Source organism: Spinacia oleracea, chromosome 3 (assembly GCF_020520425.1).
Source record: "Spinacia oleracea cultivar Varoflay chromosome 3, BTI_SOV_V1, whole genome shotgun sequence".
Classification (NCBI taxonomy): domain Eukaryota; kingdom Viridiplantae; phylum Streptophyta; class Magnoliopsida; order Caryophyllales; family Amaranthaceae; genus Spinacia; species Spinacia oleracea.
This window is the reverse complement of record NC_079489.1, coordinates 17,518,920-17,591,008: the sequence shown is the minus strand read 5'-3', so window position 1 is coordinate 17,591,008 and position 72,089 is coordinate 17,518,920. Positions and strand designations below refer to the sequence as shown.

General features: G+C 34.8%; 5 protein-coding genes and 2 long non-coding RNA genes across 9 annotated transcripts in view; 3 read left to right on the top strand and 4 right to left on the bottom strand.

Annotated features, from left to right (window-relative positions):
* Positions 1 to 3,447: 3,447 nt before the first annotated feature.
* Positions 3,448 to 10,900, top strand: LOC110802275 (coatomer subunit delta-1). Of its 2 annotated transcripts, XM_022007725.2 has the most exons (12): positions 3,448 to 3,602; positions 4,121 to 4,198; positions 4,721 to 4,760; positions 5,011 to 5,255; positions 5,393 to 5,635; positions 5,792 to 5,975; positions 7,307 to 7,596; positions 8,869 to 9,061; positions 9,147 to 9,300; positions 9,701 to 9,763; positions 9,857 to 9,953; positions 10,385 to 10,900. In XM_022007725.2, exons 2-12 carry the CDS (start codon positions 4,196 to 4,198, stop codon positions 10,469 to 10,471), a joined length of 1,599 nt encoding a protein of 532 aa, XP_021863417.1. In that variant the 5' UTR covers positions 3,448 to 3,602; positions 4,121 to 4,195; the 3' UTR covers positions 10,472 to 10,900. The 2 variants fall into 2 exon arrangements, with proteins under 2 accessions (XP_021863417.1, XP_056695226.1); XM_056839248.1 differs by lacking the exon at positions 4,121 to 4,198 and having other exon boundaries at positions 3,488 to 3,602.
* A 2,261-nt stretch (positions 10,901 to 13,161) lies between these two features.
* LOC110802278 (probable peroxidase 26) lies at positions 13,162 to 16,700 on the bottom strand. Its single transcript, XM_022007728.2, has 4 exons — positions 16,361 to 16,700; positions 15,327 to 15,506; positions 13,910 to 14,069; positions 13,162 to 13,800 (listed from the first exon to the last, which is right to left on the bottom strand). The coding sequence occupies exons 1-4, from the start codon at positions 16,613 to 16,615 to the stop codon at positions 13,367 to 13,369; spliced, it is 1,029 nt and encodes a 342-aa protein (XP_021863420.1). The 5' UTR covers positions 16,616 to 16,700; the 3' UTR covers positions 13,162 to 13,366.
* Positions 16,701 to 24,144: 7,444 nt separating this feature from the next.
* On the bottom strand, positions 24,145 to 25,157 carry LOC110802291 (uncharacterized). The gene is made up of 4 exons (XR_002537113.2): positions 24,910 to 25,157; positions 24,754 to 24,813; positions 24,587 to 24,648; positions 24,145 to 24,235 (listed from the first exon to the last, which is right to left on the bottom strand). It is a non-coding gene; the product is annotated as an uncharacterized lncRNA (long non-coding RNA).
* Positions 25,158 to 28,824: 3,667 nt separating this feature from the next.
* Positions 28,825 to 32,460, bottom strand: LOC130470690 (uncharacterized). Of its 2 annotated transcripts, none has more exons than XR_008931417.1 (6): positions 31,853 to 32,460; positions 31,595 to 31,623; positions 30,858 to 30,979; positions 30,163 to 30,310; positions 29,469 to 29,538; positions 28,825 to 28,853 (listed from the first exon to the last, which is right to left on the bottom strand). It is a non-coding gene; the product is annotated as an uncharacterized lncRNA (long non-coding RNA). The 2 variants fall into 2 exon arrangements; XR_008931418.1 differs by having other exon boundaries at positions 30,163 to 30,307.
* A 4,843-nt stretch (positions 32,461 to 37,303) lies between these two features.
* Positions 37,304 to 44,015, top strand: LOC110802285 (uncharacterized). The gene is made up of 7 exons (XM_022007735.2): positions 37,304 to 38,100; positions 38,925 to 39,024; positions 40,414 to 40,473; positions 42,733 to 42,850; positions 43,214 to 43,296; positions 43,379 to 43,440; positions 43,534 to 44,015. The coding sequence occupies exons 1-7, from the start codon at positions 37,886 to 37,888 to the stop codon at positions 43,628 to 43,630; spliced, it is 735 nt and encodes a 244-aa protein (XP_021863427.1). The 5' UTR covers positions 37,304 to 37,885; the 3' UTR covers positions 43,631 to 44,015.
* A 21,283-nt stretch (positions 44,016 to 65,298) lies between these two features.
* Positions 65,299 to 69,142, top strand: LOC110802276 (uncharacterized). Its single transcript, XM_022007726.2, has 11 exons — positions 65,299 to 65,455; positions 65,549 to 65,687; positions 66,372 to 66,499; positions 66,573 to 66,766; positions 66,841 to 67,161; positions 67,257 to 67,315; positions 67,445 to 67,481; positions 67,575 to 67,646; positions 67,760 to 67,910; positions 68,080 to 68,223; positions 68,314 to 69,142. Exons 2-11 carry the CDS (start codon positions 65,570 to 65,572, stop codon positions 68,719 to 68,721), a joined length of 1,632 nt encoding a protein of 543 aa, XP_021863418.1. The 5' UTR covers positions 65,299 to 65,455; positions 65,549 to 65,569; the 3' UTR covers positions 68,722 to 69,142.
* A 427-nt stretch (positions 69,143 to 69,569) lies between these two features.
* LOC110802277 (uncharacterized) overlaps positions 69,570 to 72,089 on the bottom strand; it is a 3,694-nt gene continuing 1,174 nt past the window's right edge. Inside the window, exon 3 of the mRNA XM_022007727.2 lies at positions 69,570 to 69,866. Coding sequence (XP_021863419.1) covers positions 69,846 to 69,866 — 21 coding nt within the window. The 3' untranslated portion in view covers positions 69,570 to 69,845. The remainder of the gene's footprint in view (positions 69,867 to 72,089) is intronic.

The window sequence follows — 72,089 nt, the reverse complement described above, 5'->3', positions numbered from 1 at the left end:
TACAGTTGACATTGAGCTTAAGATTATTCATTCTAGCAAATCGTTGTTTGGTTGGGGTCTTTCCTCCCCATTTATCTGCTGCACTACTAATCTCGTTAAAATCTCCTATTAATACTACAGGACCAGACAAGGAATTTATATAGTGAATTAATTCAGACCAGAAACAATCTTTCTGATCCTCTCTTGCAGGAGCATATAGAAATATTGCAACAAACTCTTTTCCAGAGGAGTTAAACTTTATATTACAAGCCACAAATCTCTGAGATTTATGTAGAACATACAAGCTAAAAGGATTAAATAAACATTGCTTCCACATGATCCACAACCCACCAGAGTATCCTATGGTGGGGACAAAATCAAAATGCTGAAAGCCACATTTGGCTATCTCACTACTAGAGGGGGGGGGGGGGGATTGACATTTTGTTTCACAGAGGATCATAATGCTATGCTTGTTAACTACGCAAAAGTCTTTAATTTCATCTAAGAAATTCTTCCTCCTGCTTCCCCTTACATTCCAAAAACCAATAGACATTAATGACAAAAGATTTATATGGTTACCATTTTCTTGATTAGTTTCTGGACCTCTTTAGGATAGTAGAGGCAGTACATAAGAACACATATATAGCTAAAACAAATTATAGTTATTTGATAGTGGAGAATGAAACATACGGACTCCCTCCTTTGCAACTCATATGGAGTATTATGAAACATATGGAGTATTACGGAGTAATCACTACTATGGAGTATATTCGCAATTCATATGGAGTATAATTTGCGACTCATAATATTAATTTAAAGATTTTATTGACTTTAGAAAAGATTCATGCGTGATATACTCATGACCTTGGGTTTCCTTCTTTGCTTCATCGCTTGTTTGCTAGATCGAGTTTAGAGTTTTATTTATTTTCTGTTTATTATTTTGTTGACTTTAGAGTTTTTTTTTAATTATCGAAGGTACAATTGACTATTCATGAAGGACACCAAAAGTGTGATTACTAAAATACCCTCAGTCCTTCCCTTATACTTCTGGGGTCATTAAGAATTAAACAGCCAATTAAATTGGCGGTTTATGTTGTTTAATAATTTAGCATAGCGTTTCTTTTAAATTATTATATATTTGATTAGTTTTTGATTTTGGATTGAATTTTATTTTAGATTTACTTTTTAATTAGTTTGATTTTGGATGAAGTTGTATATGCGTAATATTAGTAATTAATTAATAAAAATATATATGTGACTCCTAATTATTTTAGATTTCCTACGTGCGCTCTAATATTGGATTAGTGTTTGATTTTGGATTGAACTTTTATTTTAGACTAGATTAGATCCCGTGCACCACGGATTTTGATCATATTTTTAACAAAATATCTCCCAAACTACTGCATAGTTATAACATTTTTAACATACTCGTTTAAATTTATTCATCTAATATGCATATTTAAAATGCTAATATGGTAATTTTACCAAAATATTGAGTGATATATTTTCCATTATTAATATAGCGATTTGACTAAAATATTACTCCCTCCGTTCCTAAATAAGTGTCACATTTGGGGTCCGGCACGGTAATTAATAAAATTGTAAAGTGTGTAAGAGTTAATGGTTGAGAATGTTTTTTTTTGGGAAAGGATAAAGTAGATAATTGTTTAATTGAATAAAGTACAAATAAAAGAGGATGTGGGGATTGAAAAGTGGAAAAATGTAGAATGTGTAAGTAAAAGTAATCATGATTTATAGAAAAGTGGAAAATGTGTATGGAAAAGTGTGAAAAGTGTATGAAAAAGTGGAAAAAGTATATGTTCAAAAATAGAAATGTGACACTTATAAGGGAACGCCAAAAAAGGAAATGTGACACTTATTTAGGAACGGAGGGAGTACCAATTTAGAATAACTATTATTACGTCGTATCTAATATTGTCTTAATTTATAAACTAAATTTTGTTTCCATACATGAATAGTTTGTAAAAAAAATAGAGAATATATATAAAATCAAACATATACTTTTTTTTTTTTGGAAAGTGGTTTTAGAGGGGAAAAATCGCACCAGGAATTGACACGTGTCATTCGTGGTGTCTCTTTTAGTATATAGTAATAGAATTAGATTAGTGTTTGATTTTGGATGAATTTTATTTTAATTTTATTTTTTAAATTATTTGAGTGTTTAATTGTGGATGGAGTTGTATATGCTAGTAATTAATTAATTAAAATATCCACATGGCACCTAAATAATTATCTACGTGGCACTCGATTTTTTTAATTCAAAAATAAATTAGAATTCTTACTTTTCATTGGTCGAAACCATTAATAATCCTTCGTGTCGCTCTAATAATTCAGCAAATACGCCTCCTTTTAAAGGAAGAATTTTATTAAAATGAAAAAAACTTATTCATATAAAAATAGGTAACATTTATCTAAATCTAACTTATAAGTATTTTGAGTTAACTTAGTGTACAATGAATAAGAATGTGTGCGTGACAATACGCCCGTTCTAATTGGTAATTTGTAGGGCTGTCAAATCTCAACCCGAACTGTTGAACCCACTGGGTTAATCCGAATCGTTAAGAACCCGAACCGTTAATAACCCGTTAGTTGGAACCCGAAAACTAACCGAACCGATAACATTCAACCCGAACCCGAACCGTCTCGAAAATATTAAACTGATTAAGACCCGATACCCGATACCAACCGTCATGTGTCAACCCGAACTGTTTCTACCCGAACTGAATGAACCCAAAAACCGTTAATGACCCGATTTATTTCAAGCCGAACCGTTTCAACCCGGAAAAAACCCGTTCACAGCACGAACTGTTTCAACCCGAACCGTTTACAACCCGAACTGTTTCAACCCGGACAATTTACAACCCGAACTGTTTCAACCCGGACCGTTTAAAACCCGGACAGTTTACAACCGTTAATTGACTAACTTTTCTTAATTAAGTTTATGAAATTAATTGGATAATGAACATTACTACATTAGTTATAAATCGCGTAATCAAATTATATGGCCTCTTTTACCTTTCACTTAGATTGAATAAGGTAGATATTATAATATAAACGTATTGAAAATTGTGATTTTAGTAATAACCCGATATTGTTTGTAATTTGTATCCGAATTGATCTGACTAAACATGAACCCGACCCGATTACAATCCAGATAAACTCGTTAACAAAACGAACGGAATTGACGACCCGACCCGATATGAACTCGACCCGATTATAACCCAACCGATATGAACCTGGATCGATATGAATCTGACTTAACCCGTTTATGACCCGACCAAATATGACCCGACCCGATATGAACTCGTATCACATAACCCGAACCGGAGTTGAACCGTTAATTTTCAACCCGACCCGAATCGAGCCGATAACAAAATGAACCGGTTTCAACTCGAACTGATGAACCCCAATCAAAACCTAACCGATGAGCCGATTTGACACCCCTACACCTAATTTGGTATCACTACGTCTACGTGTTGCCTCACTCTTCTCCTAAAGTACATTTTCTTGCAACTGCACTTACAATCTTACACTCCCCGCAATTTCTCCACATTTGATAAAAATCTATACTGTTTTTCTCTCGTACTCGTAATTCTGTTCAGGTTCGTACTTTTCTTAATAACCCACATTTTAATTTTTGATTATGTTCAATATTAGTGTTAATTTCTTGCATGTTTTTCCAATTATGTAGCAATTTTTGCAACCCTTATTAAATTGATATGTAAAATTATGTAATGCCATGATTTTCTTGATTTCTGAGTTCATTTTCCCACCCAAATGGGTGATTAAGTGATTTGTTTAGTGTTTTGATGAAATTGTTTAGATTATTAATCCAATCCTATGTTACCCTATTGGCATGGCGTTACTATTATGATTAATTTTATGCGAGGAAACGTTGATCAATACCCTTAAATTTAATTATATCATTTGTTATCTAGGGAAATGTTGATCATGTGCTGTTGATTTTGTATATTGTATCATTTTTATGTATGAAATTGGTGTTGATGATGAATCTGTGTACCGCATTTTGTCAAGAAGAGTGATGAAATATGTACATTTTTGTTTTTTCGATTTCGAATTTTGTTTCTCCGTCTGAAGAAATTGTTCTGCGCTTTTGCAGGGTTGTCCTGTTTAAAGTACTGAGTATACAATTCTCAATCTGTTGGGTTACCTTGTATCTTTTCAGGGTACAAAAATGGTAAACATATTACTTGATCTATTTAATGGGTGTATAAACAAATTGATGCTACTCTTTTTAAGCATGTTTGTTTCCTGGTAGTGCGATATCTCAGTACGCGTTAGGCGCTGCCTTTGTGTAAGTTGTATATATTCCATATTTGGGCATACGTCTGTTGGAATGATCATAGGAAGAAAATCTTTACTTCATTCTAGCTAGGAAGTGTTTTGTTCGCTGTCGAAGGTCATCGTGGAATGAATGTGGTTTGTTAGATAATACTAGTTACTAGTTATATCTGTGTCCGACTGATATGCATTATGTTTACTGAACTGTTTTTTCTGTCACTTGTACAACTATAAGTGACGGCCTTTTTGTTAAGATCGAAGGCGTGTTAGGTGTTAGGCATATATATAGTTTTTCATCCTTTAGTCATCTGTCTTGCTGCTAGAAATCAAAGTTGCCTAAAAATGCTATTTCATACATCTTTCTTGCTGTGAAATTTGAAAACCTTTTTCTGCTCTGAACTCTGCCTTCCTGGTGCAGGTTGTCCTTGCAGTTGCCTTCACAAATAAATTTGGAAAAGGTACATTGTTATTCTTAGGAAGTATAAAAAAATGAACTAAGAAAAATGATTAGCCTCCTGTTATAGCGGGGTAAGGATTAAACCGTGTACATCGAACCTGACCTCCCTTACCCCATTTTAAATTTTTAATGAGGGAGCTCCATAAGAAGCGTTGAGTATTGTTATTGTACATTGTTTTTCCCCTTTAAGACTTCTTTTCAAATATCTCGAGTTGTCACTGATTATAACCTTTATTGTTGATTTTCCTCAGCACTTGTCTCGAGACAGTTTGTAAATATATCCCAGATAAGACTTGAGGGGTTCTTTGCAGCTTTTCCGAAACTGATTGGAACAGGAAAGCAGCACACCTATGTTGAGACTGAGGATGTTCGCTATGTCTATCAACCGATAGGAACCTTTTATTTGATTCTCATTACAAGTAAGCAGAGTAACATTGTGGAAGATTTGGAGACTCTGAGGATGCTTTCAAAGGTTACATCCTTAGTGTTCACTTTGGTAAGATATTAGTTTATTAGAACTGCTAAGAAGCTTATTTTGGCTGCACTTTCTTTTGGGGGTTAAGTTTAGAATTACTTTTACTTTCAAATTACTGCTAATGGATGCTTGGAACTAATTCCTTATGCCATATCTAGGTACCTGAATATGTACCTTTTATAGACGAGGAAGAGATTTGTGAGAGGGCTTTTGAGCTAATATTTGTAATTGACGAGGTCATCTCAATGGGGCTCAGAGAAAATGTAACGGTGGCACAGGTTAGACAGTTTTGTGAGATGGTAAGTGAGGAAGAGATGTTTCACAAAATTATGTTGCAGATCAAAATAAAAGAAACATATAACATCATGAAGCTCAAAGCTAGTAAGATCGATAAGAGCAAGGTATACCGACTGGGAGAGAAGCTCCACCTGCTTTTTTCTGTTACTTGTTCCTAGTTTTGTGTTGAAATGTGCTTGTGTTTTGTAAATGCTTTCTTCATGCCTCAATTTCCCATAGGGGTCTTTTTGTCCAAGTAACTCTTATAGGATGTTCTGCAGGCTGATAGGAATAGAGGTGGAAGAGGAAGTTCTATGTCTCTACAATCAATGGGACCTGGAGAAATTGAACATATCTTGAGCGATCCTAGCATATCAAGTAGCAACGATGGATTTAGCATTGCTTCTGGGCCTTCAGCGTTTAATTCGAGCACGTATCTGGACTCATACTTTAGCAACTCCAAAGGTTTGTATTGTGTCATCTACGAAATTATGATTATCGGAATCTATCATCCTAATTGTGGATCACCGTTGTGTTGTATACTTGTATTAGGATTGAGAAGACGAGAATAGCTTCATTAATTTAATACCTTATGAACCATTTTTTTTGTTTCACAATGGAAAAAAAGCTATATTGAGCCAATAGTTTCACCATAATTTACGAATAAACCAATTTACCGTACAATTTTGACTTTCTTTAAAATTCAGTAATAGATAATATCATAATAATTGATTATTAGACTTAGTGTTCCACTGCTTGCACATTCTGTGCGAATCAGACATCCTATTCCTGAATTCCACATACCAAAATGATGCACATTGTAGGCATAATTTGCTTTGTTACCCTGACAATAGTATATGTCTATATCTTATAATGCTACATCAATTGCAGGAGATACAGCGTAATGTCTTTTTTGTTACCCGAACAATAGTATATCTTCTGAATTCAATTGTCATGATCTCTTAAGACATTAGATCTATTCTGATGTCTGATGCTACATTTGTCACTCTTAGCTAATTCTTGTTTATTACTTTCCCTCACTTTTTGTTATCTTGTTTTTGGTTTTGTTGTTTGGGGAAAATAACTATTACTATTAATGGACTTAGAGAAATACAAACCTGAAAAAGTAAGTGCACATCGTTTTCATTGCCTGTCATCTAGTGAAGTATCGTCATTTCAAATGAGGACTAAGGTTGAGAAACAGGATAAGGGTACAAGGGCAAGGCAACAAGTCTAAGATATAAATCCTCTTCATTTTAGGGATACTTTTCTGTCTCTAAAGAGGTGTTCTATACATGTGTACAATAGGCTACTTATTCTGTTATGCCTACTCAAATAACCTTTTCCGACGAGGATTGCTTCCTTGGTGCTACGAAGATTGAAACATGGGTTGATGGAAAACTGTCAACCTCTACTTTTGCTGTCTTGAGTATGCATGTGTTTCTGGACATTGAAGCATACTGCTAAATCTCTGGGCTTGCTTGATGAATGTTCAGTGGGAAAAATTGGGGTAAGAGGTTGTGACTTTGAGTATCCAATCATCAATGATCCCCACCGCCACCCCAATCAGAACAGCACAAAAAAGGAAAAAGATATTTGCATTCAACTACCATTCTGTAGCATTGTTTATCTGTCTCAATATCCTCCTGCATGCTACTTAATGTTCTTACCCTGTCCATGGTTGTTATGTTGACTGTAGAAATCTGCACAAGATCACTGGAATTGTGTTTGTCCTGGAACAAGCTTTTTGTTTCAATAGTTAATTAGCTGATAACAATATATGCCTTGGAATGCAGCTGCTACTGCTCCATCTAAGGGTCAAGGGATGCAGCTTGTGAAGAATCAAAGGATTAATCAGTTCTTGCAATCCTTGAAAGCTGAAGGTGAAGAAATTACTGAGGACGTACAGCCAAGTTTAATTAAATCGAGGGCCACTGCTCCACCACCCTCTAATCCAGTTTCACTAATTGTTGACGAGAAGCTTTGCGTGACACTTAAAAGTGATGGAGGGCTTGCTAATTTTGATGTTCAAGGGTTCTTGTCACTTCAAATCCTCGATGAGAAAGATGCTTATCTACATGTTCAGGTGCGACCACTTAAGCAGTATTTGCATTTAGACAGTTCATGGTTTTCCATTGGGAGGGGGGAGAGTGATCCGCATGTACAAGGTAGGTCATCTTTTAAATGATGGAGTGGAGGATGTACTGTGCATATTCATGACTTGAACTTGTCTGGATCCATAATTGTGAATAATGTAGATTCTTTTATGTTTGGTAAAGGAATAAACAGAGTTTCTGAGACAGATTGTTTAGGCTTAAACCTAAGATAGAAAATATGACCGGGTTTCTTCATCATTCATAGCACACAACCAACAATGCATAATTTGGCCTGACTATGAAAAAACATGTTAATCATTCTATTTCTCTTTGGAGGGTTTTGGTAGATGTTGGATGGATCTAATGCATAGGGATTCAAGTCTACTCTGAGGTTGGAAAATGGTCGCAGTTGTACATGCTCGATCATCAGCTCATGTCCAACCTACAAAAGCAATCTTTGAAAAGGAGAATATTTGACAGGTTGTAAGTGACCATAAATATAAGAAATGTGCCACATCTTCTTCTATTGGATAAAGGCAACCTGCTATACTGGGCTATCAGATACAGCTGCGGTGCTACTTGACTGGTTAAGATTGGACTATATGTGTGTTGACATTGATGGCAAGGCCCCTTGGTTTCTAACTAATACATCTCTACCTTTCAAGTTTATATTCTAAAAGTAGTCACTAACAGAAAAGTGTCAATTATCTAAAGTGGTATACTCATGAGTCAAGACAGCTTAACGTCATTTTACTAGTGTTGTTAGACAAATGTTGATTGAAACACTAAAAAGGTACTTGAAATGCTACACAAACCACATGTTACTGCATATTGTTAATGTTGGATGGAGAAACAGATTGCTTTATAGTTGGACTGTTAGAGAGAGGAAGTGAATTTTGTTGGGATGCCAATGTGGTGGGGATCTGTTTTATATGTATGTATACTGGATGTAGCGCTTTATATCCATTATATCTTGTGAAGCAATCTTAAACAAAGGAAATAGTGGTCAAAAGTAATTGGAATTGGTCGATGGTAGAGCTTATGCAGTTTTCCTTTCTTTCCCTTTCTCGGAAAGGAGGCTGGCTGGGAGCAGGAAAGGAAAGAGTTGCTGGTTTTACAGTGTTGCGGCTGTAATGTTTCTAGATGATTATTTCCTTGAAGCTCCACTTTTTCTTCCCTAAAGAAATTTCGCAACGTGTTTATTAGTTTTGTTCCCCGTGTATTTATTCTTGACCTTATTGTTTACCTGTCATCTCGTGTAGGTTGAGTCTGCAAAGAATCCAAGCATAGTGTTCAAAACACATCCAAGTATCAACAAAGAATTGTTTTCCAGTGAGAACACTTTAGGGCTCAAAGATCCTAATAGGCCCCTTCCTACTTGCCAATCCAGTGATGGTGTTAGCCTTTTGAGGTGGAGGATGCAGAGTTTGGATGAGTCCGCCCTCCCTTTCACAAGTTAGTTTGCTGTTGCATTATATATCACTGGTGAATGACGATCAGTATACTTATAATTCTTAATTCTTATACTCATCATTTGTAGTAAGCTGCTGGCCTAGTGTCTCTGGGAATGTAACTGATGTTAGCATTGAGTATGAAGCTTCACCTAAGTTTGATCTTCAAAATGTTATTATATCAGTGCCTCTTCCATCAATCAGAAAGGCTCCAAATGTGAGGCATATTGATGGTGAATGGAGGTGAGTTATATTTCTCTATTCTAGGATTTGTTTGACTTTGCTGAGCTTTTTTCTTGTTCGGTCTTTTATCAAATGTCATTTCGATGCTCTATCCTTTTCGATCTTTTCCTTTTACCGTAATAGTGGGGGGGGGGGTTTTTTGTTCTCCCCCAAGTCACTAAATTTTTTATATCCTCTACTAAAATGCTCCACCACAAGGAACAAATGTGTATAGATGAACCTTCGGCTTATTGTGTAAATTGTAATTGAGGAAGTGGATTTTTTGAAGAAATTCTTTATGTCTGTATTTGTTTGTATCTTTTCTTTTGTGTTGCTCTATACGTTTATCGGCCTTGAGAAAGCTCCTAGCCTCCCACTTCTTGAGCAGATTCGGATTTAACAATTTCTTGTTCATTGACAGGTATGATTTGAAGACTTCAGTATTTGAATGGTCCATATTATTAATTGATAACTCCAATCGTGTGTGAGTATCTTAATCAGAATATCTCACTCACTCTACCTATTTTTGTCGGTCTAATCTTTGATCTGACAATATGCTCTGATCACCTTCTGACAGTGGATCAGTGGAGTTCTCTGTCCCTGCGGCAGATCCATCAACCTTTTTCCCCATCTCTGTGCAGTTCACGACTACGAATACATTCAGCGGATTAAAGGTATGTTTATGTTAGCGCATTTTCTGATAAATTGTTAATTCTAAACCTATAGAAAACCTTATCAATGCCCCCTTTGCCTTTCACAGGATTATGGAATAGAGTGGTGTATATGTATGAATGTATGATTTATGCAAAACAGCCTGATCGTATTGCTGATTTCTAGAGGTCATTCGTAATTATATGTTTGAACATGTTAAAAGAAGTAAATGATGGTTTAATTTAGAGGAAGTGTACAACGGTTTAACACGAATAGGTTAGGTTGCACAAATGGCTAAGAAAAATGGAGAATTGTTGAATGGAATGGCAAGAAAGACTGATAATTTCACAATGCTGAGTACAAGTGTGGTTCCTAGAGAGTCAAAGTCCCTGCATAAGTTGCTTGTTTCAGATAATTTTAATTCAATGTACTCTTTGTTGATAATGTCTCACAGGTTGTTAATATCATGCCACTAAAAGGAGGTTCTACGCCCAAATTTGTTCAGAGAGCAATGCTTTGTGCAGATTACACATTGGTGTGACGACGCCAAAGTTATATCACCAGGCTTTCTGCATAAGTACATACTGCTAGCCCGTCAATTTTGTTTGTTCTCGTTCCTTGTGAATAGCTCGCCCACTGCACCAACTATGACTTCTTAAATGATTTCTTCAGCACAAAGTATTGCAAAGTAGCAAATGACTTTTGAGTTGTAGAATTTTTTGGTCAATGAACTTTCTTTCTTAAGCTGTAATTAGCTCGATCAATCTTGATGTAAAAAGAAAAATACTTGATTTTTTGTTTTGGACGGGTCATATTCCTATTTTGGGTTGGTTCAAAATCATGATCCACTTTCTAAATTTAGTTCAGAAAGCTCACATTGAGGCGGCCTTAAAGATAACCTTATGAGTTATGTAAGTAAAAAGTTGCATAAAAGTAAGATGAATCTAATATATTATTATTATTATTATTATTATTATTATTATTATTATATACATAAAGTGATAAAGGGCAGATTTTTGGAGAATATTGGAGCGTCATGTCATGTCACGTCGATTTCCGTGTCATCAAATACTAATATAGGAGTATTTCAGATTTAATAAAACATAAATAAAGATAAATAAATATCCGATAAAATATAATAAGAGATAAATTTTGCTAGGAAGTAAAAAAAAAAAAAAAACTCAGTAAAATATAATAAGATAAAAAGATACTTATCCTGCATTAAAAAAATAAAATAGAATTACAAATGTTATCAAATCAATCATATGATAAGTTATATATTGTGATTAAAAGACTATACGTATTTGATTCTTATATAAATTCATCTGGGCATAATCAACCCATTTGCACAAATCAATGTCGTTTGCATATCTTCTTCTTGTTAAAACTGTTCTCACATTTTTTGTTTTTTCCCCCTACCCCTCTCTTTAGTTTCTTCAAGATTATTCACGTAGGTCGGTAGGTAAGTTGTAACTTTTTTTTTTTTTTTTTGGGGATTTTTAGTGGCTAATTTCTTCCATAATTGTGTTGCTCGTAACCTGTACTTCGTATATGAAAACATGTTGTCTCCTTGGGTTAGAACTCAAAACATCAAATCTTTAATATATATATGTATAATCTTTGAATTTTTTTTACAGCCTTTTGGCTTAGAGAATGAACGGTAGTCATTGTAGACCCACACTGTCATACTCATTATTATCGATTATAAAAACAATCATTGTTCTAATTATCACTTAAAGTTGGAAAAAAAAAAATCTCACAAACACAGAATTTGAATTTAACCCCTACATCACACAGATTTTAAATCTAGTTATTATGATTTCAAACTATTTTCTTAAGAACGAATTTCAGTTAAATACGGAGTATTATTTAAGGACGGAGGAATTGTGATTGTATATAAAAAGTCTATTGTTGCACCTCATATTCCAATTATGAAGTCAATGTTTGGAGATAATTATTCTCTTAATCAAGTTTTCTTAGTTGTCGAGGAATAATTTTCCCTTAATCAAGTTTTTCTATTGTCGAAGAACAACGTTTATTTGTTATTTTATTTTTGTTGGATGCAAATGAGTCATAAGAGTAATACAAATTACAAATGAGGAAGAGAAATTGAAATACTAACCTATGATCCTATTGTAAACATACTTTTAATTTTAACTATTAGATCAAGACCACATTGGTACAAAGATCTTCTATGAGTCGGTTGTCATACGCATAAGACTGTTGATTTAATCATTAAAAAAATATAGAACTATTCGATTAAAAATTATAACTATTTGGTTGTAGAGTATACTTATTAATTTATATAATTATGTGATTACAATGTATACCTATTTTATCAGAAAATACAAATACCATTTGCCAAGCAGTTTTATACTTCGTACCTAAGATCGACCGTCATAGAATTGAAGTACGTATAAACTTTTGAAAATGCTTATAAACGGAGTTTTTTTTTTTTTTTTTTGACATAGGCTTAATTTTGCTTAATAAAGAAATATTACAAACTACAACTAAGGGATTTACATTAAAAAAAAAAAATTACTAACCAAAGTTTTGGTTTCTCAAATAGGTAAATATCAAAATACTAACATTGTGTTTGAAAACCTAGTTAATTAATGTGAAAATGTGAGCAAAAGTAAAATTATAGAAATTTATTAAAAAATAAATCTGAAGACATATGTGAAAATCTATAAATTTTAATTTGTTTGGCTAATCTTTGTTTATATAACTACGAAGAAACTACATAAAACTAGCGTAACAAAGCCATTTTTGTTGGTTTCCTTAGAAAAGACTAAGTTATTAGGAAGATAAATTGGAGGCTCCTTTTAAAACCTTAAACCGTTAAAAACCAAGAAAAGAAGCAGAAGAATAGTAACGGCACAAGACAATTGCAAATACCTTGTGATCAATTTGCTCACAAACGGCAAGAGTCAGTGAAAGTAACTCGAGAAACATGCTACGAAAAACGGGGTATTATGAATGCATGAAAAGTGTAAATGCACCCTATTGGATATATACCTTATTCTGTCACATGGCCATTCGGGCCAAGATGGTTGTTACATAAAATTGCATATATAGTCGATTGCATTGCAACTTGACATTATACAAATATTTTATTTTAAGAAAAAATATCTAAATATTAAAAAAATACTCCGTAATAAATTTATAAATAATTTATAGAGGTCAATTCAATGTTGATTGTTAGATTTGACAAAAGAAAAATGATGGAACTTTATTTTAAAATTGTACAGTGTTGTCCTGATTTATTCATTAGCTAGCTTCAAAAGCACAAACTCAAACAAATTAAGTTACAATATTGTAATAATAATAATTAACAAAAGAAAAGAAAAAACTCAAAAAAAGTTGAATGAAGATAATCGATCCCTAACTAATGCTTAATGGTTAATTAAGAATAGGGATAAATTAATTAATAATATTACTGAGTATTAGTGAAATGACAGTTGTTCCTGATCTCCCCTTGTTGTCCAGTTAAGACCTTGTAGTTCCCCAACCTGTTCATAGATAGCGCAAAAGACTTCCTGAAGTCTTCAAATCCTTCAACAGGATCTGAAAACTGTTCACTAAGTTGTTGCGTTTCGTTACCATACAAGAGTTGTTGATCAATTCTAAGAACAGCTTTCTTCGCCATTACGTTACTGTAGTAAGAGTTTGTGAATCTATACTCTCCACCGTTCTTGTTAAGGGTAACTAGTGTTTCGTGTTCTCCCTTCTTGTACTTCTCTGGACATTGCTTCCTTAACTCCTTTAGTCTCGATGAGTCTAGGGTTGGATCTGGTGTTCCTCTGCCTTGGAAGTTGTATAGACGGTCGCGTATGTAACGACATCTTGCCCTCCCCGTCGAATGTGCTCCTACACACAAATTATATCAGAGATCAGTAATGACACGTGTCACTTCCTTGTGTTAGCTAATTAAAAGAGAGATCAGTAATGACACGTGTCACTTCCTGATGTTACGTACCTAAGAGTGTAGTGAAGTCTTGAATATCAAGACCTCTAGCTTGGAAATATTCAAAAGCTTCTTCCCATGAGATATTTGGTGAAGGGAGGTCCACACTTGAAGCCTTTGAAAACAACCCATCCCTTCTTCCTGTAAGTATTGGGTACGATGGACCACCAGCCTGTAATAATACCATTTTCGAATATTAATTATTCACAATTTTATTAAGAAAAATGATTCAACTAGAAAAGTAACTATCAATGGTATTACTCCCTCTAAAACAAGGGAAACTAATTGTACCACCGACGAATGATAATAATAACAAAAAAAGTGCATTCTCTTTGTTGGAATGTGTAAATTTTCTCGAGTGGAAGAGTATTCGGTTGATCATATTTTTAATAATTATTACCTCCGTTTTACAGAGATGTTACAATTAATATTTCACAAATATTAAGATAAAAGTAAAAAAAGTTGGTTGAATATAATATAATATGGATAAAGTAAGAGAAATGTGTAAAAAGGTGGGTGGGTGTAAAGAGAAATGAATAAAGTAAGAGAAAGTGAGTGGAAAAATTGTAAATATTGTGGGTAAGAATGGTAAGGTAGTAAATTTTCATGTCAAAAATAGAATAAAGCAAAGTGTAAAGAACATTATGAAACGGACTAAACAGAAAAGTGTAAAGAACATTATGAAACGGACTAAGGCAAATTTGCCAAAAAGGACCTTTTATAACTCAAATTTTGCGAGAAAGGACCTTATATAATTTTTTTTGTGAAAACACACCTTAAAGTAATTTTTTTTGCGAGAAAGGACCTACGGAATGTTTCCGGCATTGACTGAGCTTTTCCGGCCATTAACTTGCACGTGAGCAGCACGTGTGGCTTACGTTGGCTAAAGACAATGATTTTCCTGACTCTTGAATTTTCAAACTTGATTTTATTTCGGTTTTTCTTTTCAACTTTAGGTTTTAAAGCTTAGAATTTTGGAGGAAAATTGGGTGTGATTAGCAAAATAATGCCATACGTGCTTCTCACGTGCAAGTCAATGGCCGGAAAAAACTCAGTCAATGCCGGAAATTTACTCTTGGTTGTCTTTCGCAAAAAAATTACATTAATGTGTGATTTCACAAAAAAAAAATTATATAAGGTCCTTTCTCGCAAAAATATTTACATTAAGGTGTTATTTCACAAAAAAAAATATATAAGGTCCTTTCTCGCAAAATTTGGATTATAAAAGGTCCTTTTTAACAAATTTGCCACAGACTAAATCGAAAAGTGTAAAGATCATTTTGAAACGGAGGTAGTATAAATTTGCTTGAAATTGGAGTTTGTTTAAGTTATCACAAATTCTTCTCGTTAACAAAGAAGTGTATCACAAATTCTTAAATAAAGTGATTGAGTTTATAATGAATATGATAAAGCAGGTGTAAAGTTATACCAAAGCGACAGAATCTCGAGTAGCAAGTTGAAGGATGTCAGAACAAGATACGACTCCTGGACATCTTGCTTCAAGGACTTGCTTGATCTTGTCAATGAATATAAACCCTCCGAGTCCTATATTTTGTGGTGCCTTTTTCTCAGAGTTCGGTCCATCTAAAAGGATTGACCCATCACATCCCTGCATAACAAAATGTAAGATTTTAATTTACGAACAGCATAAAATAATTTACCATATGTATATGACTGAAAATGTTGATGGAAATTATCTGAGATTTTTCACATAATGTACCAAGTACGGAGTATTATACAACACTACTACTCCGTACTAAACTATGGTATACGTGTATCTTGGCCTAGTGGAAATGATTTCAATCCCTACTAGGGGCACTTTGAGAGAGGGTTCCCCTTATCACTCCCCCCCACTCTCAAAGTGTCTAGTCTGCTAATCCGGGCGGGTTGACCCGTGCGGGATTCCGACCCAATAGGACTATTCATCTTACCTTGAAAAAAAAAACAAAACGTGTGAATGAATACGTGTGACTGTGTGAGTATCATATACGTAATATGTAGTGTATTAATGTACGATTAGTTGACCAGTCACCATGGCATACTTTCCCAACAGGGAAACCAAAGCACGTGATCGATGTTGATAATTAACAAAGGTTATGCTTATGCATCACTAATCAACATTAATTTAGGCTTTCTATTAAATTCCTTTTCCAAAAATTTATGGCAAATACTAAAACTTCTTTGTGCACCAGATCTAAACAGCTAATACAACAATGTCGACATTAAAACACGTACCACCTAGTTATGAAAAATTATAACAATTTACCGACATAACATGTATAATAAACCCAAGTTCAACTCGAGTTTAAGAAAATAAGCACGACACAAATCGTGCCTAATGACACACAATTTGGCACGATCTCATAGTGGGATAGTCCCTAGCACGGCCGACCTAGTGCCAACTTTAAATTTAATCGAATTGAGAAAGAAAATTAAATAATATAAGTAAGAGATCGACATTACCGTGACCATGCAATCGGAGTAGAGCAAGCGAAGAAGTTTAGGAGTAATACTTTTATCTTGATCCCAAAACACCTTGACGTTATGTTTCACATATGCTTCAACATGAGCACAAGTGTTAGTCTTTTTGTAGTATTGCCGGGTCAATGTATACCGAGGCACGGACACCGCCCCGTCTACATTTCCGATCATCGAACAAACCACAAGGGCAACTAATAGAGCCATTAGAGGGTACAAATATTGCTTGCCTCCCTCCATTTTACTCTCTTACCCGAAAAAACTTCTACTTATTTTTTTTTATCGCTCTTTATTCGGTGATCTAGCTCTTAAAATTTAGCTATCTTTGCTATTCAACTTACCGTTATTGGTAGATGATCTTTATAGACTAGAATGACAGCTTAATTGAGTAAATTTTACTCATCCTAGTGTACGTAACTATTTTATAACTTTACTATATTATACTCTTGTACGTAAGTATTTTGCTTCAATTTTCATGCATTATTATTAATTCATTCATTCATTCATTAGTTGTTAATTTAATTTGTTTGTGACACAATTTTCCTTGTATTGCCAAAGTCGGCTTTCAAGGAATTTTTAACTCTGACTAGCTTCTTTATGATATGCTCTCTCCATTTTTTTTATAACAATAAAATTCTATTTGTTTATTTTTGGGTGGAAGTATTACGTACTCCCTCCGTTCCAAAATGTTTGTTACGTTTGGACTTTTGCACGTTTATTAACGTATAATAAAGATTCTTTTGGTTTTTTATTAAAAAAAATAAATCAAGTAAAACCCCAATCCACTAATAATTACAACAACCAATAAGATTGTTTTATTTATCAAAATGAACCAATAATGGAAAAGCACAAAGATTGCTAACTTAACATACTTGGGAAATTGTAAAGAAATTTAATGAGTTGAAAAAATTGGACCAATTAAAATTAAAAGTTAGCACAAAAAATAATATTATAATAAGTTTATAAAAGGAAAGATTCCCCCATGTAACAAACATTTTGAAACAACTTAAAAGGAATACGTAACAAACATTTTGGAATGGAGGGAGTATTTATTCTATCCATTTGAATAATGTAAAAGGTTACTCCTAGAACTTTCCTATAAATCTTTCACGTAATTTCATGCAATCATAAATTAAAATATAATTTTTACTTTGTAGTCTAGTTTAATTGAAATTAGGGTTAAAACTTCATTTTCTTGATTTCTATTTGATTCTTTGTTAGAAATTAGAGAGGAAATAAGAAGGGAGGGAGAAGGAGATGGCGAAGAAAACGTGACATTTTTTTGGCAAAATGGGTTTCAATCACACTAATAAGTCACTAACTATATAAGTTGGGTGTAGAGAACAACATATTTTTTTGACTAGTTTCCTTAACTCGATTAGCATCACGTACAAAGTACATAGAGTAAGGTCGTAAGGGACTCTGTATAACGACATAAAAATGGTTAAGGTTGTTGCGTCACATTTAATTTGTTTCACATTATTGCACCCTAATAATATAATGTACCTTTACACAAATTCATTGGACCCAAAAAATTATATTTTAAAATGAAAAAAAGACTAGATTTCATCAAGAATTTCTTCTAACCTGATTTTTATGGTGTAGAAAGAGCCACAAGTGACTTTGGGAATTCGAGTCAAGAATTAGTATCACCAAAAATTTAACCAACTAAACTAGCTGACATCTACTATGAAAAGTTTTGTAGAATGTTGTTTTAAGGATTCAACTTAATTAGGTTATTGTCTCTTATAACTTATACGCCATAATGTATGATTATTAGAGGTATTGGTCCTTAATTAGGGCGGTAGTATTGGGACTTGGGAGAATTAATAAAAAAAGGGTATTCACATTGGCCACTGTGTTTATACACTCTCCTGAAGCGCAATGCATGTTCTGCAAACGTACATCGCAAGGAAAATTCACATGATTTTTTTTTTAAGCTTTTTTTTCAAATGTAATTTCTGGACTATTTGTTTACTTGGCTTTTAATTTCCACGATAATATGTACAACACGCTTGCTTGGCAACATAAAATAGTGAGAATTGAACAATTACTTAATTGCCATTGTTTTCCTTTTCGATCTTTAACGAAATTATTTAAGAAAAAGATGTGGCTCCATAAAACATTAATCATAAAAATTTCTAAAAAAAGTTCTTATTTGGAACAGTAAAATTATTTCCTTGCCCCTAAAATCCTTCACGGCTTATTTGGTATGTAATGGGGATAGGGATAGCCACATAGGGACAAAAATTGGGACAATGATTGAATTGAACATGAAAAATTCAATACATTTATCCCTATCCCTTATTTGATATAGTATTGGATATATATTCAGGATAACATAATAAATTTACTATATTGTCCCTTTAAAATAGTAAATTTAAACAATACTTATACTAACGGGATAAGAGGTATAAGGGTAAAGTTGTCTTTTCTCACTTTAATGAGAAATCCTCATTCCTATACCTACCTCCCCTAGATACGGAATATGAGGGATAAGGATCATTTTATACAGTGGTGGTGCCAGGATTTTCTCCTTAAGGGTTTGGAATCCTCAGACGCATATAATAAAATCATAATCCAAAACAAAATGCTGCTTCGTTTTGAATGCTATATTCAAGCCAAACATGCATGTTATACCAAGCAACATTAAAGCGACGCATACCTCCAATATCCCTTTGTTGAAAATTATGAGTGCGTGGATCACAACTCTTTTTTGCTAAATACCCTCTATTTACGGCATCCTCATCATCCGGATTATAATTTAAGATTGAGATTCTTAGCCACGGGGTCATGTTGAAAAAGATTAACATCATAAGTGCGCTTCTCCGCACTAAAAATTGGATGATTTTGAATTGGAGGTTCACTTTGAGGTGTTGGAGGTTCATTTTCTTGTATACGGAGCAATTTTATTAGAAGTTCACTTTGAAGTGTCGCGAGTTCATTTTTGGGTGGTTCAAGCAACCTTGAATTTGGGTTGGGGATGAACAAGTGGATGATTTTTGTGACTTTAAAATATGGTTTTTCCAAAAATGTTCTATACCTTTCATTTCATATCAACAAAATCAATCTATTCAAAATCATAGATTTCAATCTAGCAATTACAATAAAATATTTAAAGTTCAAACCCAACTTCCTAAATTATACTCTAAACTAAATCTAAGTTATCTGAGATAGTAACATTAAATATTCTATTCACGAATTCATCTATTGTTCAAAGATTTTTGATTCAATATTTCAAATTTCCAGTACAATAAATTTGCAAAAAGTGATTATAAAGCAAGGAAATTAATGGGTAAAGTTTATACCTTTGTGGGAGGGAGATGAGAATAGGACTATAGAAGAGGAGAGGAGAGGAGAGGAGGGTTTTAGGTTTTAGATTCTTGTGTTTACTGTTTTAGAGAACCAAAAAACAAGGGAGGAAAATAAAACGCAAGCAAGGATCGACCCCCTGACCTTTGGTTTGTTTGGTAAAGCTAAAACCAGTGCAGCACCACTTTCCTTTGTGTCACCTACTGCGTTCACAACTACATGACCCCTTCTTCCTTGTTTTTTAAACCTGCCAGTTTTTTATTTTAGCTAGCTAGTAAGGGTTTAGTTGAACCCAACCCTTACTAGCACCGCCACTGATTTTATATATCCCTATCTTTATCCCTCATTAATCATGGTTTCCTTGTAAACAAACATGGGATAAGAGTGAGAAGATATCAGAAATCTTTATCCCCACCCTTTATCCTTCTAAACAAACGACCCGTCATTGAAAAACCCAAATTTCTCTTAACAATAGTGTATTTACTGATTTGCTTGCGTTTTTCTTAACAATGGTTGGGTGAAGAGGAGTTTGGGGTTAGGGTGATTCCTTGGGGAGGGGGTGGTGGGGAATCATGTTAGAGGGATGTTGGGGAATCAAGTGGGTAAAGGGAATGATTAAATTGGTCTAACAAACAACAAGAAAGGGAATGAAGGTAGTTGATTACCTTTCCCTTTCCTGAAGACCCCCAACCAAACGCCCCTTTCATCTGTTTCAAAATAATTGCAACTGTTTGACTGTAAATGTATGCAACAACTTATATATTAGTAAAAACTATAAAAAAAAGGAAAAATTACTTTAAATAATCCAACCTTTCGACGATTTTCCGTTAATAATCCAACTTTTAGATTATTATTTAATAATCCAAACTTTGCACCCCATTAACTTTCAATGAACCCGAATGACCGGAAACCTGACAAAAAGGTCAACTTTTTTTTAAAAAAAATAAAATAAATTATTTTCCTCCTCCTTTTCTCTCCTCCCTCCCAGCCTTCTCTGATCTGTCCTCCTACCCCCTCTAAGCCCCGAAAAAAACAAAAAAAAACCACCACCAGTCCACCACCATCAAATTCATCTACCCTGGCACCTAATTCACCCAAAACCACAACGGAGACGGTAATTAGAAGGGCATAAAGGTCGAAGTTTTTCTATTTCGGGTCGATGGTAAACCAAGGTTTTGAGCGGCCGACTAATTCAGAGTACTCACTCAACTCAATTAAAACAGATGAAGACAATAACAGGTTGGCCGACTAATTCAACTGGGAAGATGAATAGTGAAGTCCAAAATTTGGGTTGGGAATGATCCCGTTGGTATTCGTTTTGGGGGTTTTTGTTTCCTCTCAAAATCCCCAGCACCTTCTTCAACAAAACTCATTCAATTTGCAGGCTATTCAATTCAACTTCTAATTTAACTTCCTAAACTCGTCTTCTGCATCAACGAACAACTTTAATGTTATTCAAATTGGTCAATCAGATTCTGACCCATCTGACCTAATATCATCATTTATAGAGTTAGCGCTAGAAATCAAAATATTGTCAGAGATATTCCATCCCTTATTTTTTCGTTTTTTTTTGGCAATGAACTTATGATTTTAGGATTTAATTTGCAGGAAAAATTGCGTGCGTTTTTTCTCTTTGTTGTTTTAGGGAATTGTATGTGACTTTCTGAATTAATTGAAGAAATTAGGGAAGAATGAGAAGATAATTTCTTGTAAACGTGTTTAGTTTGATCATGATTGGTCAGTTGTTGTGACCATGGGTGTGGAGAAAAGTGGACAAAATTATTCAATTACATGGGACGAAGCAGCAAATTAGGAAGATGATAATGACCTCCATTTTTTCCAGCTAGGTAGAGAAAGAGGAAAAATGGTGTTTATACTAGTGGTTAAATTTAAAGGGAAAAACACAAATATTATACTAGTGGTTAAATTTAAAGGAAAAAACACAAATATTATAATTAATGGACTATTAGCACACTGCCACGTAGTTTGGTAACCTGCTATATCAAGTTGGTAACCTGCTGGGTGCAATAAAAATGAGTGGGGTGCAAAGGTTGGATTATTAAATAATAATCTAAAAGTTGGATTAATAACGGAAAATCGTCGAAAGGTTGGATTATTTAAAGTAATTTTTCCTAAAAAAAAAGTTGATATTTGAAAAAAAAAATACATTAAGACTAATTTAACAACATATATTAGTAATATATGTGGCCAAATTGAACGTATATATAGTGCAAAAGTCAAATTGTTACAAGTATTAAAAAATGGAGGGAGTTAGTGGCGGATATTCTTTATGGCTTGGATGGGTCCGACCCCCACGAGAGGAAAAGTCAGTAGTGTATTCTTAGTTGACACACACACACACACACACAACCCCCCCCCCCCCCCCCCCCCCCCCACCTCACCGGGTTCGTTTTTTCGCATATCTGATATGTGTGGAAACACACATATCAACTAAAAGACAAATAGCTAAAAGACAAAAAAGGAAGTACCATTTATGTATAAAAAGTACCATTCTGTAAAAAAAAAGTACCATTTGTGTTTAGAAAAGTACCATTTAATTATTTTTTTGTCCTTTTTCCTATTTTGTCTTTTGTTCTGATATGTATTTCCCAATACATATCTGATATGTATTTGTACTTCCTCCCACCCCACCCCCCACCCCCCACCCCACAAGTTTGTGTATATAATTGATAAATTTCACACTACTATATTACTTATTTCTTCTTGGAGGAGTGTAATTAGTGAGTCAATCAGCTAGCTATCTAGGTAGCCGACATTAGAAGTTGAATTCATCTGTTAATATTTGCCTAATATACCTTGCAAAAAAAAACAAAAAAAAAACCTTCATGTTTTAAGAATCCATTTAAATCGACAATAACCAAAGCGCCAAAATAAGTGTGTGTGTGTCCATTAAAAGACATAAGATTTAGATGGTCCAATTCTGAGTTTCAGACCCACAATCTTCATCCTACAAAATCTCCTTAATACTGGCATTATTAAAAACTATTAATAATTTATTTATTTTCATAATAAAATTCAAAATTAAACAAGTTGGCCACCTTCGTTATAAGACTACATTAAAGAACCAAAAAAGTGTAAATAACTTGAGTTAAGTTTAAAGCAACATATCTAATCTAAGTTTTAATTTGCTTCAACATCCCATCTTTTTCTTTAAATTAACTATTATGTCAAATTAAATATCTAGTACTTACAAGTACTTCAATTCCCAGTTCCTATGATGAGTCACAGACACCTAAGGTTCTGAAATACTCCCTCCGTCCCGGAATACTTGACCTGTTTTTCTTATCGGGCCGTCCCTTAATACTTGACCTGTTTCTAAAAATGGAAATATTCTAACAATATTATATTATTTCTCACTCCACCCCTATTAACCCACATACCCCCTACTCCATACAAAAAATAATTAAAAATTCAACCCCTACTCTCCCCCAACCCCACCCCTTTACACATTTCCCACTAACTACATTAAAATAATACCCCACTATCAACTACTACCTATTAAATTAAATAAGTCAATTCAAGTCCCTTAAACTCTGTGCCGGTCAAACCGGGTCGAGTATTCCGGGACGGAGGGAGTAACTACCATAAGCTAAAGGTTTCCATCAAATAAGGGAAAAGAAATAAGAAAGGCGAAAATTTGTCTACAACGAGTGTATTGAAGTGTACACCATACTAAATCCGTTTCTTAATGAATAATGATTCATCTAAACATTTCCTATTGTAGTCTGTTTCATAACATTTGTAATAGTGTGTTTTATGCGGATTACTATTTTTTAAAATAAAAATTTACTACCTTATCCTTTTTGCTGTCTTGCTCAATATATGTCTACATCATTTACACATTTAATAAACTTTCTCACCCTATCTTTAATTTACTCACTTTCTCTTTTCCCTTATCCATATTTTCTTACACTCGTCCCTTTTTTTTACACACTAGTTGTTGGAACGTGCGCTAGCGCGCACGTTCCCCCAAAATATAAGAAACTATCTCCCGAAACGTTATGCAAATCATAAGCCTAATTACACTATTGAAATAGGTAAAAGCATGAATACAGTACTCCGTAGATGATAAGAAATGTATCTTATTAATTGATATAGGTTACATATATAGAAACCCCTACACAAGTCATAAGTGATCCCAAAGGTCAATGGCGCGCTATATATGTCCTCGGAACATAAAATTTGGTTCCATGTTCCTCTAATAAAAACCCAACACATAAATACTAAAGCCATGCAGCATAAACAATGGTTGCTTGTAAAAGGCGTACGTGGTTCCGGCACTACTTAACTTTCACAAATACATAATATTGATTTTAACATGGATTTTAATAGAGCTTGCACGCATATAAAAGGGAGGCATTTCTGAAAGTGTTTACTCTTCTGCCGCAACCTCCAAAGTCTCCTTGGCATTACCCTCTAACTCCACCTGAGCACTTTGCTTTTGGAGAGGGCTGTTGTTGGTCTCCGCCTAGAAATGCTTAGTACGAAACATCTTCACGGCAACGATTGTTTTGCAAATTTACAGAACTGAAATTAACATAATAAAATGAATTTGTTTGCAAATAGCAACGTTACAATACCTACTAAGGTGGGTTGAACCCAGCTCAAAACAAAACCAAAGTCCCTGCTTCCCTTCTTTTATTTTCATTTTCACCATTGGTTCTTCCTTGGATGGTTTTAGACAAACCCTAGAGTTAGGAATTTCTAATTAGCTCTAATCTAGAGTAGCTTACATGCATTCTGGACACTCTATCGCGACTCCAAAACACAATAATTCTAAAGTATGCAAATTTTCCATTAATTCAAAATTTATAGCCAACATGCATGTAAACAGAGTAAATATAACCAAAAACCCAACCCAAAAGATGGAGGCAATACCTTTAGTACAAATAGATAAGAATCTGAAAGTCCACTGTACTTTCCACCATGGCTATCCTCACCTAATGGGTTGAGAACAAAAAAAACAAAAAAAAATAGTGGATAATGATGCTTTAGCTAATACAAGAATATCATATAGATAAGAAAAATTGTCAATACGAACTTACAGGCTCGTACAACAAGCTGCAGAGTTGAGCTCTCCTAGTCCATTAATCTAGTACTGGATTCTTCGCAAAGTTGCATGGAGCCAAGCAGAAGTAAGGTGGGATTCGGGTATACTGACAATAAAATGAGAAAATAGGAGATGAAGGTAAAGGACTAACCTGTAGAGGTTGAGCATTTTAATACAGATTCATGAGCCTTTTGACCATGAGGGAAATAAAAGGATATTCAAAAGTTCAACATTCGCAATGATTTGATAGAGGTTAAACCAGATTTCCCAATTCAATAACAGAGCAAAACCACCTACTCTAAGAAGTGGAGGAATGTGCCAAATGTTGGGAAAACTGTGAGAGCTTTGCCTTCACATTTTCATCAAGAGGCTGCACAAAAATAATGGATGTTTAAGCTAAAAATCACCAGTGAGAAAAGTGTATATGTGCATGAAAAGAAAAGTGTATACCATCGTACTGCGGCAAGCTAAAATATCTATCGTCAAGCCCTGGCCTCGCACCCCGAACACTGTGTTGGGTTGGCTTTGTCTTCTGTTAAAAGCAAGAATAGGTTTTACATCAGTTACATATACCAGGAACATGTCTAAACCCCAGACTTAAAAATCCAGTTCATACAAACAGAAAGAAAAAAATCCAACAAACTGGTATTTGATTCAATCACCTGCTCCTTGACAACATTTAGTAGCGGTCCTTGAAATTTACAAAACATGTTGAGAAGAGACGTATCAGTATAATTTTCCAACGAAAAATATCCATGTACACGCGTGCAACAGGTCCTTGAAGACCTACCAAAGCGATAGGAAAATTGTCTAAGAACCTCAACAAACGGCATGGATTCAATGTCCACTACATCATGAAAACACAATATTCAAACCTATTATAAAAGCAACATTCTAGTTCATGACAAACCACGTATATTAGATTACGCACCTATAGTTCGGCCCAATTCGATGACACGGGCATCAGGAGGACCCTCTTGTCCATCTACTGGTGTATGCGCTACGGGTTCTATCCACGATTGAATTTCATCAGTAACATGTGGGACAACCTAACAAGTACAAAGAAAATAATTCAGACTACGAAGTTTTCAGCAGCAGCAGTTGAAAATCTTCAATTAGAAAGGAAAAAGACCTGAACAGTTTTCCCCAAATAATCTCCCCTTCTCTCCTTGTCAATAACAGACTGTCACATACATCAAAAAGGAAGGAAAATATTAATTAACATCAACTTAATATCATAGTCAAGTGGGTTACTCCATCCTTGGGAATGAAGGATTGAGGGACAAGTTAGGTAACAAATAATGCAGTGTCGGTCAATTAGCTTGCCTAATAAATTTCCCAACTTGATGTCTAAGAATCTCTCGTAGTTACCAAGATCTAAGTTCACCTACGAAACATTAAAAAAACAAAATGAACCTCGTTTGTTCAGTACTATGAAATACGAAAGTTGACATATCCTTAACAACTAAGATTAGCTATATCAGCAGATGATTAAGGTTGCAACATGTTCAGAATCAACTCATGAACATTTGATCACAAGTTCAATAAAACATCAATATCTTTCAGCTTAAACTCGAAATAATAGTAGTATAATAAAAACCTCATGAAGGGAACAACTTGCCACTCCGGCCCCACAACAATATATCCACAAGAAAAAGGAAATCATTTTGCTGTTTAAAGAAGAAAAGCAAGCTCGTTTGATTTCACACACTAAAGCTTCTACTTCGTATTTCTTTCCCCTTTATTGACCTCTAGGTAAAGAGAATATATGAGCACCCACATCTTCATTGAAAATTTCATTATGTTATCCAAGTTTTTCAAAGAAAACAACAAAACCCACAAGATAATTTCTCTCAATTATTTGTTTGTTGAATATGTTTGTTTAATTATATATTTCCCTAAATTCATAGATATGTTTGAAGAATTACGGTTAAAGAGTCACTTGAACTGATTCTCTTTAAAAACCTGGTTATTAATTAATAAAAATCATAGGTTTGAACAGTTAACATCATAGGTTATTAATTAATAAAAATCTGAAAGCCATTAGATGAAGTGAGAGCACTTACAGTACTAAGGGTAAAGAGCAATGCTCAAGAGAAGGAGATATATGAGTATATCCCCTCAATGAATTTCTTTTCTAGTATCAACCCACTAAAAATAAAAACATCAGATAAAAAAAATAACCACCACAAACAAAAACCAAAATCATAAAAAACATAAATTATACTTGAAACGAATGCGCTTGAGATCATTACCACCTTGGGGCATGGAAACAAAATTAATAAGAACACCATGCTCCACCTTAGCAACTCACTAATCCTCCTCCATAAACACCACTTATTCCGACCTCCCATTAATCACCACCGGCGTCCCCTCGCCACTCAAAAGCTCCATCCCCATCCCCTTAACCAAGACTAAGGTGTTCAAGACATCGTAAAGGAGTGTTTTCAGTTGACTGCATCACCAAGATCTCTACACCATCGTGATATAACCTATAACCTCTGAATCTACATCAATACAAGCACAATTTTACTTATAACAACAACATAGTTATGGAGACGTAGAGAAATATGTGAAGCACCAAGAAAAATCATACACTCTCAATTAAAAAGTAGCAAAATAGACGAACAAAACCCGTGGTATCAACAAAACCCAAGTAGGTCATGCACTAAGCCTCTATACCAAAAATAACAACTCACTCGTCAAAATGGTTTCTCGTTGCAATTCGGAAACCTCAACCGCAAAATTGATGAAAACAGTCACTCTCAAATTTTGAATTTATGTAGAAAATTAACAAAAGATAATAGTTTTAGGTGCATGATCTTATTTAGCATCAAATCTTGCCGTTGCGAATTATATAAAAGATTTCAAACAAATAGAAAACCCTCGTTAGAAGTCATAACTCGTAACTACAAAAACAAAATGAACTAATATTGACCTATTACTTAAAACAAATTATCAATTTAAATCTCAACATATCCCGAAGAATCAGGTTCACTTATATCACCAAAAAAGAAACAAATTTAAAAATAAAAAAACAAAAATAAAGAGATCCAGTTCATCAGAATTCGACTAAAATAAGGGAACACACAAAAATAAAATTAAGAAACCCAAACCGATGCACCGGAAAATTGAGCAGGAGCACAAAAATCATGGTAAAAATATGAACAGCCGCCAGATAAATAGGGTGATTCACCATTGTAACAAAAAGATTAGCACCAACAACAAGAAACTCAAATGTAAAGGTCAAGGTCCTTGATTTCTAACTGATAATGCACCTCCATCTGTTAAGCACATTCCAAATGCATTGCATGCCCGCAAGAAAGTACATTGACTTCGTTTGTTGTAACGAATAGATACTACATATATAGAATAGTAAGAACAATGTTAATGGCATGTAAATCTCCTAACATAGTGACAACAATGCAAATGTCTAGTAACATAATGAGGAAACAAACATAAAAGAACAAATCGGAGGAAGAATTTCACCTCACAACATCTCACCCGAAGATTGGGTATCCCAAGTTTAATAAACAATAATACAACTTGATTTTAATTCTTTTAGACATGAAGATATTAACATTCCAGTCATGGAATGACAACCAAGGTATACAACAACCAATAACCAATAAACAATAAACAATCAACCAGGGACTCAGGGATTATAAATTGATCAAGAGTCCCCACTAAAACTAAAGTGCCAAACCCTAACAAGCATACAATTCAATGATTTCCCCAGCAAAGCCAAATATTAATCCTCAATATTAAACAAATACATAATTCCTTAAGATAACAAACTTCACAAACTACATAAATCAATACGAATTATGAACAAAATTTTCAACCCAACGAATTCATTAACAATTTAAATAAAAAATAAAAAATGGAAATTAAGGATAATAGTAATGATAATAGAAGCTACATATTTCCTTAAAGATCACAAATTTCACAAACTACAGAAATCAATACAAATTATGAATATTATTTTCAACCCAGTAAAATAAAAAACAAGTAAAATCACAAATTAAAAATGGAAATTAAGGAGTAACAATAATAATCAAAGTACCTTTGCATAAATAGGATGGCCACGCCCATCTAAATCACAAGCCAAAAATGAAAATATATCAACTTTAGTAAGATGGGAAAAGAAGATTCTCAAATATTAGTGCACAGAATAGTTAAATTGATAAAACAATTCTAGTATGTAGCAGTGACAGTGGAAGTATTATCAGTCAAATTGGGTTATAGGAAGTTCCAAACTCTTCATTGAGAAAAAGGCACAAGCTCTAACACAACTCTCAAATTCCATTCGAATTCCTATGAAAATCTTGACTCAGCTTTCCTCATAACAGATACTCTGTAATAAGTAAAAGAAGATAAAACCCAAAAGATATAACATCAACAACTTCTTCCAGGCTTCCACTCAAGTAAACAGAATCGATGCTAAATGTTCAGTAAACAGAATCCCCCTACTAAAACTTCCTTTCTCCGAATGTTCTGGCATATCATATAAATAGCTAAGGAAAAATGTGAATAACTAAAACTGAGTGCCAAAATAAAGCCAACAACAAAATATGCATTCAAAAGAGTGACAGCCATCTTAAATCAATTTGAAGCTACTATAAGGTCTATAACCAGAGAATTCTGTACAAGGAACAATGAAGGTACAAAAAATTTCATTTCTACAAATAAAATTGAGAAATTGTTCACCTTTTCACACACAATCAACTACTCACTCTGAATTCAGTCCGTCTGAATTGCTTCCCGCAACTCCAAAACCCTACAGATCATGAAATGATGATGAAAATTAATCAACAAATGATCACACCTAGAATAGTGACAAATGACATTATTCTTAAGGAAAATGACAAAAAAAATTGGGGGCATATTTAATACAAAACACAACCCACCAAATTATGATTTTGTTTGTCTGTTAGTCTCTTATATCTATTTATTAAAAGGCGATGATCAAAAAGTAATTGTAATAATCTATACTCATTCACTAAGTTGATGACCTCAATAGTTTTTTTAGGGTGGTCGATCCAGACCGTAGAGACAAAAGGCAAGAAGCAGTAAGCCAGTAACAAAAAAACGATATCCGGCAAAGGAACAAGGAGTTACAACTTCAAGGAGTACAAGTCAGGGGAGAATAACAAGTAACCTCACTGTTTTACTTTTGGGGTACATTTGGTTGAAATGTATCTTTGCAAATATGTTTTCTGAAGTACAATTCCCATTAGATACAATTAGAGATAAAGGATGTAACATCTATAAGAAAAGTTTTAATTCTGTTTACACTAAAAGGAAAAAGCTAGTAAAGAACTGAAAACTTGCAAGTTGCAACAGGTAGTAGTTTATTTAGCATTAATAACATGATATTTAAGCAATAAGTCGGGCGACATACGATAGTGCTATTATCATTTTCAGATCTTGGGGGAGTTAGAAGAGGAAAGGAGTTACGGCTAAGCCTCGGGACATTGTACAATTCCATAACCTTCTCATAGTTACCCGTCCATCATTATTGGGCATGCCATTTGTTGAACATATATCTGCTAATAAAAGCATACAAACCATCAGAACCCAGATTTCATACTCCGTACTATATAGCCTTAAAAAACGTATACATAAACAAAGACATTGTAAGAATATTCACATATAACTTAGTATGACTTTCTGAAACTGCATCAATATATACCATAGATCTACACCATAAATTTCATGGTACATGTGTAATAGCTTCCAAAAGTAGGACTTAAATTCATACTGCAATACTATTTTTTTGGGAACAGTAATAACACGAGCTTGACACAAAGTTACAAAGCCTATCAATATCTATGATACCCAGACTCTTTATTTCACATTAAGAAAACGTGTCTGGTCCACTACAGTCTACAGTCTTACATGTATCCACACTTGAACACAAGGAAAAAGATTTTGCAGTGAACAGTCATATATATGGGTTTTTCCCATCCCCTGTATAAACTTTATGTGCTTTCTCGGAGGAACTTATGAAATTGATGAGGCGAAGCAAGATAAAAGAAACGGAATATTGATTGATAATTCCACACTTACAATAGTTACAAACTATATACAACTTACCATAGCCTTCTATCCACTATATATGATGCTTCTCGATGTCATATGCTTCCTTTACCATCCTTGTTTTCATACTTGCATCTCGCAAAGTTTTAAGAGAAGCATTATCCTCGTCGCTTTTCTCACTGCAAAGAATAAGAGATAGGATATATGTGAGAGCCTCTACCTCATAATCTACTTTTAAAAAAAATAAAGCTTGGTCTACACGAAGAAAGTCACATTCTCATCATTATTAATAGAATAAATTCTAGATTATATAAGCGTTCTAATGAGCTTATAATCTTGTACTGGACAAAACACCTTACATCTATTTGATCAACATGTTCAGCACTATTTTTTGAACTCGCCCGTATATAATATGCAAAGAAAAAGTTCCTCCCAATGATCAAATCTCAGTCTTCCGTCCTTAAAGTCGAATTGACAATCGACATTAACATAATGGATCAAATTATTTAAACACTTGAAAGATATGACAATTCCTACGTGCTACCAGTTCTACTAAACAATTTAACAACTGGATAATCAAATATTACTAACGAAAATCATAAGCTAATCCAAATATCCAAAACTCAAAGATTGAAGAGGAGAAAATATGCGTTCATTGTGTATAATATATATTCATTTACATAATTCAACTACACAAAATCCAGCTACACGTTATCTTATAAACCCCTATAGTTAAGAAAAAATGAGGCAAAAATTCAACCATAAATCCCAAAAGAAAAGTAATAAACTCTAACCTGACATTGCCAATTAGATTCCCCAATACCTGCACCCAAACAAAAATAAATGAAGTAGGAAAATGTTACAAGCTTAAAATCTCAGAAACCTTAAAATCACAACGCTATAAAACAAAACATTAATGAAATTGAATTAGAAAAGAGATAAAAATAAGAACCCTAAATTCAAAATCACTGGAAATAGACCAAATAAATTATCTTAATTGATGAATTAAAATGTCAAATACGTATACACTAATTAAAAATAAAAACTCAGACCTGAGATTCGAGGGTTCAAACGGTTTTCGCAGCGGAGAATTTGTTTGAGAGAGTATAATCATGAAGAACCTGGGTGCTGATTGTTGAAGAGGCGAATTAAGAATCAACCGATTCGTCACATGAGAGCGGATAGCTAGGGTTGAAAATGAAGGAGGTAGTGAGTTAAACTGACCAAAAATAGCAAAATTAATAACAAAACCATAGAAAACAATCGATTATCACATTCGAATGCATCAATGTCGGACTCCTTCTCAAAATCCTCGAACGTGGCCTTTGATCACCATAAAACAACATCCTCTTGAAGAAAAACGGGGATTGACGATCTGAAAATCCAGGATGATGGAAGGAGATAGGTGAAGGGGGCGATGGAGATTGTGGAGATTGCGGAGATAGAGCTAGGGTTTCTAGAAAATGGAAGGGGAAGAAGATCTCAGTCGAGGAAAGAGAAAGGGAAAACAAAGAGGAGCAAACCAGGCAGATGGCTGATAGAACACGTGGCACCATCCAACGTCATGGAAAAATCCAGTAATTAAGGTTGAAAGGTGGGGGCAAAATCGGCAGCACACTATTGCTGCAATAGTAACTTGAAGTTTGTATGTTTTAAAGTGTTAGGATTCAGTTCTATCGCCCTTTGTCTCAAATCACATACTCTAAAGTCAATGCTAAAAGGGAGAGTACATATTTTATCATATGTAGTGCGTTACAGGCTTAACTGAACTCATTTGACTATCGTATACAATACATCCGTTATATACATGACTTATTAACGAAGTGAGAAACAGCAAGAGGTTACCTTGTGGCACAAGATCCAGCAGTAGCAGTAGTTTGCTTAGCATGCACAATCCCTGTTAATTTGGATTGCTAGTTGTCATGTAAAATTAGTTTGACAAAATTTCCATAACTTGAATATTACTTTATGATAATTATTCACCAAAGCAAGAAATGTAGCCAAAAGTCTTTTCTTAAATGTCAACGCAAATATTTCACCTGATTTTTATTTGGTCTTTGTAAAAACTAGACCAGGAAATAATATACGGAGTAGTGTACTCGTTTTTGTAATTCTTTTTTTTCTTTTTTTTTACAGCTAAATCGTTTTTGTAATTGATTCTTAGTTTTTGTTGGAAATGATACATCAAGATTGAGAAGTTTTGGGTTGGGCCCGATCTGGCTAGCTGGTCCCGTAACCCGTTAGCATTTGAAGTCACTTTTTTTCTTGAAACTAGTTGTTGGATCGTGCGCGCTACGATCCCCAAGGTATAAAAAAATTACGTAAAAAACGAGCATTTATAAATTTATGGTAAATGCTAGAAAAACAATGCTAAAGTTCTATTTGCACGTAATTGATAATACGAAATTGATTACATGTGAAGTCTTGCTATAATCGATACTTTTTCTACACAACTATTATGCCTTGTACTATTTACATTATATTGTTTACAACCACATAGCGTTGATATCCAATAAAATCTTACTTTAATTCTTAAACAAAAAAATCTAACTATAAATACATATGTTGCTGTATTGGTAGGAGTAGGACATTGAAGCAATGAGAAAGACTCAAAATGAAAGGGCGAGGAAATGGTGTGGCAGCAGATGGAAAGGAACGTAGCACATAAGATTGTGATGAAAGGGGAGGGATAAGACCATAATCTCACTATTACCAAGAAAAAGACAAAAATAAACAATGAAGGAAATGGGGGGTATATTCGTAAATCCACTGTTACATGAATAGTAAGCAATATTCAAACCTTTATATGTGTTAGGATATATAAAACCTCATGATTGAGAAGTTGTGTTAATCCTTGTAGGCCTTCGTCACTCTAAGCCCGTACAGGTGGATATTCTTCAACATTGGTATGTAGGTTCTCCCTTTTTGGAACAAATAATGGGCTAAGAATGTTGGCTCTGATATCATGAAAATTCACCGGACCATATACAAGGCTATACAAAGAGAACAAATTGGCTACACATAAGCCTGAGACGTTCCATGATCCTAATATAACTCATCAATCTAATACTAGTACTCCCCTCGTCCTGAAACACTCGAACCGGTTTGACTAGAATGCTATGTAATTCACTTATTATTTAATTAGATGGTAGTTGATGGTGGGATATTTTTTTTAACATGATAATGGGAAATGTGTCAACTTTTTAAAGAGGTAGTGACCGAAAATGACTCACTTTATAATGTTTAATTTTCTAGTTCCTTGTATTCTTCTACGCTTCACATATTGTATCAAGTTTGGGGTAGGAACTTGAGTGAGTTCCTGTTGTATTTGGAAAGACTTAGAGATAAGTCCTGGGAGAGTTTTAGGCACAACTGAGCGTGAAACGTATATTCATTTTCTGGGAACCGAAGTTCATGGGGAACGTAACTTAGGTAGATCTAGTAAGTTGTAACAGGGTCGTTAGATTGATGAATGAAGATCATCGTTAAAATCTCACGCGGTCGTGGTTTTTATCTTCTTGATAATTTTCAAGAAGATTTTCACGCTAAATTCTCTCTTGCATTATTTTTCATACTTGCTTTTAGTTTCTTTTATAACTCTGCAAAAAGTTAGAAGCAAGTTCCAAACTACAATTCATCACCCTCTTGTAGTATGCGTTCCATTCGAAGAACAACGTCTATATATCAAAAGACACATCATAAATGACACATGTCATCTCCTTTTGTGTTTTTTTTTTATAAAATAAAAATTAATTTTATTCAAGAACTTTTGAAAACTCAATTCTAGGGGAAAAAAATTCCTTTTCTTCTACTCTTCTATTTATGGAAAGAATCTTAAATAATAGAAAATATTTATGAAAAAGATCCTAAAACTTACCTTCTTAATGACTTTTACAAATTGCATGTTACAATAGTAAAAATAATTTATATGTATGTAGTATTATTATTGTACGTTCATATCGCTACAATCTTTTTACAAAATTTATGTAAAATAATACCATCATGATATGTGTCACTTCTTTGAGGGAATTTTCTCGCATATTCTTTTACTACCAATTAGATAAATGCGTAGTATTAATAATCAATTAATAATTACTCCGTAATTTCACATTAGTGGAGTAGGAAAAAAACCTCGTGGATAAGTCGATGAGATATCTAATAAATCGTAAACGAATTCCCAAATAAATATTTGATTTTGAAGAATATCTACGAGTTTAAAAAGGTAGGTTGAATATTTGATATAGGAAATAATAAAATCTTCGTCAATTTCAACTCCTACCCATTTCATCTTTTTTTTTCCCCTAATTTTCATGTTGATTTATTTTCCCAACTTCCCAACTTCCCAATAATAGTAGTTGGGTCATAAAGGTTGGATTATTTAAAAATATCGCATAGGTAGGCTTAATTAAAGAAAATCGGGCAAAGATTGGATTAATAATTACAAAATTTCCTTTGTTTTATTGGCTGTCAAAAAAATTAAAAATTTATTTGTACAGTTGAAGCTAGCTTGGTGCAAAGAGCTGCATAGTTGAAGTTTGACGACAGTAAGGCCCTGTTCTGTTCACCTTATTTCCACTTATTTCGGGAAAAATAAGTTCAGATAAGTTCAGTTAAGTTCAGATAAGTTCAGTTCAGGAAAAATAAGGGTTGACCAAGTACAATTTATAACTAAAATAAGTTTTGATAAGTTCTAATAAGTTCAGATAAGTTCAGATAAGATAAGTTCAGGAAAAATAAGTGAAAATCAGGTGAAAATAACGCAGCGTCGCAGCCTAAATCAAAATGATTTTTTATTTTTACTCCGTAGAATTAGGAAAAAGATATAAAATTGGTAAGAGTGGAAATTAAGGAATATTTTATTATTTCACATATCAAATATTCAACCTACCTTTTTGAACCAGTAAACATCCCTCAAAATCAAATATTTATTTGGGAATTTGTTTTCTTTGTGCCCATGGGTACATATTAGAAAAACTGTAGTTTTTATTATAAAAAAATCCTGCTCCATACTATTACCAAAAAAACTCCAAATAAAATTTTAAACTGAATAAGTAGTTTCTTTGAAAATTTTGAATAGATGTAAATAGATATTTATTGTTTTGTTTATATGCCTAATATATTAGAAGACTTATAAACTTGTTTAGAAAAACTATAGTTTCATTAACAATTCCTCCCTCCTAATAAACATGTTTAGAAAAACTAGTTTCATTAACAATTCTCCCCTCTCCTTATTATTGCAATAAATTTTACTATTAACATCTTTAACATAAAATATAGGTCCTAACATAGATTTGAAGTTCTATTGATGGATTTAGGCCAAACTAACGACATATTGTACTCCTTATGAAGTAATAACAATAAGTAATGACAAATAAATTTCTACCAAAAACAAAACTCATCTTATCTTGTGGTAATTTTGACCCATGTTTTCTACTACTAAAGAACTGTATGGTCATACCTCAAACTCAAAAATTTATAACAAGGGTCTTTAAAAACTATAAATTGAACAATTTGAACTAATTATGTTTTACACAAATTTAAAATTTTACTATATCATTATTTTAAATTAGTATCTCATATTTTCTCAACCACTTCTAACAAATACAAATAAATTTTATTTTATCAAAAATATTTCTCAATTATAAATTATGATTATGAGTAATTAATAATGTTCCGTAAACATAGTAATATTCGAGCATTGCACGAGTTCTAAGCTAATCTAGCTAAGAAGAGGAGTGCCAAAATCAATTTTTTATCCGGGAACTTTTGTGTAAGACCGCCTTACCGAAAAGACCACTCTGATTGCTTAACTAATCACTGGAACTAATTAGTTCACTTGTTTAACTAATTAGTTAATCACTGGAACTAATTAGTTCCATTGTTTAACTAATTAGTTAATTACTGAAACTAATTAGTTCTATTGTTTAACTAATTAGTCCAAGACTTCAAGTGCTTAACTAATTAGTTCCGATGCTTAACTAGTTAGTTTCAATGCTTAACTAATTGATATTATTGTTTAACTAATTGATATTATTGTTTAACTAATTGGTTTCATTGTTCAATTTATATGACACCAATGTGATATTTTGTGTAAGACCGTCTTATATAAAAGTTGTACTTCCTCCGTCTTTTAATACTTGCAACGTTTGTTAGTTTCACGCATGTCAATGCACAACTTTGATCATTTATGTCTTAAATTCTCTTTATGCAAAAATTATAAAAAGTTGATATTTTGAAAATACACATTGCGACGAATCTAACAAGATCCCACATGACTATGTTTTATCTTATATAAAAAACACTACGAATAATCAAACTAGATTATATGAATAGTGGTAAAAGTTCAAACGTTGCGAGTATTAAAAAACGGAGGAAGTAATTTTTATATACCACAACTAATTTCTGAATTCTCACTACAACTACAAGGGCATTTCAACAACCGTGTCTAAAGAGGAGTTTCATAATCAATTTTCAATCTATTACTCGTTATCCGAGTTCAAATCCGATTTAAGCGTAGAGTTTAGACGCACCAACAATTGCAAAAACTTAGCTTTCCATCTCTCCGCCAACCAGCCAGCCAGCAATTCCAGGTTTACCAAAACACAAATCAATCATTTAATCTCGTAAAAAAACAAAGAATCTTTTAATTAATCTGAATTTGATTCCAACCAAATCACTTCTACATCTGTTCTTATTAGAACTCCCCTCTTTTCTCTATCTTTTAATTAATTAAACAACAAAAAAATCAAATTACAAATTATAATTATTATGATTAACCACAAAAACAAATCCCAAATTACATGAAATTCTTTCTCTTCCTCCTCCTTCCGTACAATCCCTTGCTTATTTCTCTCTTTCCCTCTTTCTCTCTCTAAAAAAACACCTTTCAAATTCCCCTACTTTCCTCCCTTTTTCACTCAAATTCTCCAATTTTCAGCAAAATTGCAAAACCCCATTTCAGGGAATCAACAAATTCGACATTTTTCTCATCCGGGTGTTCGATTTTATGGCGGGAAATCGAGCTGGGGGTCGAATTCAGAGGTATTTGTGAAGTGGGTAATTGTTAAAGAAGCTTGAATTTTTGAATGGCAGCAAGTGCAAACCCATCTGGGAATCAACACCACCAAGAACAATCCTCTTTCAATGGCGGTGGTGGTGGGCCCGCTGCCTCTACTAGTAATGGTAATTCGGGTCAGGTTCATGATAATTCGGGTACAGGTTCGGCTATGAAGCATAATCCTGGAATTTCTACTGATTGGACTGCTGAGGAGCAAGCAATCTTGGATAATGGGCTTACCCAGTTAGTAAATTCTTTCAATTTTAATTGAATTAATTCTGAATTTGATTTTCTTATTTGGTTGAATTTCGCTTTATTTTTCTGTTCTAAGTGTGAGAATCTTTGAAAGGCTATTTTCTTGCATTTTGATGCTTAGAATTGAGTGTGTTTTTAGTAAAGATTCTGAATTGAGTTGTGGAATTTTGGGTGCCACTTGGATTCTGTTTAAGTCTTGAATTCTTGGTGGGGTTTTGAAATTGAAGAATTTTATTATATTTTGATGTAGATTCGGATTTGGGTTGATTTTCTTTGGGGGTGCACTAATGAACAAATATTTTCTAATGTGGTGCCAATTATGAGCATACTGTTTGGAAGGTAGTAAAGAATTAGTTCAATAGTTTGTTTTTTAGATATTTGAGTTGGGTTTTGGTCTACAGTTGCTAGTTTCAATAGTAGATTTTCAGAAGCGAAATTGTAATAAGTGTTTAGTTGGCTAAGCAGTGCTCTGGAAATGCACTTTGTTAGGATTCGAATTTGCCTTGCCAATATGTTGCTGGATTTGTAAGTTTAGTGTGTTAGACTTGCATTAGACAGTGCATAGAGTGGCAACTAACAAGTTCATTGGAGCTAGGATTGTTGGTTGGTTAGTTGTTAACTTTTCGACCATGTTCTTGGGAGTGCTGGAATCTGAATTAGTCTATCTTCTTAAGTTTATGGTGTGGAGGTGGAGAGGCAGCAAATCTATTTGTGTGTTTAGATTTACTGTTTGGTGTTCAAATTCACATTCTGCAAAAACTTGCTTCTCTATGTCATATTAAAGTATATCCTTCTTTGCTTGATGCACACAGATATGCTTCAGTATCAAGCATTATTCGCTATGCCAAGATTGCTATGGAGCTGCCAAATAAGACGGTGCGTGATGTGGCACTACGCGCTAGATGGCTAAATGTAAGACCTTGGCATTTGTTTTAAAGCAAGATGGTAGATCTTGTGCTTTCTCTCTCTCTCTCTCTCTCTATATATATATATATATATATATATATATATATCTGAAGCTTTTAAATAGCTGGTACTTTCTTTCTGCTCTTGATGTCGGAACGAGCTTTCAGTAGTTTAGCATGAGGTTGATGACCTGTTTCTCAACATTCTCTGGATCAATTTCAATGCGAAGTTAGGAGTGGGGATAAGAATACATACTTAACGAGGCATCATTACTTGTCAGATAACACCCTTATCCATATCCAGTCTTTCTTTCACTGTTTAATCATGGTTAACATAACACCTTATCCTTTCGCAAAATTACCTACGGGAAGGGGGGGGGGGGTCGGGGAGTGATTTTGTGTTGTTCAAACCCAGATCTGCATATTCTTAAATTACGAGGAATATCGCTTGTAATCAGGTGATAACTGTAGGAGAGAGTGAAACAATTATCTTTTGAAATCGTCTTTTAAGATCTGTATTTGAATATAGTGGGTGATGAGTCATGATCGATCGGCCACCTTTTTCTTACTATGTCTGGGAAGAGATCATGATATATCTTGCTGGGTTACGTTATTCAAACAGAGGTTATCATTTTAAATCCAGTGAATCAAACAACTTTAATCCCTTTCTGTCAACTGCAAAGATTTTTGACCATGAGTGGGTCAACTAAATGCGTTTTGGCGCTTATTTAGTGAGACGATTAAATGCTAAATGAGAAAGCTGTAATATTCTACGGATCTCGTAGTGAAATCTTCATGTAGTCAGTCTTTCAAACCTAAGGGAATGCTAACCTAATATAAACAGTATTACACAATTCACAGACATCAATCCCTCCCTCTATGCGTATGTGATGGAATTTGTGAACACATATATCCTAAACCAAGTGGATGAGGCTAATACATTTTCTTATTTCTCATATTTATTATTTCCGTGACTTTATGCCTTGTAGACAATGCTTTGATATACCCGTCAAAAAAAATGACAATGCTTTGATATGGTTTGAACTTCTATGTGTTGACTTTTCATTGTGGATTTGTCCTATAGTCCTAAGTGATAAAATAAATTTCTTTTTAGTATGTGTAAGATAATCTCACAAATGTTATTGGAGAAAGCAATAGATTGATTATTAGATTAATGCCACTGAAGTGCAGAATCAAAATTCACCTCAAGAAGGAGATCCCAATCATCCCATGTAGGGATGAGATTTCCGGGTGGTGGTGGTTGATGGGGGTGGGGGGGGGGGGGGGGATGTGGGTTAAGTAATCAGGATCATGCACTTGCTGCATCTGTAGAAACCTTGATCAATGCTGCATTGATTTTTCTTGCTGACTTGATCTTTTCAAAATTGATTTCCAGAAAAAGGAGATGAGCAAGAGAAGAAAAGAGGATCATTCGAGGAAAAGCAAAGATAAAAGGGTATGTTGACTATTCTGACAGTTTTTTCTGTTTTCCGACAATTGATTATACTCCCCATTGGTATTGCTGCATGCTCATACATTGTTAATTCACGTTATATTTTCTATCTCCCGCAATCATCTGATCATCTCTTTCAAAATCCAGAAGCATGGATGAATTACTCCATCAATACATGCAGACATGCAAAACCCTATTCACTTGGGCAAAGCCCTGTTATCTCTAAATTTATCTTCTTGCTATTAGATATTGCTTTCTTTTACTCTTCAATTGTTTCTTCGTCTCAACTGTTACTTTTCTTTTTAATTTTTTGGTGTTATAACTTATAACCCCTTTTATGTTAAGCTGTGCACAAGGCTCCATCATGTGCTGTGAACATGGCACCAGATGTTTAATCTGTGTTATAATCCAAATATTTCTAATGAATTATCACCATCATGGAAACTTTTAAAATGCACTTCTCTCATACAGGAACATAAATGTTTCTAAAAATTTATATTTCAAAAGTCTTTGAGAATGCTGGTTGGACACCATATCATTGCAGTTGCTTTGCACGGCGATTGGTGAAGGTGAGGCTGTGTAAACCTAACCTACCACGGCTTTGCCTTAGGCAGTTAGTTGGGAGTTGAACTAGTCTGATGTTGTGATTTATTCTGAACATACCACGTAGAAGTTCTGGAGATTCCTATACAACAACAACAACAATAACAACAACAAAGCCTTAGTCCCAAAATGAGTTGGGGTCGGCTAACATAAGCCGTCATAAGGAACTGTCAGTGAAACGTGAAGCAAGAAAAGTAAAAGGTTATGTTATAGAGAGTAAGCACGCAAAATTGAGAAACTGAAGGTGAGGGAAATGACTAATGGGGCACAAAAAATAGGGAACAAAAAAACAGGTCGGTTTAAAGAAGAGGCATAAAGTTGTTAAAATAAAAAAGACGAGAAGTTTGCAAAGGAAAATAGAAAAAACAAAAAATGAAAGAAAAAAAAGAATGAGAAAAAAAGAACAAAAAAAAAAAGAACATTGTTTTCTTGTTGACAGTAATGATTCTGGAGCTTCCTATGTCATGAAATATTGTTTCAGTTGACAGTAATGATTTATATATCCGTTTGCAGACCTTCTTTCCTATTGTGGAACATGTTTCTTCTGTATAGAAAACCTACAATCTTGGTTATAGAAAGCTTCTATTCCATTATCTGGCATAGTGAATTATATTGATATAATGATATGTGATGTTTCTATCTCTAGGAATCTTCTTTTATGATGATGATGATTTTATTTTCATGTTTTAAGACAATATGTTATTGATCGTCTTGTTTAACAATGAATCTGATAGGCAGGGTATAACTCTGCCTTTTTGTTCGTTCTCTTTGTTAAATATCTGCCCAATCCTTTTCTGATTATGGTGAAGTTAGGAGGCTTTGTTTGAAAGAATATGGTGGTAGTTGTAATTGGGTTTTCTTTCTTGTGCCTAACTTTTACGCTCTTATTGCATTTCCTGAGCTATGGAGTGCTATAAACCTCTATCTTGATCTTATTTTTTAGTTGTCAGAACTCAGAAGTTAATGGTGTAATATCTGTCTTCCTTGGTTTGAAACTCCTTGTATCTTGTTTCATGGTTGCAACTTGCAGTTACAAAAAAAAAAAAATGCTTGCAACTTGCACCTTCTTGGCATGGCTTATTCGATACGTGGATTATTTGTTTTCATATAAGCTGTTCGTTTGAACTGCAATCTACTAAACACTTTTTTGTATTTCTATATGCTTTGTTTGTATGTTTCTGCTTCTTGATGCTTATGTTTTTTACGCTGCTTTTTCCTTTCTTTGTGTTTCATTTTGCACTGAACTATGTTTTGCACTTTTCTCTGGTTTGGTTGTGTAGTTCAGCTTACCCTATTCTGAGTTACACGCTCAACAACTATGCGAGTTGGTAATTTTAGAAGCAAATACGCAGGATGTCTGTTGACAAAAAAAAACTCATTTTTTTGACCCATTGACCTTAGAAGCATGTATGAAGAAGTATTTATATTGCATAAATGGTTCCCATTTTGGATTTTATCATGTAGGGAATAATCCCATAAATGTTAACAGTTCTCTCTATATCCCTTTGTTTTACATGGAAGTTCTGCTGCGTTTAGCTGTTATGCTCTTGCATGATTGCGTTCCCACCAATTTATGCAGCGAAAGATGAAATTATTCCTGTTGTGTCTCTATAGTCTAAACATCACTCACATGGTGACTATCTCTCATTCTCTATCCAGGAAAAAGTCACAGAATCAACATCGAAGTCATCTCAATTGCATGCATCAAGGCCTGGTGGTCATCCTTATCCTGTGCCAGCAGTTTCCTTAGATGATGAAGATGGCATTTCTTACAAAGGTAAGTTATTTATATTGGCCTTGCATCCTCATGCTTACTGATAAACTTTGGAAAACAATAGGTTACTCATCTCCTGTCTCTTTAACTAGAATTTACGCGATACCTGCAAACTATTAATTATATATCATCTTTATAATATACAACAAGTACCTTGTTAAGATTTTTATGTGAAGTTGATTTTATTTTTATTTTTTATTGGGGGCTGACGTAGGGGCTTTCTGTGGAAATTGTTTCGTTGTATTAGTCAAAGTATTAGGGTGTAATTTTTAGAGATTAACTTGGTAAAGGTCAAATTCCATGATTATGATTATGGCATGATATTGGACTATCTGAAATAAATTCATTATTCAACCTCATTTGCAGCAATTGGTGGCCATACTGGAGAGCTACTTGAGCAAAATAAACAGTTCTTCCACCAAATTAGTGTCAACTTTACGACATTTCAGGTAAATATTTAGCAATCACTCAGTAGTGATTGTAGTGATTGTAGTGATTGACTTAATTTGTTTTTTGGCCTTGCGGTCTCAGACGCAGGAGAATATCGCCCTCTTTTACCGAGCACGCAATAATATCCAAACAATCCTGGAAAAGTAAGGCTTCAAACTCTGCTATTTTTCTTTCCTTGCTTTTTTCCCTTCACTCAGGAAGCTTTAACAAGTTATTTGTATATTTATTGAATTCAGTTGCAAAGTGAACGACACTCCAGAAATAATGAAACAAATGCCTCAGTTGCCGGTAAAGTTGAATGAAGAGCTAATAAAGACCATCCTCCCCCCTTAGAAGAATCACCCAGAAGCCATGTTTGTTTGGAGGTGTTCTATAATTCTATAATCATCTCTTGCTAAAAGTAGCCAGTTAAACCAGTTAGCAAAACTACCATCATCTTCAACTAGATGGTTCTCTTCTGTTTATTACAATTTACAAATGTGAAATTTTATAAGAAAACTTAGTTTTATTTTACTTTACTTTGCTATTTTCTTTTTCTTTTTCTTTTTCATTTTACATAGTTTGTGTAGTAATTAATATTGGATATTCTTGGAAGTTAGAAACTAGAAAAATAATAAATAATGTAGGTCAATATTTGTTTAGCCTATTTTGTAATGTTAATTTTTTGGGTAAAATATCTACTTCATCTTGTAATGTCCATAAGTGCTTTAGTTTTCAATGTCTCTGCTTTGTAAAGTAATTTAGAATTTGCTGATCCTTTCTTCCAAAGTTTGTATAGTAAATCTTTGCATAATGTGTTCATCTAAGGATAAGGAAACGCAGAGTACTACGTAATTTTTATTTATTTTTATTGGGATAATAATATGAAAGGTCAACACATAAATATCTTTTTTGGAAAAGAAAAAACTCCAACTTTGTGGGAGAATTATAATCCTATGAGTTTTCTTTTTCAAATGGCCCAATTGGGGCACGGGACAGTTGAGACCACCAATTTGGTAGGAACCGTGGCTTCAACTTGAGTTTTCAAGTCGTTCTTTAAACAATTGCAAAAAATAATTCAAACCAACTACTGTATACTTTTCAAAATCTTTTTTTTTTTCTTTTTTTAATACTTTTGTGGAGGATAAGAAAAATAAAGGCAAATTTGCCAAAATGACCTTTTATAACTCAAATTTTGTGAGAAAGGACCTTATATATTTTTTTTTGTGAAATCACACATTAATGTAATTTTTTTTTTTGCGATAAAGGACCTAAGGAAAGTTTCGGGCATCGATTGAGCCATTCCGGCCATTGACTTGTACGTGAGCAGCACGTGTGGCTTAAGTTGGCTAAAGACACTCATTTTTCCGAGTCTTGAATTTTCAAACTTGAATTTATTTCGACTTTTTTGGAGGAAAATTGAGTGTGATTAGAAAAATAAAGCCACACGTGCTTCTCACGTGCAAGTCAATGCCCAGAAAATCTCTGCCGATGTCAGAAACTTACTTTTGGTTGTCTTTTGCAAAAAAAAAAATTACATTAAAGTGTGATTTCACAAAAAATATTAAATAAGGTCCTTTCTCGCAAAAAAAATTTACATTAAGGTGTGATTTCACCAAAAAAATTATATAAGGTCTTTTCTCGCAAAAATTGGATTATAAAAGGTCCTTATTAGCAAATTTGCCAAAAATAAATTCGATTGGTTAGTGATTCGTTCCTGTGACCTCAAAGTACTAAATTCGATTACTTACTATTAGATCAAATTAACCTAGAATACGTGCAATATACCAACAAATAATAGTAAAAATAAATAAATTATTGAAGCTACAATACACTTTGCGACACGAACTATGGACTAACTATAATCTATACTATATATTAAAAGGCGTTTCCAAAGAAGTTTATGTGCCACGTGGCGCTCTGCTTGTGATTATTTCATTTCACGTAATCTTCACATATTTAAAAATGTAGCATGTATAAGACTCGAACCCGCGACCTCGCGTTTAAACACTAAAGTGTTTACCATCGAGTTATAACACATTGCATGCTATCATTGTAAAAAAATATACTAATAAATGTAATAAAAAGGAACTGATTAATAATATTTTTAAATACGAAGTAAGAATAATATAAATGTTACTAATGCAATAACCCGAGGCATCGCCCGGGCCTAAAAACTAGTTATAGATACAAACTTGTCATTATCATGGAAAAATTGACGCTAACTTAGCAACTAAAACAAATTGAGTGACATGTAGGCCATTGTAGTGGGTCCAACATCCCATAAAGTATATTTAAAAACATTTAAATTAAATCAAAAAATAATTGAAGAGGTAAAAATCTTAACCAGCTCAACTTAAATACAATCTCAAAACACAAGTTAATAGGAAAAAAACGAGATTGTAATTCATGTCAATACGTTATCCCTAATTCACCACCAACAACTAGGCAGCTTGTCACGAGTTGATATTTTTTTCGATGTTAAGGTGTAATGTGTCCTATAATAACTCAAATAATTCCATGTGCTTATAGTGGTGTATGCGTCTTGGTGCAGATCAAGATCATTGTATAGTATTCCTTCATATGTATGTGTCATGTGTGTGTTTTATGCTTGTTGTGCATATGACGTACACTTACATAAATCATGTCTCAAAGATTCAAACAGACGGGAGGTCTGCATTCGTCTCATACTCCCATTACAAACTGCTAACAATATGCCAGTTATAAACGGTTAAACAAGGCTTACTAGGTAAAACAATGTGAAAATTGCTTTTCCAAATGTAGGGGTTGCAAAAGCCAGCTAGTAAACAATTAATCATGAATTCAAGACTCAACTCAAGATACGACTCTTGACTTATAGATTCATTAGAATAAGCATCGAATGGGCCTAGAAAGAAATGTCCATTGGACGAGTGTTGGGAGACCACCAAACACCAAAAGAAATAATAGTAACCCTGTGTCAACACTGTTGACGGAATTCCCAGCGCATATAAAAAGTGAAACAACGTCTTGCATCACTAGTAGAAATACTACCCTAAGGTCTTTTGTACTCCCCCATTATTCATACTTAAGGTATCTACGTTCCAAGAGTTTTGATGTTTATTCGAATTGCACTTTACGTTTATTAATATTTTATTGAAAGCCGACTCAAGACTCAATCAATTAAAGCACTTAATAAACGAACATCCAAACAATGCTTCATTTAGGATCACTAGGACTTGCTATCAATACATTCATGACTCAAATGAAATTACTCCTTTGTTCCTTCTCAACATGATGTTGAGTCCACGACATGCTTGTTAACATGCGGGTTGTGCACTAGTCACGAATGAATCCTAATACAATTCACCTTCACTCAAAAGTATACCCTACATATGCGGTTTACGAAAGAATGTGTATACCCTCCATATGTGGTTTAGTAAACATGCATAACCTACACGAACAACTCGTGTGGTTGCTAAATAGTGCAACGTGGCACGAATGACTTGGCTCATAAAATTCTAGACCTTACATACAATAGCATAAATACCTTCCTTGCACGCGAATAAAGCACACATGTATAAACATACTTGGACAACATGCTTGCTACTTAATTCAACAAACATAACCAATAATAACATGCTTGCTCATATACCCAAATATGAAATTCAAATAATCCAACATGAATCACAACATATAAGCATAACATGTATTCACATGATTAAATTGGGTCTCTCTAGACTTGTATGTACCTTGGATACCTAAGTAGAGGGCCACTTTGTGATTCACTTTCTACTGGACTAGAAATCGCCTCCTATATAAAAATAAGTGAAACATAATTATTATTCATGTTCATTAAATTTCCAGCAACTTTATTTAATTTAAAATCACTTGAATTAATCGTTAATAATGAAAATAATAATTTCAATAAATGGTTTAAAACCCAAACATAAAATTTAATTAATTTCATGCATAAAATCATTAAAGTCGACGCTTTAATGCTTAAAACGAATCTGAAAATTTCTATTGGTTATCATAATTAAAATTGACATGTAATTATGCTAATCAATTAATCATACGAGTTTAATTAAAACTCTAACCCTAATTCATCACTAAACACAATTAAACTCATAAAAATTGAAGCTTTAATATATATTTCAAATCTGAAAATTACAACTACTATAAAATCATCCTCAATAATCTAATCATCAAAATCCTCAACTTGGGTGTTCATAACAAATCCCAAGTACAATTCAAATCAATAATCATCATAAATAATCATAATTTAAAGACATTAAATGGAGATAGATTAGGAATAAGAGAAATCATATACGCCGACTTAAAGCACGACGACGACAAGGGTGGTCGACGGAAACAAGGGGCGAGCGAAGGAGAGTCACAACAACAACAACAGTGTTGCGCGAGTGGCGTTGGGCGAGCGAAGGAGAGTCATAACAACAACAACAACAACAACAACAACAACAACAACAACAACAACAACAACAACAACAATGTTGCGCGAATGGCGTTGTTGTTGTGTGGTTGGTCGCGCGCAAGGCAGGGCCGAGGGCGCTGGGCGCAAGGCAGTGACGAGGGAGAGGAGCGCGCGAGCAACAACACCATGGGCGAGGGTGAGCAGCAGCGAAGGGCGGCGAAGCAGGAGAGGGGTTTGGCATCGTTGGGTTGGTGCGCACGGCAAGGAGAGGAAAGAGAGAGAGAGTGCCGAGTGAAAGAGAGGAGAGAGAAAGTGAAGGAGAGTTTATGAGGGTTTATGAATTAATGTGGGGATTTAATGAAACTTGAGAAGGTATTTATAGGTTCCGCTTCCTAGTTGGGCTAGGATTAAGAAGCCTTATGGATGGGCTAAATTAAAAGAATGGGCTTGAATTATTTGTTTGGGCTCATAATAGAATTTGGATTAGGCTAAAATAATTCAAATCATTTTGCTTTTCAAAACCCAATTAAATCCCCCCCCCCCCCAAAAAAAACATTTTCTCTCAATTTAAAAATAATAAGTATTTTCAATTAATAAAATAAGTTTAAATAAATATTTAAATGCGACTTTAATTTATAAAAAATAATAAACGCTTTATAAAGATAATTAATAAAATAATTTTAAATAAATATTTAAATGCGATGTGAATGCATTTTTTAACCATATCACCCACCAAACTTTCATCCATCCCCGCCCACTTGGAGAGGATGCATGAGGGTCTCCCAAAAAACCTGCCCCACACTAACAATCTGACATCCATATAGTTGATAAATAATTCATTTTTCCTTTCAACTAACTTTTACATATTGACATAAGTTTATTGCGAAGTATTGAAATTGATTGTATTAAATATAATATTGATAAAAAGTATTTAAATGTGACTTACGTAATTAGGATTCGGTGAACGTTCTCAAATTAATCAACTCAATCTCGCCCTATCACCGAGATGGGTACATGCATATATGCTATCCTTATACTCTTCCACCAATAGCAAATATCTATTTATTAGTCATTATTAGTCAAGCATCTACGTTTATCTTTGTCGTCATCCCAATCTAAAATCCAAACTCGCTCCATCATCAAGTGTGATGCACCATTTATATATAAAAATTTAAAATTTGCACGAAATTCTAAAGGGATATTGCGATCATTTACATTAACATATAAAAAATATTTTGTTGTTGCAAAAATATTAATAACAAGGAAACTTAATCATCTAGATATTATGATTTTGTAAATAGTTGATTACGATATATTAGTCAAAATTTGAATCAAGATTCCCTTAAGACTTCAATAATATGATCGAATAAATTATTATTCACGCTCCGTATAAAAATATTAAGATAATGAGAATGTGGCAAGTTTTATTTTTTATATTTAAGATTTATAGGCTAAGGCTCGTCATAAAAAAAAGTACTCGTATATGGTTAGGGGCCTCATTTTGTTAATTAACAATGAGCCTATAAAATGTTTGAGACAACCTTGTTAAATATATTAAATTCAGGTGTTAACGTTTGTTATGAATATCCGTATTTATTGTATGATACAAATTCTTAAAAATTTGATAGTATTATAATGATTTAATTGATTGTACAATCCAGCTATTAAAAGATTTTCTTTATCGATTATCAAAAATTGAGCTAAAAAGTTCTTAAAATTATTTCTCATTGAAAAGACTAAGGAACGATTAAATGAAAGGATAAGGAGAACATTGTAAATTCGAGAAGGAAAAGTTACAAAGTAATTAAACAGTTTCTTTTGAATAAGTATATTTTAGACAACCTTGTTAAATACTACTTTGTATATTAAAGCAAAGGTAACCACTCGTTATACATATTCGGATCCAATATATGACACAATTTCTAACAAAATTTGATATTACATACAATTAATCATTATATATGTTATAAGAGAGGCAAATCAAAGAGAAATATTTATCAGCTCCAAATCGATTTGCATCTCTTTTAGTATAGTACGAATCATATATATAAATACATATTTAAATTAAGAAATCTATTGTCATAAATAAATAAGTCATTCGTAGTATAATAGATTATTATCATAATTAATTAGAAGGTTTTAGGTAAAATATATACGAAATATATTAATTAATCATAGGTTAGTTATTTACATAGTACTACTACGTATATTGTAAGAGAGGCAAATCAGAGAGAGGTATTTGTTAGCTCTACATATATTTGCCTCTCTTTTAGTCTGATACAAATGTTTGTTAAAATTTGACTAAAATATAATTCAATTGTTTGGCCTAAAATATTTGGAGGTGCATTTTTTTAAGTAGAGAATGTCCCATGTTAGTTGTGCATCGATTTTCTTGTTTACTTTTTCTTCCATTTTTTTTTGATAAACCACTTTTATTTTCACGGTTATTAGTAAGTAACTTCAACTATTAATTAATATCTTAAACTAGTATAATACCAGTGCGATGCACGGTTTACAATATAAATATTAATTTTTCATTAAATCTAAATTATATTTATATAAAACTAACCAAAATAGAGCTTGTTGATATTCTTCTAATTAAAATTAGTGATGGATCGGTTATTACTCCGTTCCATATCTTATTTATTGGAAAAAAATAAGGGTCGTAGGTAAATATATTTTCATTCTCGCAACACCCGTGTCAAACATAAAGCTATGTTCGTATACCTTTTATTTCGATAGTCATGCCCACCTAGTACTCGCCCCACCATTTACCACGTTGCTCAATCATTTAACACTTGCACACATCATGTACTTTATTCAATTATAGATGATTTTTACGTGCTTTTACAACTTCTTAACCCGAAATGGCATGGGAGTGGAAATGTTCTTCTTTTTAAGGATACTCCCGGGAACATGTCTAGTGGAGGAGGGGTTGGGCATGTAGCTCAGAGGATTAGAGCGTATGGCTACGCGTGCCGGAGGTTCAAATCCCTCCTTGCCCACAACCGACCCCAAAAGGAAAGACCTTTCCCTTTTGTGTGTAATAAATCATGATCGGAATTGTCCCTCCACCCCAGTAACCACCTACAAAACTCATCCTCACCCCGCCACCCATGACATATACGTTACTCATCTACAAAACAAAATAATTTCCTCTCCATCACCCACCTGTTTATCCAAATCCACCACTAACCGACCCTATGCCCGTTTTTTTAATTAGTATGAGAGTTTTTGATTTTTAAACTATTTTTTAAAATTTGACAATTTGGTTGTCTGATTGGAGTATTTGAATATACAAACAAAATTTTATAATATGTAGGTTAGCATTAAAAATTGATATCCATAATCAATTAGATGAAAATATGCGAGGCAGAAGGGTTCAATCTAAAATTCATCATTGCCTTGTCACCTGCGGCGGATACATTTTCTATCCACGTCACCCACCTAATTAAAAATTCCTTCATCTCCACCCACTTGGTGCGGTTGCGTAGGGGTCTCCCATAAACCCGTGCACCGATCATTAAACTGGCATTTCTATAAGTGGTAAATAATCTATGTTAAATTTAGTTAACTTTCGAATATACCCCCACTGACCCTTTTTGAGTGCCCCGTAGACAGAATTCACTTTATTAAAAATTAAGTTTAAAATTTGCACATGAGTTGATACAACTGTCACATGAAAAGAGAGATAAAGATAGAGCAAGTAGAAAAAAATTTCGTTTAATGTATGGAGTAACGTCAAAGAGTCACCCAAGAGATGAATATGGGAAAAATAAAGGGACGAAGTGAGTATTAAATAAGACTTGTGGAAGAGTAGAGGAGTGATTTTTTGAGATATTCTTCCCTCATTTCTATATAGTTGGAACATATTCTTTTTTGACACTTTAAGAAAAAGGAATCAAACATTTTTTAGTACAAGAATAAAAATGGAAAGAAGTTCTATTATTTCATTTGGTGTATGAGAGATTAATAGTTAAAAAAGAGAGTAAAATGAGGGTGCAATGTCAAAACATACAAAATAGTTTTCCATGTATAGTGTGTTGCAAGTATTGTGATTTTTCTATTTTAGGGAACTATTGCAAATAAAAAGAAACGGAGAAAATACTATTTTATACATTTTTGTAAATAATAGTTAAAATTCTTATATTATACTCCATCTGTTTCATAATGATGTTCAAATTTCTATTTTTCATGTTTGTCAGCGCATATTTTGTATCATATCCTTAATTAATTATACTTCATAAAAAAAAAAACATATAATTTTACTACGCATTTTATATACCCCGTAGTACGGATGCATACTCATTTGGAACAAACATATACTCTAGTATATTTATTTTGGTCATTACTTTATGTTAAGGAAAACTAAGAAAATATAATTTTTAAGCAACCAAATAAACATACATTCTAGTACAGAGTATATGTATTTCATAAATTAATTTAGTCATAAGTTTTTGTTGAATATCTTGTTAGTTACGGTGTAAAATATGTCAAATAATGAGTATATTACTCTGGTATTGTACATATATTATGTCAATAATATTTGTATTTACATAATATGTGTGATAAACAATACTCTCTCTAATCCATAACATTCCTCATGTTTACTATTCATATGGTCAAAGTTTAAAAAATTTGACCGTAATTAATAGTATAATTAGGAGTAAAAATATTAACTTGTGGGATATCATTAGACTCGTTTCAATATAAATTTTCTAAATATCATTTTTTTTAATTTTTACTAATGCAAAATTAATACTTCCTCCATTTTTTTATTATTGCACCATTTTCCTTTTTCGGAAGTTGCATATTAATTGCACCATTTTATTTTTTAGTAAGTTTACCCCATGAAATGACATTTCTATCCTTATATGTGTGGTGCGGACCAAACCCAACTTGTACTAAATCACATGGGTATTTTTGTCAATCTCTCAACTTTTACCTCATTTCTTAATTCTTGTGCCCAATAGAGATGGTGCAATAATAAAAAAATGGAGGAAGTGTTTCGACTAAACCAAAAATTAGAACAAACTTATCTGATTCGATGAACTAAACGAAGAACAATTGTTGCGTCGTGGACACCCACTGTCCTAAAAGACGATTTCGCGCTACCTCCCGGTGCAGTAGAACAGAATGCGGTCGCCCTCCAGGATTAGCGCAACTCCGACGTTGTGTGCACTCACAAAGCCGGATGGAGTCAGCATATGCCCAAAACCGAGAGCAATTTTGTGTGAGAGAAAGAATGTGTTTTCGTATTTGTGTGTATGATTTTCTGTGTTTGAAGGAAACTAAAACTCGGATTTAAGTAATCAGAAGGAGAGCAACTCAACGGACAAAAACGGCTGAGGGAATGAATATTGCAACAGCCAAAAACGGTCAGAAACATTGAATGGAGTAACGGACGTAATTAATGGTAATTAATCCAACGGTTACGTAATCAATACAGATTCCTGTAACAATGACTTAACCAAAACGGTTCAGTTACCAAAAAGAATAGGGTTGACCAACAAAACCCACCCCACGCCCGCGAACCGCATTCCCAAGAGCCCACGGCCCGAGGCCCGATCCCGGCCCGGACAGGCGCGCGCGCGCGTGTGTGATGTGTCCACCCATACCACTCTCACGCTTTCTTAAACAAGAGTTACACTCATTCCCCAATTAATAAACAAGGAGAATATGAAGAGTTTTTTCCATGTGGGACTCTTTTATTTTCACTCACTTTTTTCCCTTTGTGTTTCCCAATGAGAATTTCCAACAATCCCCCACAGGTTCGAATATGCGGAAAAGAAAGGAAAAAGGAGAAGGATATTGGTTTTGGGCAAAACAAAACAATTGAATAGGTGCCAATGTCTTTCGACTTGAATTAACACTTAGTGACATTTAAGCTATGATCTCTTTCCTACCAAGTGACTTTCGTATTGAACTTGATAGGGAGTTAGAAACCCGTCACTTAAAGCACGCAACTGAATATGTATGACATTCTGAAGCTGCTTTATTCAAAAGATATGCTTTGCTTGTTAGCCTTTCACAAACCTGATAGGTAGGCCTGGATGCATATGGTAACTTTGAGTTGACTCCGCGAATAAAGTGACGCCTTATACTGGCCATACGTCCGACCTGGATATGCTCATAGGTGCTCTAGAGAATAGCCCACATCGCAATTCTCATAGGAAGCGGCCACACTTCCACACCTACGTAGGTGAATCCCATCAAGTGTGAGCTACCTTCACACCACCAAACATATGGTATGGGTTCATTAAGAGCCGTATGCTCAACCTCTTTCCGATTGTAGCAAGCACATTATAACATCTAGGGGATGGACAAAAAATAAAATTTTGTGCTTCCGAATTATAACATAATGTCGTCCTTTGAACTCTGTGAGTAGGAGTTCATTATTTTACAATTTATTCAATGGGCTTCAAGCCCATCCCTTCCGATGTTTCCAAAACTAGTTTTCTACATAGGCCTTTCGTTAACGGATCCGCAATGTTCATTTCAGACTTTACATAGTCTAGTGATATCACCCCACTTGACAACAATTCTTTGACGGCCTTGTGCCTCAAACGAATGTGCCTTTTCTTCCCATTGTAGGCATGGTTGTTTGCCACAGCAATAGCCGCTTGCGAATCACAGTGAAGTGCAACTGAAGGAGCTGGCTTCCCCCACAACGGAATATCTGCAAGCACATTTCTCAACCATTCTGCCTCATGGCCTGCCAATTCAAGAGCAATAAACTCAGATTCCATAGTAGACATAGCAGTACAAGATTGTTTACAAGATTTTCAAGACACAGCTCCACCCCCTAGGGTGAAAACATAACCACTGGTAGAGTTAATTTCATCATTGCCAGAAACCCAGTTGGCATCGCAATAGCCTTCCAAAACTCCTGGAAACTTGGAGTAGTGCAAACTCCAATCCATGGTACCCTTAAGGTACCTAAGCAATCTCTTCAAAGCATCCCAATGTTCATGACTTGGGTTATGAGTGTACCTGCTCAATCTACTCACAGAATAAGCAATGTCAGGTCTAGTGTAGTTCATTAGAAACATAACACTACCAATAATCTTAGCATATTCAGATTGGCTAACAGGATCACCATTATTTTTCTTTAAGTGGATGCTTGGATCATAGGGAGTCCTAACTGGATCGACGTCAAAAGAGTTAAACTTTTTAAGTAATTTTTCAACATAGTGAGCTTGGCTAAGACAAATGCCATTTGGAGTTCTCTTGATTTTTACTCCTAAAATCACATCTGCCTCACCCATATCTTTCATTTCAAATTTAGAACTTAGAAAACTTTTTGTCTCATTTACACGATCCAAGTTAGTCCCAAAAATTAACATATCATCCACATAAAGACAAATAATCACACAACCATCAGAATCATGCTTAGAGTAAACACAAGAATCACCTTCATTTACATGGAACCCATTACCTGTCATAGTCTTGTCAAATTTGTCATGCCATTGCTTTGGAGCTTGCTTAAGCCCATACAAAGACTTGACTAATTTACAAACCTTATTCTCTTGACCAGGAACAACAAACCCTTCTGGTTGAACCATGTAAATTTCCTCATCCAAATCACCATTTAAAAATGCAGTTTTAACATCCATTTGATGCACAACAAGATCATGAATGCAAGCAAGAGCAATCAAAGTTCTAATAGTAGCAATTTTAGTGACAGGAGAGTAAGTATCAAAATAATCAACACCATGCCTTTGGGTGAATCCCCTTACCACAATTCTAGCCTTATACTTGTCAATGGATCCAGTGGATTTCAATTTTTTTCCTAAAGATCCATTTACAAGTAATGGGCTTGCAACCCCTAGGCAAATCAACCAACTCCCAAGTATTGTTACTTAGGATTGACTGAAGTTCACTATCTATTGCCTCTTTCCAAAACACTGCATCAACAGATTTCATAGCCTCTTCATAGGTTCTAGGATCATCTTCCAAAATAAAGACATAAACAAAGTCATCATCAATCAAGTAAGGTTCAGTTAAGAAAGCAGTAATAAAATCATCACCATAACTGGTTTCCTTTCTTGCCCTCTTGCTCCTCCTTGGCTCCAATTCAGAATTCACATTAGAGGTGGGAGGAGCAACAACAGGCATACTGGAAGAAGTGTTAGAAGAAGGCACATCATTGATACAAGATATTTTCAAAGGAAATATAGTTTCAAAAAACTCGGCATCTCTTGCCTCAATGATGTTACCACCTGCATAAGAATTGTTAGCACCCTTAACAAGAAAACGATATGCAGCACTTTGGTAAGCATAACCAATAAAAATACAATCAACAGTTTTAGGACCAATCTTGTCCCTTTTGAAGCTGGGTATAGCCACCTTTGCTAGACACCCCCACACTTTCAAGTAACTTAGGTTAGGTGCACGACCCTTCCATATTTCATATGGAATCTTGTCTAGCTTTTTGTGAGGTACCCTGTTCAAAACATAACAAGCAGATAATATAGCTTACCCCCACATGTTATCAGAAAACCCAGAACTAATAAGCATAGAATTCATCATGTTCTTCAATGTTCTGTTCTTCCTTTCAGCAATCCCGTTCTGCTCGGGTGTGTAGGGAGCCGTTGTCTCATGTATGATCCCATTCTGCTCACAAAATGCCTTAAGAGTGTTAGGGTCATACTCACCACCCATATCACTCCTAAGTCTCTTGATCTTCCTATTAAGTTGGTTCTCCACTCCGGCCTTGTATTTGAGGAACATTTCCTCAGCCTCATCTTTTGACCTGAGAAGATAAACCATGGTAAATCTTGAGCAGTCATCAACAAAAGTAATATAATACCTTTTACCACGCCTGCTCTCATAATTTTTAAAATCCCCCAAGTCACTATGAACAAGCTCTAGTACTTCAGTTTGTCTATCTATTGATTTAAACGGCTTCTTTGCAAACTTGGCCTCAACACATACTTCACATTTTGCAAAATCAGTTTTAGAAAAACTGGGGATCAAATTAAGTTGTTTAAGCTTTTTAATTGAAGCAATGTTGAGATGACCCAACCTTGCATGCCATAAATCAATAGACTCAGCAATATAAACAGAAGAAGTACTAGCATTCTTATTCATAATTTCAAGTTTGACATCAAGAGTAAATAAACCCCCATTACAGAAACCCTTTCCCACAAACTCCCCATTGTGAGTAATAACAAGCCTATCAGAATCAAATGAAAGCTTCAATCCAGCCTTCATTAGCAAGCTACCAGAAATCAGGTTCCTACGCATTTCTAGAACATGCAACACATTGGTAAGAGTAATAAGTTTTCCAGAGGTAAGAGTGAGAACGATCTTCCCTTTGCCTTGAACAGTTGCAGAAGCTGAATTACCCATGAAAGACATTTTCACCATCAATTTTTTCGTAGGTAGTGAACATGTCTTTGTTGGTGCAGATGTGTCTCGTTGCTCCAGTATCTACGATCCATTCAGCAACATTACCTGTCAAGTTAGCTTCTGAAACAACAGCAATAAAATGGTTAGGATCAGAAACTTCATTAGCTTCAGCAAGGTTGGCTTGGTTCTGATCAGGCTTCTTCTTGGATCTGCAATCTACAGACTTGTGACCAGTTTTCCCACATTCAAAACATTTCCCCTTGAACTTATACTTCATTGGTTTCCCTTGAGGCTTGAAAGGACTGCCCTTTCCCTTAAACCTATCCGAATATGCATTAGGCTTAGGTTCTACAAGGTTAGCCTTAGCGGAACCGGAAAACACAGATTGACCCTTATCCTTAATACGATTTTCCTCCTCAATTTTCAGGTGACCTACAAGCTCCTCTAAGGCAAGGTCCTTCTTTTTATGCATCAACTGATTACGAAAATCTTTCCAAGAGGGTGGGAGTTTCTCAATTAAAACTATAGCAAGAGTAATATCACAAATACCCAAACCCTCGGCAGCCATAGCAATGCAAATATTTTCATAAGCATGAATCTGATCAATAATTGGTTTATCATCTTGAACTTGAAAACCTAACCACTTACTGACACAATAACGCTTAGTACCAGCATCATCAGTTCCATACTTCTTTTCTAATGCATCCCAAATATCCCTAGCATGACCAAACCCCATATAGATATCAAGCAATGCATTTGACATATGATGCAGCAACATGCCCTTACATGTCCTATCATCTTTAGCAAATTTCAACTCAAAAGCATGCAATTCAGTTTCATCATCAGGTTCGACAACATCATCAAGCACATAAGCAATCTCAATTTGTTCTAAATAGAATCGCATCCTAACAGCCCAACGTTTATAATTCTTGCCATCAAGAGGTTCTAACTTAGACATATCAGGAATCATGAATTTCGAAGTCAAAGCCATAATAATCGTCTTTTAGATTGTTTCGACTAAACCAAAAATTAGAACAAACTTATCTGATTCGATGAACTGAACGAAGAACAATTGTTGCGTCGTGGACACCCACTGTCCTAAAAGACGATTCCGCGCTACCTCCCGGTGCAGTAGAACAGAATGCGGTCGCCCTCCAGGATTAGCGCAACTCCGACGTTGTGTGCACTCACAAAGCCGGATGGAGTCAGAACATATGCCCAAAACCGAGAGCAATTTTGTGTGAGAGAAAGAATGTGTTTTCGTATTTGTGTGTATGATTTTCTGTGTTTGAAGGAAACTAAAACTCTGATTTAAGTAATCAGAAGGACAGCAACTCAACAGACAAAAACGGCTGAGGGAATGAATATTGCAACAGCAAAAAACGGTCAGAAACATTGAATGGAGTAACGGACGTAATTAATCCAACGGTTACGTAATCAATACAGATTCCCGTAACAATGACTTAACCAAAACGGTCCAGTTTCCAAAAAGAATAGGGTTGACCAACAAAACCCACCCCACGCCCGCGAACCGCATTCCCAAGAGCCCAAGGCCCAAGGCCCACGGCCCACGGCCCGAGGCCCGAGCCCGGCCCGGCGCGCGCGCGTGTGTGATGTGTCCACCCATACCACTCTCACGCTTTCTTAAACAAGAGTTACACTCATTCCCCAATTAATAAACAAGGAGAATATGAAGAGTTTTTTCCATGTGGGACTCTTTTATTTTCACTCACTTTTTTCCCTTTGTGTTTCCCAATGAGAATTTCCAACAGGAAGTACTATTAATGGTCAAAGTAGGCATTGAAGACCGCGTATAATAGAAAATTGAGTAATATTATGAAACTAATGGAGTACAGAGTAGGAGTAATAATTCTAGAGATTGTTGCATATCAAAATATATCTAGTTTTCAAATTACAATTCTTATTAAACTAGGAAACAACATAAACAAACAAGTAAATATTCCAAGCAACATATTCTTTATAATAAAGTTGACCCACTTGACATAATAATTTTGCATGTTGTCTAACACATCTAATTGATGGCCAAGGCAATAAGTCGTTGCTACACAACATCACCCTTAACTTGTTTGCTTGTTTTGGTACATAAACGAACCGACATTGACTCATGACTCCGACTCGTGTTCTCGATGGTTGATATTAGTTGTATTTATTTTCTAACAGGGGGTTTAACTCAAATTTTGTGGCACTCATCATGAGGTGTATCACCTTTGTGTCGTACTCAATCCTGTTTAACGGTTTTCCTTCGACCCGCTTCCTATCCGGTAGGGGGCTTCGACAAGGAGACCCGATCTCACCTTTCATGTTTCTTATCTGTGCAAAAGGTCTCTCCGCGCTTCTTAGAGATGCTGAAGCTCGCAATACCATTCATGGTGTGAAATTAAGGAGACATGTGCCTCCTATTTCCCATCTATTTTTTTGCTGATGATAGTCTGTTGTTCACAAGGGCTAGTGAGATGGAAGTTGAAACCATTCTTGACATCCTTGTTACTTATGAGCTTACCTCGGGTCAGAAAATCAATTTGGAAAAATTGGATGTCTCTTTCAGTGTAATATTAGTACTAATATGCAGGCAATGCTTCAGTCGAAGTTGAACTTTATGGCGGTGGAAGGGCACGATAAATATCTTAGGCTACTCACCTTTGTTGCTAGATTGAAGAAAATTATTTTCCAAGCTATAGTGAAGGGTTGGAAGGAAAGGTACCTATCAAGAGCCGGGAGAGAAAACCTATTAAAATCTGTGGTATAAGCTATCCCAACGTACACCATACAATGCTTTAAGCTCCCAGGCAAGGCCATTATTAGTAATATGACTTTGGTGTGCCAGAACTTTTAGTGGGGCCAAAAAGGGAGTGAATGGAAGCTTGCGATGATTAGATGGGAAACCATGTGCAAACTAAAAAATGAGGGTGGAATTGGGCTGAGAGACTTTCATGCTTTTAACATGGCTCTTCTAGCCAAACAACTATGTAGACTCACAGCTAATCGAACTCTATGGAAGCAGCTATCCTCAAAGATAAGTACTTCCCGCAATCAAACATTTTGGAGGCAAAATCCCCCCCCCCCCCCCCCAATGCAAGCTTTACATGGCGGTCTATCCTTTCGGCTAGGACCTTCTGGCTGATGGTTTGTGGCGGGTCATTGACAATGGAAGTAAGGTGAGGATTTGGGGTGATAAGTGGATTCCTAGCCTAGCGGGTGGTAAGCTCACTACGCCCCCACCCACTAAGGAGGATTGTAAGTCACTTGTGCGAGACTGGCTGGACACATAAGGTAGAGTGTGGAATATGCATGAGTTATTTGCTCACCTCTTAGAGGAGGAAGTGACTAACATTCGGAGAGTTCGCATAGCAGAAAGCAACCAAGATGATTTTCTGTGAGACGTGCCTACCGCTTTAAGGTGCAACGCAGTAGTGGAAGCATTGGCTCGTCTAACGCAGACTCAAAGACTTATCTATGGGTGACGATATGGAAAGAAAAAGTGTGCCTCCTAAGGTAAAAACCCTTGTTTTGCGTGTTATGGGTGAGGGTCTTCCAACTTCAGATAACCTGGCAAAGAGGAGGCTCCAAGTTGATAGGGTTTGCACCACATGTGGAGAGGGGATTGAGACCACATTACATATGGTTGTGCACTGTAATTGAGAATCAATTCATGTGGCGCATCTCCCTGTTGCGAGTGGAGGATACTACGAGTCCTTCTACACCTTTCATTGAGTGGTGTGAGAACCTTGCTCGCAAGTGCAAGACTGACAGGAGTTGGGAGATTGCAATGATGGTGTCATGGTAGAATTGACATATGAGGAACCTGTGGCTTTTTGAGAGAAAGAAGTTGGATTCACAACTTTATAGCATGAAAACTCTAAGCTTACTGGGTGAGTTTGAAGTTGCATCTATCCGGGAGCATACCCAGTTACCTAGTGTGACAGTTCATGGTGCTCACTGGAAGACACCGTCAGCAGCAACTTCAAACCGAACACATATGTTGCACTTTCAAAGGAGGGAAGAATGAGTATGGGAATATTGTTCGTTATGTTGTTGGTGATGTTTTGATAGTTGCAGGTCATGCGTGGAAGAATAGGTGGTGCTCCCAAATGGAAGCTGAGGCTATCCTGTTTGGTCTCAAATACGCTTTTGATGCAGGTTTCAGAAGGCTCGAAGCTGAGTCTGACTGCTTTCCCCTTGTTAACATGCTCCTTGCTAACAGGAGGGAGAGATCAGTTATGCAATGCATTGCAGATGATATTCAGAATTTAGCTAGCTATTTAGATTCTTGTACCTTTAATTGTAATGGTAGATATTGTATTATGGTGGCTCATTCCATACCCAAGCACTCACTTGAACTCCAAGAAGTGAGAGTTTGAATGGAAAAATGCCCCGAGAAAATTGTTCCCCTTGTTTTAAACGACAAGGAGGGTTTGATTGAAACTTAATAAAGCAAGTACACATTGTTTCACTGTTTAGATTTTTTTTTAATAGAGACGAGTCTAATTTTTCTTTAGATGGACTTTGTGATCAATTTTTCTTAGCTACTCCCTCCGTTCCACAATGATATTCCCGTTTTAACTTTACACGTTTGTCAATGTGCATTTTGTATCATTTTTTATCTCTAACTAGTGTGTGGCCCGGGCGACGCCCCGACAACTATTTTGAATAATTAAAATTTTAGATTTTTCGTTAGGTCAATATTTGACCAAAATACATGTAGTTCATAAAAGTGAAAATATTCATTAAATTTATCAACTACACATGTACACTACGTCATTTATCATGCGAAATACCCACGCTTTCCCTTCCCTTCCTTTACTATTGTTGCATCAAACATGAGATTCCTACCACTTCCTTTCATCATACCAAACATGGAAAAATATATTTTATTTCTTTTCCTTTCTCTTCCTTTCTCTAACCTTCCTTTCTCTTTTCTTTCCTTCCTTTACTAATATTGAACTAAATGAAGCCTTAGATAAAATTATAAAATTTTGATATTCTTCAATTACTCATTGAAAAGAATCAAACAATACCCCACATGAATATATTTTTTCTTATGTATTGGAAATAATATACTCCGTAAAAGATTCTCTTTAATTGTGAATAGTGTCAAAATTTTAAATGGAAACATCATCATAGAACAGAGGAAGTATTACTTTTTTGTGATTAGATGTAAAATTACTCCGTATAATTTTTAATTTTTATATAATTACACACGTATCACGTGTATATAAGACTAATTGTTTTTGGGGATTTTTATTCAACGTCCTAATCCGTTAAAAACGCCCTCATTTATGGGGTGAAAGTACAATTCTGCCCTTTAAAATCAATTCACCATTTCCTCCTTCACTCACCTCTGCTCTTTCCCTCCCCTCCTTTCTTCACGGCAACAACCACCACCCACCTCGCCGGAAGCTACCACCCACCTCGCGTTTCTCCGGTCGGGTTTGTTCCACCAAAAGCTCGCCAGTGATCCAGATAGTATCTCCTCTGTTTTTTCCATTGCGAACCCGAGCGTCGCCGCACTAGCAGTCCCCTTTCACCGGCTCTGCACTCCCACCTCGCTCCCCTCTCGTCGGTGTGAAACGGCGCTGCAAAGAAGGCCCACTACACTCCCCTCCCGACGTCGTTGCCTCCTCCATTATCGTCGGCGAAGGTATTTTTATTTATTTATTTAATCTTTCTCGGCCGCGCGCGCACACGAATTGCGGGGCCGGCTTCCATGCCCGCCGCGCACAGCCTGTGCGCCGGTGACATGTGGGCCGCCACTCCCATGTCACTGGCGCACGGGCTTTGTGCGGCGGACATAGATGCCCCGGAATTAATATTTTTCGACGAGGTTAAAAGGAGGCCGGCGAAGGGGGAGGGGAGGTGAAGGAGAGGGGTGGAAAAAAAAGTGCGGAGGTAACTTTTTATAAGGACATATTTGTACTTTCACATTAATTATGAGGGCGATATTAGTGTACACGGGCGTTGAATAACGATACACTAGCTTTTAACCAAATACTACCTCCGTTTCAAAAAGATCTTTACAGTTACTATTTGCACGGATTCCAATGCAATATTTAACTACTAATATATCCAATTTCATATGTGAAAAAATTATAAAAATTTGATATTCTGAAAATACATCTCGACACCAATCTAACAAGATCTTACATGTAATGTTTTGATGTATATAATGGTGAAAATTTACGGTCAAAGTTTTTATACTTTGGACACATTTTCCAAAGCGTAAAGAACTTTCTGAAACGGAGAAAGTATCTAATATAGAATTTTGAAATAGTCAACAAACTAAAGTGCATTAAAAAATCTTTTTTTCTTCGAAAAGCTCCTAATCAAATAGGGCCTTAGTTTGCAATTAGGGGTTAACAAGCAAGAAGAATACGTAACCGAAACTTTAGAAAAGGTCGTTTGTCTTAACAAGCAAGAAACAAAGACAAGAAGATAGTGAAAATTAAAAGTACCAACAAAAGCACCATACTTGTATTTAGCCCGTTGATCTTAAGCTACATGTTTTTGACAAGCCTCAAAAGCAGAACCCAATACCCAAATGACATGGATTAGTGACTACATTACCAAAAGTGCATATTTTAGTAAATTACCCCCATGGCCCCACTTAATCCAATATTTAGCTAGGTAATTGTTTATGGTAATCTTACAACATATTACATTACAATAATTGGCCATGTTCGGGGGTAAACGAGTCCGGTCGAGTCTTGTTCATGTTCATTTATATTAGGCAAACTTGAAATTGAACATGATCTTTTAAATTAGCTCAAAAATCTGTCCAGGATTGGCTAGTTAAGAAGATTTTGTTTTTGTGATCCAACCATTTGTGAAAGATTCATTTATTAATCTAGTCGAGTTTATAAGCGATCTTTTTTCATAATTAAAAATCTCAAAAGTCGAATATGTTATTTTTACACTTCACTTTTTGGGTGGTTAAAAGTCAAATATGATTTTATTTTATTTATAATACAAAATTGTTTATATGTTAAATTGGTGATAATACAAACATTAATGTAAATAGACGAGAATATTTATATCATGTTTAAACTCTTTATTAAAGGAGCTCCAAATTTTGTTCAAGCTTGTCTCATTAATTAAATTAGTTTTGGCTCATGTGATGCACGTGTTTATTAGTTTTAAAAATTGTTCATGTAATAAAGGAGAAAACAAAAGGTTTGGAACGTAAAGAGCTTAAAATTTTTTGACGAAATCGGTCGATTAAATTGGAATGTGAAACTATTAAAAACTACATAGTAATTATTTGGAAAAAGACAAATATAACATTCAACGAAGGGGAAGAGGAAAGATATGGAAAGAGGAAAATATGTGTTATTAAAAAAGGAAAAAGATAAAAAAAATTAATGGCATGACACGTGGCATCATGAATGTCACGCAAAATTTTATGTATTAAAATATTACCTTGTAGTATAGATAAACGGATATAAATAAGCTTTATCTGAGTTTGAGCCTGAATTATTTAGTAAGACTTAAGAGTCTTAACTCATTTACATCCTCTCATATAGGAGTGAAATAATTTCGAGCTAAATTATTGCAGATTATTCGAAATTAACTAACTTGACTTGAACAATGTAACAAGTCACCTCTAATATTTTATTGCTCTTTTAAAACAAAGTTACCCATTTTGTCTAACTATGAACACTTAAAATTAAACTTAAAAGTTAAAAACCTCATCCATTGCTTGTACTCTTTTTTATTATTATTTTTCTTTTGAGGAAAAGCTATTGCTTTTACTTGTTTTATGCATAATTGCATATACTATTAACTTTCTACTAATCTTTATTATAGCTAAAACTAATCAAATTAAGGGTAAAATATCATCTGAAAACTAGTTTCGGCCGCGTTTTTTGTACATTTCAGACTGCTCTAAAAGAAGAAGAAAATCATTTCTATAAAATGTTTATAGAACCTTTTATCAGAAGATGGTGAAACTACATGCTTTTCTTGATTTTATACTTTCTTTTTTTAATCATCTTTACTATAACTTTATAATGTAATTAGTGGAGATAATTTAGATTAGATAAAAACAAAAACAAAATGTGCTTTACTTGTACACAAGTCATTCTCTGCACTGATGATTTACTCTCTCCTTTTCTTCCCTTTTGTTTTGGGGTAGGGAAGAAAGTGTTGGGAGTGTCCTTTAGTTTTAGGGGATCCTCTATTTTGGGAAGGTAGTAAATAGATTAAGCTAAGTAATAAGAGCTTTTTTACTAAAGGCCAACATTCCTTTCTCTTAGAACTTACATTGCAGCTTCTTTAGTAAAGTCCCCTAGCTTGTTTCTATATGATGACTTTATTCTATCTATATAAACAAACCATGACTTGTGATTATTCTACTGTCTGTTTTCTCCATCTCTTTCTCTCTGAAGGATTAATTGGTGAGTTTCATCTCTGGATTCTTTGATAGTTTCATCTAGCTTATAAATAACTTGTTTTCCTAAACTTGGGTGCAATACTAAAATATATGACAGGTTGACAATCTAAAAGGGAAGATGGGAACAACGCAGACACGTGGCACTAGCTGGGCAGTGTTTGCAGTTCTGTTGATGATTATTAGCTCAAAGTTGGATGTTTCTGAAGGAGAACTCTTACCATACGATGATGAAACAGGTAAATTCTGCAGTTAAGTTACTAGTTTTGCCTTGTGTTAATAATCTGCTAAAACTTGGGTAAAACATGTTAGAAATTACCAATTCCTTCTGCACTTTCATCAGCAATGCTACAGAGGAAATAAATATAGAACCTATTTTATCACTGTATGGTTAGATGATGTATAGGGTTTTTGGTATCGTCCATTCTAAACCCGTGGATTTGATACTGTAAGTCCGAAATCCATACCTGATACTTTTGGTTGAAACAAACGCCCTTGAGAGTTGAGAATATGATGGTACAATTTGATTCTGCAAGTGAATTAAGATCATCTCAGAGCAAAGAAATTAGTCAACAAGCCAAGTCAACCACCTAGTCAACATTCAACAATGTTATGTGGCCTACCAAAAATACTTGTAAAGTCTAGAACGAGTTTGAAATAAGACTTTTGACTGAATCTAGTTTCGGAATTTTGATATGTTAATGTCTTGTTTGGTTGGCGATAATTTATAACACAAATGGTAATGACCTTATATGTTAGTACATAGTATTATTTTTTAATTTATATGTTATGGTTGACCTCAAATCATCGCAGATATCGATATCAAAACAGTATCATGTTCATGTAGGATCTTGTAAGATACAGATTGCATTTTAATATTTATTCCATAAACTAATTGAATAATAATCGATTGGTTCTCACAGAAACTACATTGGTAAATTCGTTGAGCAGTTCAACAAACCAACCAAATGAAATAGTACGGATGGATCCACTTGACCAATTCAACAAATACAGAGGCGGCTATAACATCACAGACAAACATTATTGGAGTGTAAGTATAATAATTTAGAACAATATTGAACTAAGTATAATAATTTTAAAACTAAGTTCAATATGTTTTGCAGTCAACCATATTTACTGGAACTTACGGGTTAGCGATCGGACTGTTATGGCTCATTGCCGGCATTGTGTACGCCATATGTCTACCAAGCTGTAGAAGTAGAGCCAAGAACCAACACCTGAAAAAGAGAACACCATGTCACAAGCCGTGTTATCTCTTTCCTCTCATTCTCACCACAATTGTCGCTATCCTAGCAATGTAAGCACTCAATACATCACTAAATAGCAAACTAGTCATATGCCAAAATCCAATACCTAATGAAATAATTTCAGAATTGCATCTGGGTTGGCTCTGGAAGGGAGCATGAGATTTCATTCTAGAGCAAAGATAATTATGAGTGTTATAATCAACACAGCAGATCAAGCCTCTAATACCATATACAATGCCACCGGACCAATGAGAATGATCGGTGCAAAATTACAACAACAAGCAACTGATAGTATTGATGGTGTGGATGGGGCTGATACTGCTGAAATTGCCGGTGCAGCTAGGTTCTTGGCTTCCACTTCTGACAAGCTTGATTATGCAGCAACTGGCATAGAAAGACAAGCTCAGAAAAACAGAGACTTGGTCCAGAAGGGTCTCACAATACTGTATGTAAACATATTCCTTTAGCTCTCTCTTTCTGATAAGTCATAACAACCAGACTTCTCTCTCAATTTTCTCATCCATGTGATCTTAATTGCAGGTATATCCTGACCATCGTCACCGTATCAATGAACCTAGCTGCTGTGATTGCTCTTACAGGTAACAAAGAACTAATTCAGATCAAATGAATATGCAGAAAATGAGATATAGAATCACACTTCACAGGAAATAAGGACTGTCAAAACCTATTTCTTTTGAGCATCTGACAGTAAAGTCTTTTACTTGCAGTTTTTGGTATACTGAGATTTCGACGAGCACTCCACATGTAAGTACATCAAACCTCTAAAGTAACTCCAGGTGTTGAACAATATCTTTGCAATTGTAGAAAGTGCTTACTGGTTTTTTTAATCTTCTACAGGCTAGTCATATTCTGCTGGATTCTAACAGCCCTCTGTTGGCTATTCTTTGGAGCGTATTTCTTCCTTGAAAAGTAACTGTCTACTCTTCCGTGTTGATTTCTTATAGAATGTTGCTAAATAATGAAGGCCGCATAAATGTTTTACCTTAAGCACAGAGTCAATAGTTAATTAGATAAATATGCAGGTTCTCCTCCGATACATGCACAGCTCTTCAAGACTTCCAACAAAATCCAGAAAACAGCAGCTTGAGCTCAATCCTTCCTTGTGATGAATTCCTTTCAGCAAGAACCACGCTATCTGATGTTGGCATCGGAATCTATGCAATTGTTGACCAGGTAAGACATATATTGAGATGGGGTAATGTTATGATCAAGATGAAACAATATAACCAGTGATTGCTCTTCTGATAAATAAAATAAAAAACCGTACAGCTCCTGCAATGCCGACTTATTTCAAACCAAAATTCAGCTATAACACCATTTTCCTGTGCATCCCATATCACAGGTGAACACAAATATCTCTCTTCTGAGGGATAATTCATACCCAGGCCTCCGATATGTATGCAACCCTTTCTCAGGACCACCAGATTTTCTGTATCAACCAGAAAACTGTGCAGCTGACACAATTAAGATAGGAGATATTCCACAGGTATGCCAAGAACAATTGAGACCATTCAACAAGAAAGAAAATATATCTTCAAGCAAGTTTTGGTGGGCTAAAAAAACCACTCTTTTACAGGTAGTGAAGATGTTTACCTGTTCAGACACCAGTGGGACAAGTTGCCAGGGAGGAATCACGACAACCGGTGTGTACAATGTCATAGAAGGTTACTCGACTTCAATACAAAGCCTGCTAAATGCATACCCAGACATGGAGAATCTAGTAGATTGCCAACTTGTAAAAGATGCATCCAAAAAAATCCTAGTCAATCACTGTAAGCCATTGAAGAGATACGCACAGACAACCTGGGTTGCAATGTTGGTACTTTCAGTGATGATGGTGATTTTGGTCTCAGTGTGGGCAAGTTCTGGTCATCACAAACAAAAACATTATGTTGCAGATGGTTCTGTCCAACCAAATACAACAGAAGCAAACAATCCGGATCTTGAAGCAGCTAAAGAAACTATTGAACATCAAGTCCAGTAGTCTGGTTGAGATTCAACCATAAAGCAAGAATTTCTTAGAGAAGCAGGAGACTTAAGGTTCTTCGATAGAATAGTATCAGAACAGTATACACAATACAGGGTCACCGTTAAGCAAATAGCAAGACAAGAACTCCAACACACCTTAGACTCCTAGGAAAAGTAGTTCACAAAACCAAGCTCTCCAAGTAACTATAGTGTTCGAGAGGACTAAACAACACTCCCTAGTATAGACTGACAAACTAAAATTTTGTTCAGAGGAAGTGCGGGGAAATATTTCCTAATAATTGCTAATAGTTATACAATATTGTAATGTACAGAAATCTGGGGATCGACCCCATGAAAGAAACACAATGTGTTCTATGTAATTGTATATCGTAACACCATTTTCAAGAAGCTACTTAAGTGGTTAAGTCCATACTCCATAGTGAAACTAGTCAGTCAAAGAGGATAAAAAAAAAGGTAGTTTAGCAGGCTGCACGGTGGGTAGAAGCCACATCACAATTCACAGTCTGTACTCTGGCGGCAAGAGCTTTTCCCAAATTCACTGTTGTGGCACAAGATTTTGTAGCAGGATAAACAATGAATCATTAGAAGGGAAGTAACAAATACAGGTTACGGAAGTATAGAAAGAGGAAATGCATTAGAGTGGCTGCATAGAACATAGATTATCAGACAGAAGCACAAGGACTGTCAGGTGTTTGAGACACAATTAACATCGTTACCCTTGTTTTAAATACAAGAACCATCGCTAAGAAAAATAGAGCAGCGATATGTTGTTAATAATAAGAAATCAGAAACGCAAGATAAAAGGACAAATATCTTGAAGAAGACAAAAGGAACATGCACAAGGACACAGAAAAGAAAGAAATTCTTATTCTTAAACAGTTCAACTCAATCATGGCCTCGTGGTTATCACTTATCACACTTGATCAACCAGAAGAGCAAACAAGAACTAGAGTAGACACAGATAGGAACAAAAAGATTGTGCCTTCTAGATAAATCATATGAAAGTTTCTCAGTAGCGATTTTCCAATTTCCAACAAAGAAATTACAATGTTCCAGCCGTATTTTCCATTAATTCCACTACAACAAAGTAGCTACGCTGCAAGACCTCAAGCTAACAATTCAGCTCGAACTGGCTCCATCCTGCAACAAAGGTACATTAGATAATGAGAACATCGACCAGCAAACTTATGCCTTCTTTTGAGGCGTGGTTATAGGTGAAGGATTACCAATAGAAAGATGAACTTTTGCAGCAAACATAATTTAAGCACAATGGACAAGTTATGGTTCCCTAATGTTGGCCCTCGTCAAAGGAAAAACTCAGAAATGTTTATGGATCCAATGATAAAGAAGATCCATATCAGACTATGTTCAAATAAAGAAATTTCAACCAGAGGAGTAAAAGTTTCAGAGATACTATCCTCCTGCAGTCCCATCTATTTTGAGAACACACGACTACAACCATATCATACATAGTGTACAAAATATGTCAAAGTACAAATTGAATGAAAGTGCTTGACCAACAAATAAAATTTAAAAAGAAGAGCATACTGCCCATCCCAGGAACAATACGAACATAAGTGACAACAATAAGCATAGAAATCAACAAAAGTACAATTACAATTTGTACATTTCCACCTAGCCTATCACAATTGCAGAACTAGCAGAACTCTGCAGAAGTACTTAAAATTCAATCATCAACATGAGTTCATTAAATCAAGAAGAAAAACGTAGAGACCGTTTAAATTAGACACGTCAGCAGTGCAGCATGCTACCGTTCAGAAAGCCAAATACTACATGCAAAAATGCAAAAGCTTCAAACTTAAGTACTTACTCCTCTATTGTTTGGAACTTCCTACCCAAATACTCTTCTTGAAGCTTCTACACCCATTCACAAAAGAAGAATATCATTAAGAACGTTGGTCCAAGCTTGTCAGCCTCCCTTAATTTTTAGTTATGACCTCCTCACATCTAGGTTTCCCGACTAGCAGCTTTAGCTGATTTAGATATTTGTAGTATCATAGAGACAATTCAAACTAACTAAATGAATAAATAACCCCATTTCCAGAGAACTTTTCCTGGCTTCAACAGAAAGAACTTAGCTTGTATCTTGTTTATCTATAAGAAAAATTTACATACAATGTATTGATTCATCCAAAACAAGGATATCCCTACGAAACCATCAAAGAGTAGCAATATAACCCTCACTTAACATTCTCCAACTCATTAGATCAATCTCTGTGCTCACTTACCCCAAAATCTGAGAATATCTTTAAAATTGGCTGACATTTACTTAAATTTGATGATGTAATTCAACTTGAAATATTTGCCTCCATAATGACTTTTAGGACTGTGATGATCCCTATATTTACCACTGCCTTCATCCTATTGGGGATGGCAATGGATCGTTCGGGTAGGATTTTTCGGATTTTACGCATACCCCACCTCCTATAGGGTTCGGATCAGATTTTCACCTTTCCGGATTCTGATTGGATTTTTTTCATCGGATCCAGACTGAATTGCCATCCCTAGTCCAACCTGCTTAATTTCGCAAGTGACAAATGCATCCACTGCATTTGTTTATTAACAAACTCCAACAGGGGACACCTCGGTTCCAGAGATACCTAAAAATGAACCAAGAGCTGATCAACTTATTCTTCATAGTCTTCACATAGCATACACCTGCTTGCTTTATATATGGTGTTCTAGAACTAAAGCATTGATGGCCTTTTCTTACTGGCAGCTACCCATGACAAAAAGAATCACATTAAAACAAAGGTTTGGTCCTCCAAAACAGCCTATGCAGAAAAGATACATAAGCTCCTCAACCCCCAAAAATAAGGGTTTGTAAAAGGCCTGAACCAAAAGAAAAAGGAAAATTACTACTTCACAAAACAATCGAGTAATCACCTACAGGTTTGATGTTAGTCAAGAAGAGCAGTCCAACAAGTATAAGGTGCATCCTCTTCCGGATCATTAAAAAATCAGAAACTTGAGTTACGCCGCTTTGATAATGATTTCAAGCAGTCCTCTTACTGAAGGCTATCTGGGTGATGCCAAGCTAGACGATCAAATCTTCAAAAGTTGACCCTATACCATACATCATGCCAAACGAACTCTCTATATTATTCCACCGTAAGACACCCAGAACTACTGTGTGGTCTGGCTGCTTAATAGTTAAAATTGGCCACTTTGTCCACAATCAACAATGCAGGAAGAACCCAATATTGAAACTATCCACACAGGGACATGGCTCTAGTCCAACTTATTAACTTCCACCTCTGAGAAACTAAATAGTTGGCTTCCTCTATTCTAGTAGAGCCCAATGAAACAATCAAGAGCCAATCAGGTGCAACCATGTTATTT

Coding starts and splice junctions, on each gene's coding strand:
- LOC110802275 (XM_022007725.2), top strand. Junction 4,761..5,010: donor CACAAATAAATTTGGAAAAG/GTACATTGTTAT, acceptor GATTTTCCTCAG/CACTTGTCTCGAGACAGTTT. Junction 5,636..5,791: donor GTAAGATCGATAAGAGCAAG/GTATACCGACTG, acceptor GATGTTCTGCAG/GCTGATAGGAATAGAGGTGG.
- LOC110802285 (XM_022007735.2), top strand. CDS start 37,886: ATGGCAGCAAGTGCAAACCCATCTGGGAATCAACACCACCAAGAACAA. Junction 39,025..40,413: donor TACGCGCTAGATGGCTAAAT/GTAAGACCTTGG, acceptor ATTGATTTCCAG/AAAAAGGAGATGAGCAAGAG. Junction 43,441..43,533: donor ATCCAAACAATCCTGGAAAA/GTAAGGCTTCAA, acceptor TATTGAATTCAG/TTGCAAAGTGAACGACACTC.
- LOC110802278 (XM_022007728.2), bottom strand. CDS start 16,615: ATGGAGGGAGGCAAGCAATATTTGTACCCTCTAATGGCTCTATTAGTT. Junction 15,507..16,360: donor ACTCCGATTGCATGGTCACG/GTAATGTCGATC, acceptor TTTGTTATGCAG/GGATGTGATGGGTCAATCCT. Junction 13,801..13,909: donor AGACTTCACTACACTCTTAG/GTACGTAACATC, acceptor ATTTGTGTGTAG/GAGCACATTCGACGGGGAGG.
- LOC110802276 (XM_022007726.2), top strand. CDS start 65,570: ATGGGAACAACGCAGACACGTGGCACTAGCTGGGCAGTGTTTGCAGTT. Junction 66,500..66,572: donor CAGACAAACATTATTGGAGT/GTAAGTATAATA, acceptor TATGTTTTGCAG/TCAACCATATTTACTGGAAC. Junction 68,224..68,313: donor AGATAGGAGATATTCCACAG/GTATGCCAAGAA, acceptor ACTCTTTTACAG/GTAGTGAAGATGTTTACCTG.